Below are 71,334 nucleotides of genomic sequence, written 5' to 3' on the forward strand. Positions count from 1 at the left end.
GTTATTCTTTGCATGGTTCCCGGCTGCAGTAGAAACTGGTGCGGGGTGTATCAGGTCTGCATAGTTGGCTTGACGACCAATTGAAGAAGGTGGAGCCAATGGTTTCACCATTTTTTTACGCTGATTGACATTGCTATTGTCAGTGGTAGGATTGAGAAAAGCCGTCAGAAACTTTGAATTTAAATCCATGTATAGACTCTTCAGGTCATGAAGTTCTTCCATTTCTTCATCGATTTTGGAGTATGAATCATTACTCACAACACAGCGATAACACTGCCAGAGTAGATTCGGCATATTTGTTAATAATCTAATAGCATCATCCGGTAGATCAACACATGCAGTGTGAAAAGTACGACGACAAAGCGATGAGCAACGAACCGCCTCAAAACCGCGAAGCTGCGCTGCTGTAACTTCAGATTTGCACTCGGAGCACGAATAAGAATTCATAGCGATAAGAAAACACGTCTGACTACAACGAATGCTAACCAGAGAAGCTTAAAAGGTTATATGTCAAAAAGCACCAAAAGATATAATTTTTTCATATTTTCCAACTAATTTTCCGATCGTTTCTATGGCAGCTATATGATATAGTCGTCCGATTTTGATAAAATTTAATTCAAAATTCAAAACCAATTAAAAAATGTTCTTTTCTTAAACGCACCGAAATTATAATTTTTTAAATTTTTTTTCCCGATAGTTCCTATGTGAGCTATAAGATACAGTTGTCTGATCCGGTTCAGACTTATATACTACTTGCAATAGAAAGAAGACTTTTGGGAAAGTTACAGCCCGATAGCTTTAAAACTGAGACTAGTTTGCGTAGAAACGGACGGAGAGACGGACGGACAAACGGCCAAACGGACAGACGGACATGGCTAGATCGACACGTCTGATCAAGAATATATAGACTTTATGGGGTCGAAAACGTCTCCTTCACTGCGTTGCAAACTTCTGACTGAAATCATTATACCCTCTGAAAGGGTATAAAAATAGGAGATGTAATTGAACAGCTAAGGGAGTTATTAAATATAATGGAAAGGAAGAACAAATAATTTATGATAACGGAAGCAACTTAAACCAACATTCTTTAACAGAAAAAATACCGTTATTCCATTAAACGAATTTATATTAAAAAAATACTTTGATGAACAGACTCAAATCAGATACGAATCTGAAATGGGTAATCAAAGCGAATTTAGTTTGGGATATACAAATCCTGAAAAATCCAACAAAAATAAAGGTTCGGGAATTAAAAATCCTAAACACGCCGTCGTTAAAAAATCCGACAAAAATAAAAGTGTAGATGGCACTTTCTAGATGTTCTCTATTAGGCGGTCGCAACAAAAGTGATCTTTATTGCACAGATTTGTACAGGCTTCGTATTTCACAAGAGTTCAGGGTATACAGATGAGGGAGTGAGACAAACATAGTGTTTCTTAAGAGTAACAGGGACGTTTATATCTTGTGTGTAATAAAAGTGTGACCTAACTTAATGTAGAATGTAAGTATGACAGATGCTTAGGGATATGTATACGTATGTATGTGCTTGCTACAATTCGGCCATCCTGACCAGAGAGCTCCTGATCTCTTAGCTATCTGCATTATTAATCCAAGGTCGTATGTTTGCTACAGCCCAAACTCCCTTATAAGGAAGCCTAGACTGTTGAAAACCTTCAACATCCTCCAAGACATACCTATCATTGCGAAGTACCCTTGTCACTCTGTAAGGGCCTTTGTATTAGCTTTTTAGATACGCCTACATGAGAATCGAAGTTTTTGATCATTACTAAGTCGTCCGTCTGGTATTCTTTAGGATTCTTTCTCTTAAGATCTGTGCGTAACTTCTTATATTCTTGTAACTTCTTTATGCTCTTACTGGCTTTTTCTCTAATTACTTCTAAATTTCTACATTCCCTATCTTTATTCAACTCTTCTAATTTTTCTTTTAAGCTATCTATAACCTTTCCCTTTTGAGACACTCCGAATAAAACTTGGCTTGGGTGCTAACTGATCTTTGGATCGTATTATTAAGTGCGTGTTCAACTGTTTCTAAAACTGTATTCCTGAACAATCCTTTGCCTGAATCAGTCAATTTAGCGATCATGGGTCCTATGCTTCTATTTATTTTTTCGACTTGCCCATTGGCCTGCGGCGATCCAGTGGCTATCTTAATGTGTTTTACTTCGTTTTCCTCTAAGAAGTCATGAAATTCTTTAGATGTAAAGCATGTCCCACGGTCTGAGATCACGCATCGCGGCCTACTATACAACCTGAAATAGTCCTTTAAAGCTACTTTTGCTTCCCTAGAGTTTGTAGTTTTTGCCGGATAAAGTCTTACAAACTTTGCGTCTATAATCACCAGTACGTGTTTGTTGGCTCTACTCTTATCTACCGGGCCATAATGATCTATGTGTATGACATCAAATGGAATGCTTACTTTGGGAATGCTGTGAAGGAAACCTTCGTCTTTACCAGACTTATCAGAATAGGCGATACATTTCAAACAATTATTAATGTGCTGCTTGCATTTTTCACGGACTTTGGGAAACCAGTAACTTTTTGAGATAACTTCTACCATCTTATCTATTCGAACATGTCCTAATTGATCGTGGTAACTACAAAGAACGTGTCTTTCCATTTCGCTTGGCACATAAAATAAAAGACCATCCTTATCCTTTTTTCTGTAAATTATTCCATTTCGCATTTCATAATCCTTTAATTCTGTTTCCTGCAGTTTCTCAGCTATACTTTTGATTTTCTCATCTCTACTTTGACATATAACTAAGTTTTCTTCAAACGAATTAGAATCTATTGTCAGTATGTGTGTGTTCCTGCTAAGTGCATCGACATGCTGCATACGCTTGCCTGCTCTGTGTTCTAGAGAGTAGTCATAATCTTGAAGAAAAAGTGCCCACCTGGCCATTCTTGGGCATAATTCCTTGTTATTTAACGCCAGTGTAAGAGCACTACAGTCTGTAACTGTTTTGAATTGTATTCCTTGAAGATAGATTCTAAAGCGTTGTAACGAGTAAGCTACAGCGAGCGTTTCTAATTCGAAACTATGGTACTTCGCCTCCACATCCGTCGTGCGTTTCGAAAAATAGAATACGGGGTGAAATTTACTGTCTTTTTTCTTCTGCATTAAAATTGAACCAAAACCTAGGGCACTAGCATCACAGTGTAACTCTGTTAGATCTTCTGGATTGTACAAGGCCAGAATAGGGGCTTCCAAAAGATTTACTTTTAATATTTCAAAACTCTCTAACTCTTTCGCACCAAATTCGAATTTTCTGTCCTTTCTTACAAGATCATACAACGGCTTTGCTTTTGTTGAAAAATCTTTTACACATCGTCTGAAATAAGAGCACAGTCCAAGAAAATTTTTAACCTCATGCGTTTTTGTCGGTACAGGAAAATCTTTTACTGCTTGCATACCTTTCGAATCCGGTTTGATACCCTCTTCCGATATAACGTATCCTAAATACTTTATTTCTCTTTGAAGGAACTCACACTTATCTAACCTAAACTCAAGCTTGTTTTCTACCAGTCGTTTAAAGACCTCCGTTAATATCTCCATATGACTCTTACTATCTTTCGTTGCTATTAAAATATCATCCATATAAATTAGAACCTTATCTTCTTTAACCAAATTGGCAAAGATTTTGATCACAAATCTTTAAAAAACTGCTGGTGCGTTTCGCAATCCAAACGGCATTCTGAGCCATTCATACTGACCCATAGGTGTTCTAAAAGCGGTATACATAATTGAATCCTCGTGCATGTGCACGTGAAAGAACCCATTTTTAAGGTCTAACTTGGTAAAAATAGTTTTATCAGACAGTTTATCAATAAGGTTATCTATTAAGGGGGTGTTGTAGTTATCTTTTAGCATGTTTTTGTTAAGGGCTCGGTAATCTACGCACATTTTTAATTCTCCAGACTTTTTCTTAACTAGAACTATCGGTGATGCATACTCAGACTCGCTTACTCGAATAATACCGTTTTTATATAATCATCTATCAAATTTTGAACTTGACTTTTCTCTGCGTATGATAAACGTCTTGGAGGGCAATTGAAAGGTTTAGTTTTATCAAAATTAAGTTTCATTTCCCATTTTACTAAGGGGATCTCCGGCCGTTTCGGTTTTGTATAAAACTTATCAAAAATTTCGATCAGTTTTTTTCTTAACGTAAACTCACACTTATCGCTAATATTTAACAGGTTGCATTCGGCGGGATCTGGGTATTCAATTGACATAATTGCTGACTCGAAATGATCGCTGGATTGGGCACATAAATTTTGACTTAACTCTATCATTTTACACGAATCACTTTGCGTTTCTTTGTGACCATAATTAATCTTTATACTATCATTTGAACAATCTTCTTTCTCACAGCTATCAGTCGAGCAATCATTTTTAATCTGTCTGTCTGAGCAATGAAATTTAAAACTACTATCCTTCTTTCCATTACTATTATCTGAGCGATCATTTGCAATACAGCAATCTTTTGAGCAAATATCCTTTAAACGATCATCAACACAACTTTCATTTGAATAATCATTTGTACAACTATCATTTGAACAATCATTTTCCCTAACAATCTTAAAGTTACAAATGTTCATAAAATCTCTTCCTAAAACAGTGCTATATGCCATCGATTTATTTGCCACAATTAGTAATTCAAAATTAAATTTCACTTTATTCATAATAACAAAACATGATATCTTTCCATATATATCTAAAGGACTGTGATTCAAGCCAAAGTTATGTGAAAAGTTGTTTTCATTAACGTTAATGATATTATTACTTAGAATGTTTTCAACGCAGGATAACTAACTGGACTCCCAGAATCGATTAGGCATTCTGCAAATAGGCACTGATTAGGGTGTGAATTAAAGTAAATTTTAAACGGTCTCACATATTCGTTTTTGGTTGCGTTCTTCTTCTCGTTGCAATGCGATACGAGGTGCTCCAAACTTCCACAGCCGTAGCAAGCGCCGTATGCGCGCTTGGACTTGCGGCAGTCGGCCGCGAAGTGACCCACGGAGTTACAGTTGTAGCATCTTACAGCGGGTCCGGGCGGGTTTCCGGAAACAACTTTGTGGCGTCCAAATGCGAGAGTTGGCTTTCGCAAAGTTACTTTGGAGAATGCCGACAGCAACTGGGCAGACGAATTAAAACAGTGCATGTGTGCCTGTTGTATCCGGTATTCCTTCAATGATACTGTCGATTAATTCCTCGTCGTCTATACGGATGTGTTCAGCCAACATGGTCTTGTCATTAAAGTACGCAGCAAAGTCTTCATCTGGATGCCACTTTCGCTCCTGTAACTTGCGTCTGGACGTTATCTTGCTCTCTTTTGACTGAAAAGCCTCTGCGAGTTGAGATAAGAGTTCCTGGGCTGGAAAGGACAGAAAGTTCTCAGAAGAGTGCAACCAAATTTGGGGTCGGTCTTTCAACTTTGACATAACCAGCATGCGAGTTATGTCTTCACTTAGCTTGTACATTTTTATGATCGCGTTGAGCTGTGCGATCCAAGTGTTAACTGGAAATTTGCTGTTAGCAGCACCGTCAAAAGGTGGAAGCATTTCCTTAACCGTGGTCAGCAAAGAGTTGTTGTTAAAAATGGCTGTATTAGGACTGGCAGCCTCTGCAACAACATCTCCCAAATCCGAGAGGATTTGTGGTCACATTGTTCTCGACTTCTGGCAAGTTGCTCGTCGGAGGTGCGGTCACATTATTCAATGGCTGACAGCGGGAAACTTCCAACTTGAGGAACTCATTTTCCAATTGGACCGCTTCTAATTGACGCTTCAGAGATTCCAATAGCATGGAAATTTCTGGAACGCACATGCTGTTGTTGGCAGCTTGGTGCCGCTTTTCGGCAACCCAAGTTTTTCCAGCCAACATCGAAGTTCTGATGCTGTGTAGCCATGCGCAGCTATGGTGTCCATCATTACGAACTATTTTAAATAACTCACTTAATAACTTTTGCTCGTAAACAGCGTTAAGGAAGCGAAAAAAAAAAAAATTTTTTTTTCACGGTAATCGCACTTCTGAAATTGGCACTTTCTAGCAACGGCTATAATCAAGGATATAATAAATATCAAAATAATAATTATAGCCAGAACAAGTGGGATCAAACAAAAAAATTTGAGACCCAGAACACTCAGCAAGGCCAAGCCCAAAATAAAAGGGTACCAACTGGAACTGTTAACCAACCGGCTAACAAGACGATGAGATTAAATAACATTGAGGAGAACCATTTTTTAGAAAAAAAATCCGGAGTAGGCTTACCCTACTTAATTAGAAATTATCCAAAAATAAATAAAAAATTAAAAATATGAATTGACACTGGGGCAACCTCGTGTTATATAAGAACAGGAATTTATAAAAATAAGAACGAGCTTCCAATTTACAAAAGAGTATCCATAGTGAATGGATATTCAATAATTAAATTTTATCATATGATAACTATTTTTGATATGCGATATACTTTTTATGAAATAGATGGGCTAGATACAGATTTACTGGTCGGCTATAACCTATTAAAAAAAATAGGAGCGGTAATTGATACAGCTATGGGAGTAATTAAATATAATGGAATAGAAGAAAAATTAAATTATGATAACGGAAACATATTAAACCAACATTCTTTAACAGAAGAAAATACCATTCTTCCATTAAAAGAATTTATATTAAAAAAATACTTTGATGAAAAAGCTCAAATCAGATCCGAATCTGAAATGGGTAATCAAAGCGAATCTAGTTTGGGATATACAAATCCTGAACACGCCGTCGTTGAAAAATCCGACAAAAATAAAAGTTTGGAATTCAAAATTTATGGATTGTACAAGGCCAGAATAGGGGCTTCCAAAAGATTTACTTTTAAAATTTCAAAACTCTCTAACTCTTTCGCACCAAATTCGAATTTTCTGTCCTTTCTTACAAGATCATACAACGGCTTTGCTTTTGTTGAAAAATCTTTTACAAATCGTCTGAAATAAGAGCACAGTCCAAGAAAATTTTTAACCTCATGCGTTTTTGTCGGTACAGGAAAATCTTTTACTGCTTGCATACCTTTCGAATCCGGTTTGATACCCTCTTCCGATATAACGTATCCTAAATACTTTATTTCTCTTTGAAGGAACTCACACTTATCTAACCTAAACTCAAGCTTGTTTTCTACCAGTCGTTTAAAGACCTCCGTTAATATCTCCATATGACTCTTACTATCTTTCGTTGCTATTAAAATATCATCCATATAAATTAGAACCTTATCTTCTTTAACCAAATTGGCAAAGATTTTGATCACAAATCTTTGAAAAACTGCTGGTGCGTTTCGCAATCCAAACGGCATTCTGAGCCATTCATACTGACCCATAGGTGTTCTAAAAGCGGTATACATAATTGAATCCTCGTGCATGTGCACGTGAAAGAACCCATTTTTAAGGTCTAACTTGGTAAAAATAGTTTTTTCAGACAGTTTATCAATAAGGTTATCTATTAAGGGGGTGTTGTAGTTATCTTTTAGCATGTTTTTGTTAAGGGCTCGGTAATCTACGCACATTTTTAATTCTCCAGACTTTTTCTTAACTAGAACTATCGGTGATGCATACTCAGACTCGCTTACTCGAATAATACCGTTTTTATATAATCATCTATCAAATTTTGAACTTGACTTTTCTCTGCGTATGATAAACGTCTTGGAGGGCAATTGAAAGGTTTAGTTTTATCAAAATTAAGTTTCATTTCCCATTTTACTAAGGGGATCTCCGGCCGTTTCGGTTTTGTATAAAACTTATCAAAAATTTCGATCAGTTTTTTTCTTAACGTAAACTCACACTTATCGCTAATATTTAACAGGTTGCATTCGGCGGGATCTGGGTATTCAATTGACATAATTGCTGACTCGAAATGATCGCTGGATTGGGCACATAAATTTTGACTTAACTCTATCATTTTACACGAATCACTTTGCGTTTCTTTGTGACCATAATTAATCTTTATACTATCATTTGAACAATCTTCTTTCTCACAGCTATCAGTCGAGCAATCATTTTTAATCTGTCTGTCTGAGCAATGAAATTTAAAACTACTATCCTTCTTTCCATTACTATTATCTGAGCGATCATTTGCAATACAGCAATCTTTTGAGCAAATATCCTTTAAACGATTATCAACACAACTTTCATTTGAATAATCATTTGTACAACTATCATTTGAACAATCATTTTCCCTAACAATCTTAAAGTTACAAATGTTCATAAAATCTCTTCCTAAAACAGTGCTATATGCCATCGATTTGTTTGCCACAATTAGTAATTCAAAATTAAATTTCACTTTATTCATAATAACAAAACATGATATCTTTCCATATATATCTAAAGGACTGTGATTCAAGCCAAAGTTATGTGAAAAGTTGTTTTCATTAACGTTAATGATATTATTACTTAGAATGTTTTCAACGCAGGATAACTTCGTTAAACTAACTGGACTCCCAGAATCGATTAGGCATTCTGCAAATAGGCACTGATTAGGGTGTGAATTAAAGTAAATTTTAAACGGTCTCACATATTCGTTTTTGGTTGCGTTCTTCTTCTCGTTGCAATGCGATACGAGGTGCTCCAAACTTCCACAGCCGTAGCAAGCGCCGTATGCGCGCTTGGACTTGCGGCAGTCGGCCGCGAAGTGACCCACGGAGTTACAGTTGTAGCATCTTACAGCGGGTTTCCGGAAACAACTTTGTGGCGTCCAAATGCTTGGCTTTCGCAAAGTTGCTTGGCTTTCGCAAAGTTACTTTGGAGAATGCCGACAGCAACTGGGCAGACGAATTAAAACAGTGCATGTGTGCCTGTTGTATCCGGTATTCCTTCAATGATACTGTCGATTAATTCCTCGTCGTCTATACGGATGTGTTCAGCCAACATGGTCTTGTCATTAAAGTACGCAGCAAAGTCTTCATCTGGATGCCACTTTCGCTCCTGGAACTTGCGTCTGGACGTTATCTTGCTCTCTTTTGACTGAAAAGCCTCTGCGAGTTGAGATAAGAGTTCCTGGGCTGGAAAGGACAGAAAGTTCTCAGAAGAGTGCAACCAAATTTGGGGTCGGTCTTTCAACTTTGACATAACCAGCATGCGAGTTATGTCTTCACTTAGCTTGTACATTTTTATGATCGCGTTGAGCTGTGCGATCCAAGTGTTAACTGGAAATTTGCTGTTAGCAGCACCGTCAAAAGGTGGAAGCATTTCCTTAACCGTGGTCAGCAAAGAGTTGTTGTTAAAAATGGCTGTATTAGGACTGGCAGCCTCTGCAACAACATCTCCCAAATCCGAGAGGATTTGTGGTCACATTGTTCTCGACTTCTGGCAAGTTGCTCGTCGGAGGTGCGGTCACATTATTCAATGGCTGACAGCGGGAAACTTCCAACTTGAGGAACTCATTTTCCAATTGGACCGCTTCTAATTGACGCTTCAGAGATTCCAATAGCATGGAAATTTCTGGAACGCACATGCTGTTGTTGGCAGCTTGGTGCCGCTTTTCGGCAACCCAAGTTTTTCCAGCCAACATCGAAGTTCTGATGCTGTGTAGCCATGCGCAGCTATGGTGTCCATCATTACGAACTATTTTAAATAACTCACTTAATAACTTTTGCTCGTAAACAGCGTTAAGGAAGCGAAAAAAAAAAAAATTTTTTTTCACGGTAATCGCACTTCTGAAATTGGCACTTTCTAGCAACGGCTATAATCAAGGATATAAATATCAAAATAATAATTATAGCCAGAACAAGTGGGATCAAACAAAAAAATTTGAGACCCAGAACACTCAGCAAGGCCAAGCCCAAAATAAAAGGGTACCAACTGGAACTGTTAACCAACCGGCTAACAAGACGATGAGATTAAATAACATTGAGGAGAACCATTTTTTAGAAAAAAAAATCCGGAGTAGGCTTACCCTACTTAATTAGAAATTATCCAAAAATAAATAAAAAATTAAAAATATGAATTGACACTGGGGCAACCTCGTGTTATATAAGAACAGGAATTTATAAAAATAAGAACGAGCTTCCAATTTACAAAAGAGTATCCATAGTGAATGGATATTCAATAATTAAATTTTATCATATGATAACTATTTTTGATATGCGATATACTTTTTATGAAATAGATGGGCTAGATACAGATTTACTGGTCGGCTATAACCTATTAAAAAAAATAGGAGCGGTAATTGATACAGCTATGGGAGTAATTAAATATAATGGAATAGAAGAAAAATTAAATTATGATAACGGAAACATATTAAACCAACATTCTTTAACAGAAGAAAATACCATTCTTCCATTAAAAGAATTTATATTAAAAAAATACTTTGATGAAAAAGCTCAAATCAGATCCGAATCTGAAATGGGTAATCAAAGCGAATCTAGTTTGGGATATACAAATCCTGAACACGCCGTCGTTGAAAAATCCGACAAAAATAAAAGTTTGGAATTCAAAATTTATGGATTGTACAAGGCCAGAATAGGGGCTTCCAAAAGATTTACTTTTAAAATTTCAAAACTCTCTAACTCTTTCGCACCAAATTCGAATTTTCTGTCCTTTCTTACAAGATCATACAACGGCTTTGCTTTTGTTGAAAAATCTTTTACAAATCGTCTGAAATAAGAGCACAGTCCAAGAAAATTTTTAACCTCATGCGTTTTTGTCGGTACAGGAAAATCTTTTACTGCTTGCATACCTTTCGAATCCGGTTTGATACCCTCTTCCGATATAACGTATCCTAAATACTTTATTTCTCTTTGAAGGAACTCACACTTATCTAACCTAAACTCAAGCTTGTTTTCTACCAGTCGTTTAAAGACCTCCGTTAATATCTCCATATGACTCTTACTATCTTTCGTTGCTATTAAAATATCATCCATATAAATTAGAACCTTATCTTCTTTAACCAAATTGGCAAAGATTTTGATCACAAATCTTTGAAAAACTGCTGGTGCGTTTCGCAATCCAAACGGCATTCTGAGCCATTCATACTGACCCATAGGTGTTCTAAAAGCGGTATACATAATTGAATCCTCGTGCATGTGCACGTGAAAGAACCCATTTTTAAGGTCTAACTTGGTAAAAATAGTTTTATCAGACAGTTTATCAATAAGGTTATCTATTAAGGGGGTGTTGTAGTTATCTTTTAGCATGTTTTTGTTAAGGGCTCGGTAATCTACGCACATTTTTAATTCTCCAGACTTTTTCTTAACTAGAACTATCGGTGATGCATACTCAGACTCGCTTACTCGAATAATACCGTTTTTATATAATCATCTATCAAATTTTGAACTTGACTTTTCTCTGCGTATGATAAACGTCTTGGAGGGCAATTGAAAGGTTTAGTTTTATCAAAATTAAGTTTCATTTCCCATTTTACTAAGGGGATCTCCGGCCGTTTCGATTTTGTATAAAACTTATCAAAAATTTCGATCAGTTTTTTTCTTAACGTAAACTCACACTTATCGCTAATATTTAACAGGTTGCATTCGGCGGGATCTGGGTATTCAATTGACATAATTGCTGACTCGAAATGATCGCTGGATTGGGCACATAAATTTTGATTTATCTATCATTTTACACGAATCACTTTGCGTTTCTTTGTGACCATAATTAATCTTTATACTATCATTTGAACAATCTTCTTTCTCACAGCTATCAGTCGAGCAATCATTTTTAATCTGTCTGTCTGAGCAATGAAATTTAAAACTACTATCCTTCTTTCCATTACTATTATCTGAGCGATCATTTGCAATACAGCAATCTTTTGAGCAAATATCCTTTAAACGATCATCAACACAACTTTCATTTGAATAATCATTTGTACAACTATCATTTGAACAATCATTTTCCCTAACAATCTTAAAGTTACAAATGTTCATAAAATCTCTTCCTAAAACAGTGCTATATGCCATCGATTTGTTTGCCACAATTAGTAATTCAAAATTAAATTTCACTTTATTCATAATAACAAAACATGATATCTTTCCATATATATCTAAAGGACTGTGATTCAAGCCAAAGTTATGTGAAAAGTTGTTTTCATTAACGTTAATGATATTATTACTTAGAATGTTTTCAACGCAGGATAACTTCGTTAAACTAACTGGACTCCCAGAATCGATTAGGCATTCTGCAAATAGGCACTGATTAGGGTGTGAATTAAAGTAAATTTTAAACGGTCTCACATATTCGTTTTTGGTTGCGTTCTTCTTCTCGTTGCAATGCGATACGAGGTGCTCCAAACTTCCACAGCCGTAGCAAGCGCCGTATGCGCGCTTGGACTTGCGGCAGTCGGCCGCGAAGTGACCCACGGAGTTACAGTTGTAGCATCTTACAGCGGGTCCGGGCGGGTTTCCGGAAACAACTTTGTGGCGTCCAAATGCGAGAGTTGGCTTTCGCAAAGTTACTTTGGAGAATGCCGACAGCAACTGGGCAGACGAATTAAAACAGTGCATGTGTGCCTGTTGTATCCGGTATTCCTTCAATGATACTGTCGATTAATTCCTCGTCGTCTATACGGATGTGTTCAGCCAACATGGTCTTGTCATTAAAGCACGCAGCAAAGTCTTCATCTGGATGCCACTTTCGCTCCTGGAACTTGCGTCTGGACGTTATCTTGCTCTCTTTTGACTGAAAAGCCTCTGCGAGTTGAGATAAGAGTTCCTGGGCTGGAAAGGACAGAAAGTTCTCAGAAGAGTGCAACCAAATTTGGGGTCGGTCTTTCAACTTTGACATAACCAGCATGCGAGTTATGTCTTCACTTAGCTTGTACATTTTTATGATCGCGTTGAGCTGTGCGATCCAAGTGTTAACTGGAAATTTGCTGTTAGCAGCACCGTCAAAAGGTGGAAGCATTTCCTTAACCGTGGTCAGCAAAGAGTTGTTGTTAAAAATGGCTGTATTAGGACTAGCAGCCTCTGCAACAACATCTCCCAAATCCGAGAGGATTTGTGGTCACATTGTTCTCGACTTCTGGCAAGTTGCTCGTCGGAGGTGCGGTCACATTATTCAATGGCTGACAGCGGGAAACTTCCAACTTGAGGAACTCATTTTCCAATTGGACCGCTTCTAATTGACGCTTCAGAGATTCCAATAGCATGGAAATTTCTGGAACGCACATGCTGTTGTTGGCAGCTTGGTGCCGCTTTTCGGCAACCCAAGTTTTTCCAGCCAACATCGAAGTTCTGATGCTGTGTAGCCATGCGCAGCTATGGTGTCCATCATTACGAACTATTTTAAATAACTCACTTAATAACTTTTGCTCGTAAACAGCGTTAAGGAAGCGAAAAAAAAAAAATTTTTTTCACGGTAATCGCACTTCTGAAATTGGCACTTTCTAGCAACGGCTATAATCAAGGATATAATAAATATCAAAATAATAATTATAGCCAGAACAAGTGGGATCAAACAAAAAAATTTGAGACCCAGAACACTCAGCAAGGCCAAGCCCAAAATAAAAGGGTACCAACTGGAACTGTTAACCAACCGGCTAACAAGACGATGAGATTAAATAACATTGAGGAGAACCATTTTTTAGAAAAAAAAATCCGGAGTAGGCTTACCCTACTTAATTAGAAATTATCCAAAAATAAATAAAAAATTAAAAATATGAATTGACACTGGGGCAACCTCGTGTTATATAAGAACAGGAATTTATAAAAATAAGAACGAGCTTCCAATTTACAAAAGAGTATCCATAGTGAATGGATATTCAATAATTAAATTTTATCATATGATAACTATTTTTGATATGCGATATACTTTTTATGAAATAGATGGGCTAGATACAGATTTACTGGTCGGCTATAACCTATTAAAAAAAATAGGAGCGGTAATTGATACAGCTATGGGAGTAATTAAATATAATGGAATAGAAGAAAAATTAAATTATGATAACGGAAACATATTAAACCAACATTCTTTAACAGAAGAAAATACCATTCTTCCATTAAAAGAATTTATATAAATTCAAAAATTCCGAACACGCCGTCGTAGAAATATCCGACAAAAATAAAAGTTTGGAAATTAAAAATCCTGAACGCGCTGTTGTTGAGAAATCCTACAAAAATAAAAGTTTGGAATTTAAAAATTCTGAGCACGCCCTCGTCGTACCTGACAATCAAAGAATAAGCAACATAATAATATCGCCTGCAGATCAAAGAAAAGATCTGGAGAACGAAATATTAAATATTATCAATGAAGAGCATTCAAAAATAAATAAGCAGATACCATTTAGGACAGATATCCGCGGTGAAATAAACACCGTAAATGATAGGGCCATTTACAGTAAACAATACCCTTATGCTCAATAAGCTTCAGATTTTGTAAATTCTGAAAAAAATCGAATGTTAAATGAAGAAATTATAAGACCAAGTAAAAGGCCTTATAATTCACCAGTACTAGTAGTACCAAAAAAGGGTTTCAATGAAGACGGAACTCCAAAACTCAGACTCGTAATTAATTATAAAAAACTTAATGAAAATACAATACCAGATAGATATCCAATGCAGGACCCTTCAGTGATTTTGTCAAATCTTGGGAAAGCCACATACTTCTCAACAATTGACTTAGAATCTGGATTTCATCAGATTTTCATGAACGAATCAGACATTCAGAAAACCTCATTCTCAATAAACAATGGGTTCTTTAAATTAGAAACAAACGTTGTTTTTCACAATGTGATCAAAACCGATCCCGAAAAAAATTATACAATTGTAAAATATCCGATCCCAAGAAATATTCGAGAGCTTAGAAGCTTTTTTAGGTCTTACAGGATATTAGAAGGCCAAAACGACAAAGTTCCTAAAAAAGCATCACGTAGAACTTTAATACAAGTTGATGAGTCAGCTGTAAGAACTTTTAACGAGCTCAAAGAAAATGTAAGTGCACAAGTAGAACTAGTACAACCGGACTCTAATATAAAATGTACCCCAACAAGTGACGCGTCTTAGCAATTAGTGCCGCTCTTTCTCAGGAAGGAAAACCAATAACATTTATTTCAAAAACTCTAACCAAAACTGACCAATTATATGCCACAAATAAAAAGAAACTTTTAGCCATAGTATGGGCTTTTAACAAAAAACATTCTAAATTACTTATATGGGGTTAACAACATCGAGATCTATACCGATCACCAACCTCTTTCATTCTCCATTTCTGAAAAAAAAAGATGGAAAAGATGGTATTCATTTACTGAAAGCCTATCACCCAAAATTATTTATAAGCCAGGAGCAAAAAATGTTGTTGCGGGCGCTTTGTCATATCCAATTTAATAACTTAACGGAAAGTATTGAATCGGTATCAGATTAAAACACTCAGCATTCAGCAGAGAGTAGTTTTAAGAATGTCATACAAGAAACCCGATAACCCTTAAACCAGTTTAAGCAACAATTGCTATTAGCAACGGGGAGGTACACAATACATGAGTCGATAAACGTATTCGGAAATACCAGACCTTTAATAGAGTTTGACACTCCAGAAAATTTAATATCAATCTTAAGAGAATGTATCCAATCAGTCCACTGTACTTTAGAAGATTTTTACAAAATTCAAAAACCACTTAAAGACAATTTTACAAATATATTTGTATACACTAAGACATTTGTCCAGGATGTCGAGAACACTGAAGACAGATCTCTAATTATCACAGAAACTCATTGTAGAGCTCATAGAGGGCTTGATGAAAATTATAAACAAATAACTAGACTCTATTATTGGCCAAATTTATACAAAAAGCTTAAGGAGTTTATAAAGAATTGCACTATCTGCAATCAAAACAAATACAACAGGCACCCAGTACAGATTCCTATTCCAGATTCCAGAAAGAGAAGGTGAGAATTTGCATTTTGACATATTTTACGCCCAAAAACTTATATTCATTACTTGCATAGATTCGTATTCGAAATACTTAGTGGTAAAAGAAAACCCCAATAAACTGAATATAGAAAATAAAGTTTCAAAAATTTTACAACAATTTCCATTAGCCAAATCTTTGATGATAGATAACGAACCAAGTTTTTCTTCATCCTAATTTAAATCTTTTGCACAAAGAAATGGGATATCTTTATTCTTTGCAGATCCTCGACATAGTACGTCTAACAGACAAATAGAAAGGGCACACTCTACCTTAACAGAAATTGCTCGCTGCATTAAAGATGAGCTTAATTTAATTGATTATTCCAAAATTTTATTTAGAGCAGCACAAAATATAATTTAACAAGTAATTCAATAACCAATCATTGACCTTTTGATATATTATTTAATAAAATCAAACACGATGATATTCCTAAATTATTGCAGCAAGCCCAAGAGAAAATGTTACATTTTCAAAATAAAGATAGACAAAATAAGAATTATCACGTAGGAGAGGTAATTTACGAAAAGAAACATGGGGAAAGGAACAAGCTTAATTCTAGATATAAAAAACAAGTAGTTAAGGAAAACCTCCTAAATAAAGTTATTATAAATAACAGAAACCGTACGATTCATAAAGATAATATTAAATAACTTGTTTCAAATTTCAGATAATGATTTCAATAATGTACTTATTATTGATGGTAGCAACAACCAAATCCGAAATTATGGATTACACGAACCATGATTTCCTTCTTTACAAGGATACCAAAGATGTTCTTATTTAAAAATCACACGCAGTTTTATTTCATATAACTAATATAAGTTGTTATAGACAAATAATTAATCTTGAAACAGAATTTCTAAAGGGTCACGACAACAAGAATTTTCTTTGGGAAATATCCCACGATTTAGAAATTATCAAAATACTTATTTCTCAAGTTATATGGATAGCGGGAACACCAGATCATGATGATTTCATAACAGTCCAAAATAAAATCGATGATTTAATACAAAATAATAACGATCAATTCGTTATTAATTCTAAAATATTTAAAGAGATAAAATCTTTGTCTGAACAATTCAAAACAGCCTTTAAAAATCAAGAAATTCCACCTAGAAAATATCGTCTGCGTTTGCTTACTTACGATCTTATGAATTTAATGGACACAATTACACTTGCCAAAATAGATGTATTTAATACTAAAATTCTAAACAATAATGATTTACTAGAAATTTATAAGCACGAAGATAGACCTGTAGTTATAACAGACCTTTTAGGTATATCTGAATTTAAAATCGCTTTGCATTAAGATCTTATTATAATTTACATAAAATACCCTATTATTACCGATCGTTGTGACGTTTACAATTCAAGATCCATTTCACGCAATGATGGAAAATTATTAATTGTAAAATGTAGAAATAAGTACTATGTAATGTCTAATTTTAAGACAGAAATATTTAATATTTAAATATTTAATATTTAATTTTAATATTTAAAAAATATGTAGAGAGAGCTTAGAAGCTTCCTAGGCCTTACAGGATATTACAGAAAATTTGTGCAAAATTACGCAAAGATAGCTAAACCTTTAACAAAATATTTAGAAGTCCAAAAAGGCAAAGTATCAAAAAAGGCATCACGTAAAACTTTAATACAGTTTGATGATTCAGCTGTAAGAGCTTTTAACGAGCTCAAAGAAAATTTAATTGCACAAGTAAAACTAGTACAACCAGACTATAATAAAAAATTTACTCTAACAACGGACGCATCTGGCTTAGCAATTGGTGCTGTTCTTTCTCAGGAAGGAAAACCAATTACATTTATTTCAAAAACTCTGACAAAAACCGAACAATTATACGCAACCAGTAAAAAAGAACTTTTAGCCATTGTATGGGCTTTTAAAAATCTTCGAAATTACTTATATGGGGTTAACAACATCGAGATCTATACCGATCATCAACCTCTTTCATTTTCCATTTCTCAAAAAAATTCAAATATTGAAATGAAAAGGTGGTATTCCTTTATTGAAAGCTATTCACCCAAAATTATTTACAAGCCAGGAGCAACAAATGTTGTTGCGGACGTTTTATCTAGGATTCAAATAAATAAGTTAACGGAAAGTAATGAATCGGTCTAAGATCAAAATACTCAGCATTCTGCAGAGAGTAGTTTTGAAAATGTAATACAAGAAACCCGAAAACCCTTAAACCAGTTTAAGCAACAATTGATAATAGCAACGGGGAGGTATACAATACATAAGTCGATTAATGTATTCGGAAATAATAGACATCTAATAGAGTATGACACTCCAGAAAATTTAGTGTCAATCTTAAGGGAATATATTCCACCCAATATAACAATAGGAGTTCACTGTACTCTAGAAGATTTTTACAGAATTCAAAAACCACTTAAGGACAATTTTATAAATAATTTTTTATACACTAAGACATTTGTCCTGGATGTCGATAACGCTGGGGACAGATTTCTTATAATCACAGAAACTCATTGTACAGCTCATAGAGGGCTTGATGAAAATTATAAGCAAATAACTAGACTTTATTATTAGCCTAATTTATACAAAAAGCTTAAAGAAAGAATTTACAATCTGCAATCAAAACAAATACAACTGAAACCCAGTACAGATTCCTATCGGTCAAGCACCTATTCCAGAAAGAGAAGGTGAACATTTGCATCTTGACATATATTACGCCCAAAATCTTGTACTCATTACTTGTATAGAAACCTATTCAAAATACTTTGTCGTAAAAGAAATCCCAAATAAAGAAAATGAAGTTTCAGAAATTTTACAACAATTTCCATTAGCGAAATCTTTGATGATAGATAACGAACCAAGTTTTTGTTCATCCCAATTCAAATCTTTTGCTCAAAGAAATGGGATAAATCTATTTTTTACAGACCCTCGACACAGTACGTCCATCGGACAAATAGAAAGGGCACACTAAACATTAACAGAAATTGCTCGCTATATTAAAGATGTGCTTAATTTAATTGATTGTTCTGAAATAATAATTAGAGAAGCACAAAAATATAATTTAACAATTCACTCAGTAACCAACCAACGACCTTTTGATATACTATTTAATAAAATCAAACACGAAGATACTTCTAAATTATTGCAGCAAGCTCAAAAGAAAATGTTGCATTTACACGATAAGGATAGACAAAATAAAAATTATCACGTAGGAGAGGTAATTTACGAAAAGTCGGATAAAGAAACACGCTTAATTCTAGATATAGGAAGTTAGCTTTGGCAAGCCGAAGTTTATATACCCGTGCAGTTATAATAAATAATCAACTTTAGTAAATAATTTGTTTCCCGATCGTTCCTATGACAGTCTTCCAATTTTGATAAAATGTAATTCGAAATTCAGAATTAATTAAAAAATGTTATTTCCAAGCTTAGAAGGTTATATGTTAAAACAAGAATGGAAGTTAACTTCGGCAAGCCAAATTGTGTATACCCTTGCAGTTATAAGAAATAATCAACTTTAGTAAATAATTTTTTCATATTATTTCACCACTAATTTCCCGATTGTTCCTATGACAGCTATATGATATAATCGTCCGATTTTGATAACATTTTATTCGAAATTCAGAACTAATTAAAAAAGGTTATTTCCTAGCTTAGTTATATATTAAAAAACACCTAAGCTATAATTTTTTCATATTATTTTACCACTAATTTTCCGATCGTAACAATGGCAGCTATATGATATAGCCGTCCGATTTTGATAAAATTTAATTCGAAATTCAGAACTAATTAAGAAAGTTTATTTCCTAGCTTATATGTTAAAAAACACCGAAGACATTATAATTCTTTAATTTTTTCCCCGGTAGTTCCTATGGGAGCTATAAGATATAGTTGTCCGATCCGGCTGGTTCCGACATATAGACTACCTGCAATAGAAAGAAGACTTTTGGAAAGTTTGAGCTCGATAGCTTTACGACTAAGAGACTAGTTCGCGTAGAAACGGACAGACTGACGGACGGACAGACGGACATGGCTAGATCGACTCGTTTAGTGACGCTGATCAAGAATATATATACTTTACGGAAACGTTTCCTTCACTGCGTTGCAAACTTCTGACTAAAATCATTATACCCTCTGCAAGGGTATAAAAACACCAAAATATATCATTTTTTCATATTTTCCGACTAATTTTCCGATCAAATGATATAGTCTTCCGATTTTGATAAATTTAAGTCGAAATTCAAAACTAATTAAAACATGTTATTTCCAAGCTTAGAAGGTTATATGTTAAAAAACACTGAAGATATTATTATTTTTTAACTTTTTAACGTGTAGTTCCTATGGGAGCTTTAAGATATAATTGTCCGATCCGGCTGGTTCCGACTTATATACACCCTGCAATAGAAAGAAGACTTTCGGAAAGTTTCAGCTAGTTTGCGTAGAAACGGGCAGACAGACGGACATGGCTAGATCGACTCGTGACGCTGATCAAGAAAAAGCTAAAAACAAGAGGAAGTTAACTTCGGTTTGCCGAATATCATGAAGTTATAAGAAATAATCAACGATAGTAACACCATGTGCAATTTTTATGGATTGTAGCTAGCTTTACTGATATCAAAAAACAAAATCATTTCATTATTTCTCTGACCGTTTCTTTGACAGCAACGTTTATGTAAGAGTCGTCCGAATATGTCACAAACACCGAAGCTATAATTTGTTTCTTATTATTTTCCCACCCATTTTCCGATATTTGCTATGACAGCTTTATGATATAGTCATCCGATTTTGATATAATTAAATTAGAAATTCAGAACTAATTAAAAAACCACAGCTTGGGAGGACTTTATGAAACAAGGGCGAACTTGGCGATTTTGAGTTGTGCTCCTCAATAGAGCTGTAAAAGCATCGATAGTACTATCGATATTATCGATAGTGGCTGGGCTGCGCGATACCTCCATTTATTTTTCACCATCGATGTATCGCGTTTGCAGTTGCAGAAGCGTCGTTCCAGAAAAAACGATATCTACCTAAAAAACATGCATTTAAGTATGATCGCAAATCTTCAAGACATCTTATGCAAGATAGAATATTGTGCAATCGCGACTGACGGATAGACATCAAAAGCGAGCACTAATTATTTGACAATAACCTGTCACTTCATTAGTGATTTTGAGCTGAAGTCTGTGGTTTTGTCAACCATGCCTCTTGTAAATGAACATAATCACAGCGGGCAAAATATTGCACACACTTTGGAGCTCGCGTTGAATAAATGGCATATTTTTAACAAAGTGGTTGCTATAAGATTTACTGGTTGCTGAAAAAATTTTTAAAACTCAAAAATGAAATCACCTCAGTTCTGTTAAATACTCCGAATTCGGAGCAGATGAAATAAAACTGCTGACTGACATTTGTGAGCTTTTAAAATTTTTGACGATGTTACGCATTATGTCTCTGGCGATACAAAGGTGACAATTTCTTTAATAATACCGGTGGCGTGCGGATTGTACCTAAACCTAGGAAAAATTACAACCAAATTGCAAACCACAGAAGGACTTGAAGTCTGTAAATTATTAAAGAAAGGAGTTGAAGCTCGATTTTTTCAGTTCGAGACCAGGACGGTAACTAGGATTGCCACTATGTTCGATCCGACATTTAAGAAGGAGGCCTTTAGAAGTCCTTTCATCGCCGCGGAGGCCATGAAGGCGTTAGAGGATGAGCTAACAATTTCTCCTACAATCAAAGTAGAGCCAGAAGAATAATCACAAAGAGAGTTCGACGGGTTGTCCCTAATTGGGTACGTTCAAGAAAAATGTCAAACTAAAATCAAAAACAAGAGGGTGAACTCAATCTTGGCACTTAGGCAGTACACAGAGAAGCCTAACTCTAAGCAGTGTCTGGATCCTCTTACGTATTGGAGATAATTAATAGAAACAATATTTTTCAAATTATATAAAATGTTAAAAAATTATATATGTATCCGTTTTTTTATCTACAGACTCATTTCTTGGAATACCCAAGCTTGGAATACCCGGCTTCATCTACCGAATTGGACAGGATGTTTAACAGAGCCGGTCAAATATATATATATAATATGTATATATATATATATATGTAATCACATAATCACATATATATATATATATATAATCACATAATTTATATATATATATATATATATATATATATTGAGTATTTACTCAAATAAAGATGAATGCATTGCATTAAACACTTTTCCGCCGATATGTACATACATTCATATACATATATGTACGTATGTGCCTGCATGCATACATACAAATGTTCATTCTCCAACAGTTTCTTTAATAAATGTGCCCATAATTCTCCCAATATGCCCGCCAAGACCACTACTTAGTCTATTAAAATAAAAGGTAGCAATGGATTAGTTTTTGTTAATAATATTCTCATTTAGTTTTACTTACCTTACCACGCGTTGATGCTTCCTCTTTTATCCAGTTGCAAGTGACGATAATCGATGTTGAAAAATAAAACATCGATATATCGATGTTACATCGAGGTTTTTTCCACCGCTAATTCCATGTTGGCATCGGTTTTTTTTACACCTCTTTTCTTAAATGGTGTGAATCACAATTTAGGTTACGAAGTAGACAAAGAAAAATAATGGCAGCCACACTGAAGCCCTATCTTAACGCAGTTCGCCACTCATTGACGGCGGCTATGTGTCTGCAGGACTTCCCATCGCAGGTGGTGGAGCGGCACAACAAGCCGGAAGTTGAGATCTGTTCCAGCAAGGAGCTGGTCCTCACACCAGTGGTAGTGTCGCGCAACGAACGAGAGAAGGTCTTGATCGAGCCCTCAATTAACTCGGTGCGCGTCAGCATTGCTGTGAAGCAGGCGGACGAGATCGAGCGCATCCTATGCCACAAATTCACCAGATTCATGATGCGCCGGGCCGAGTCTTTCGTCATTTTGCGCCGCAAACCCATTGAAGGCTACGACATTAGTTTTCTTATCACAAACTTCCACACGGAGCAAATGTACAAGCACAAGCTAGTGGATTTCGTAATCAGCTTTATGGAGGAGATTGACAAGGAAATCAGTGAGATGAAGCTGGCAGTCAACGCCAGAGCTCGCACCTGCGCCGAAGAATTCCTCAAACGCTTCTAGGTTAGTGCTTCCATTTGCTAGATACAAAAACTCATAAATTCATTTGCAGGTGAACGCAACCCACGATCGAGATGTATTTGTATTTTCAAAACGATTTAAGAATAAAAACGTATTTTATGTTATTTACTTCATGATCAAAGCGATTCACTTCCGCTCCACCACATGACCACTGCATTTTCATACACCACATTTAACAGCTGGTTTGCATAGAAATTAGTCTCCTCAACCGATTCCGAGTTGTTTAATATAACGTTGTTTATAACACTTTGATCTATGAAGTGATACTGGCCAGAGCTGGTGGCCAGAAGAGGCAGAACCGGATTGAAGCTCACTCCATTGCAACAGTCAGAGTGCAACTGCAATATGGAGGCCTCTCTGTACTCGCGAAGATCCCAAACATTTAGCGCTCCACTAGTGTCCCCGCTAGTCAGCCAACGGCGGTCAGATGTCAAATCGAAGTGAATGCGCTGGTTTGTGTCCACATTGCGCTGGAACTCTACCAGCGGTTTCTTGTAGTTGCGCATGTCCCATTGCAAAAGCTTGTCACATTTGCGAGCTCCGCTGAACAGATGCCACTCCTCGGAACCTCTTCCGCTATAAAGAAGTTGTGTAATGCCGCCTTTGTGGCCACCCAGCGTAAAGAGAGGTCCCTGCTTATGGCTGCATCGCAGGTCAAAGTGTTGGATATAGCCGTGCCAGTTGCCGCAGGTCAGAGTTTTGGAGTGCCTGCTGGTCTGGGCAATGCAGGATATGGCAAACTTGACAGGGTAATTGTCGCACAGTCGTCCGGGCCTGTTGATGGGATGAAGATAAATAGGGGAACGTAGCTCACCACACTTCTTACTTGCTAGTGTCGAAGATTTTTATGCATCGCTTGTATCCCGCGTATATTTTCAGTCCGTCGTTAGAGAAGGCCAAAGAAATGGCCGCCATGACTTCGTCCACATCATCATATCCGCTGTAGCTGCAACGTAGCGAGCCGTCAAAAGCGTCCCACATGTGAATGGGCTCATGCTGCCGCGAGGCCAGCCAACTGAAGAAGATAAATCTTGTTGAAGACCGGAAAAGACCCAACCGAGCTATTTACTCACAAGCAGGTCTCCGGCTGTTGGCTGCTCATGTGCGGAAACCAGACACAATCATAAACAATTCCGCCCTCGGGAACGTGTACTGCTGACTGAAGCTTAGTCAAGAAGCGCGCATTCTGCGCCGTCGGAGTTGAGTAGAGTTCCGTTGGCACCTCCATAACGTGCATACCGTCTAGGTGGACGGGAACCAAAAGGCAGGTGCCGTCTGGGGACCAGTAGCAGCCCTTGGTGTAGTGCTGGGCTCCCGTCGACGAGGTCCAGCAGCGCCGCCCCAGCTCAACGAGTCTGCTGTGGAAGTACTCGGGGGATGCCCGTTCCGCAGGCTGTTGAGACAAAGTCACAACTTGGGTTTCGTAAGGTGTCAGCTCCATAGTATCTTTTATGTTAATTATCCCCTCGCTCTTTTTGTCTTCGTCTAGATCCTCTGGCGAGACCTCAGCCTCCATGAGATCACATGCATCCAAAGAAGTAACGCTGTTTTGTGGATGTCTGAACCGCAGGTTTCGTATCTCAGACTCTGAGAGAGACACGCAGTGTTTGGGCAAAGAAAGTTCCCGGGCAGAAGTACATAAGTATGATGCATCAAGGATGTTTTCAAGTCTCAAATGCTTGCACTTATGTTGACAACTAAATAGATTAATATATTTATTTCTTTATGTACGTTTTAAAATGCAACTTACAATCATCTACCTCGGCCATTTTTGCCGCCTTAAGTAGGGATGAGAAAGATATATAAATATATCGATATTTTTAATACAATTGAATATTTAAGTCATGATACTTTATTCCCCTGATTATCAAATATCGGCAAAGTTTCCTTTCCGAGAAAGCGGTCATCTTGTAATTTTCCTAGCCTTCCTTCAGATCATTGATTAAATAAGAAATATCAAAAATATATTTAAGAAAAATATTTTTGATTTATGCTTTCTCGGAAAGGAAACTTTGCCTGGGCTGTCTAAGTTAGCAATGTGCTACCTTATCAGAGAAGTTGGCCTCAGCAATTATTTTTTTCTGAAACGCGAAGCCGCAGGACAGACGCGACCCAAAGGATACTTTTCAAATCACTAAATAGAGAATTTTGGTGCTGAAATGTATAGTTAATTTACTATTTTTTTATTTATTTATCATTATTAACTATTCATTGTATAAAAGGTATTAAATATGCATTGTATATAATGTATAAATTATACATTGTATAGACTATCCCCTGCAGTACCAATTCACTTTTGTGATTTCAAAAAGACAATTTGTGTCATATGCGGGTCTGATACGTCTATTTGCTTTTTATACCCTCATACCCGTATACCAAGCCTTTTCTACGACACATCATTTGTTGAAATCAAATGCCCCGTTTAAAAGTTATTCCCTTGCCTGTGGTTTTGTATAAAATCTAGTCTGTCCGTCCGTATCAACGCTGAGATCTCGGAAACTATGAGAGCTAGAGTATTCAGACGCCCAAGTATGTTTTAGCGAGGGGCCACGCCCACGCCCGCGAAAATCTATGGCGCCTACAGTTTTAATGATAAAAACTGAAATCTAGCTGTCTTAAATGTATTTGTCTCATCAACACCTATCGATTGACATTCTATCGCCCATAAGCCGACCAAAACTGTGGTAGTTACAGTTTTCATGCTATAAAATTTTGATTTCCGATTGATCTAAAAAAATGTTTTAATATTTTTTATATTTTTGTGTTAAGCTTTACAACTTGTAATGAGTTTAGATGTTCTGCACTAATCGAACTTATTCGTAAAATGTAGGGCTGAGAATGCCCGTTCGACGGAGACTTGCGTTGCAGGTGTAGCCAGCACAACCTGCGCTAGTGCACTTATATGCGTCATCCTAAGTTTCAAATCATTAAAAAAATTAAATATATTGGAATTTAATGGCAAGCGAACAAATGTTACGTCGAAGTTTTCGATGTCAGCATAAATTTTGGCAAACTGAATCTTCTTTGTTTTCTGAAACTGTCTGAAAATCGTCCAAAAATGCCGAGAAGAGCGACTTCTCTTCAGATGAGGATGCGGTTGAAAGAATTGACGAGGCAGTGGAAGCAACATCTCTTCATGCACAGGAGCGCTGGGTTTGTGCCTTAAATAATAAAGCGATAATAAATATGAAATGTATTTTGGATTTTAGTTTACTACAAGTATTAGTTTTTGACGAAGACAATTTTAATTAGAGTCTCAAAGCTACAACATAAAGAAAACAGGACCCACATTTCAAACATTTTACGACATACAGCTTACTTCTTTTAACTCATATAAACGAAAAGCAGTTTTTTATTAATTAGCCTTTGCTAAGGATTTTTGATTGTTCGGTAACATACAATTTACGCGAGGATCCATGTACAATTACAATTTTGATCAAAGAAGAAACAATTGCTTGTTCACTCGTTTGATACGATATTTTTCGTTTTTCTTTGCATTTTGCTAACTTTGTAGATCCAGAAATGAAATTAAAAATGTCCATATGCTTCGTTGTTAAGTGGCGTCTTAAATTTGTGGAATGATTCCCGGACAATTTAATTCCGCAAACATTACAAGTTGATTTCTTTTCGTCCGAATTAAAATAAAAAAAATTGTGCACATTTTTATTACTGTCTCTTCCCATTTTACAACAATAATTACTTAACACACTTAAACAACGCAACTTAACACACTCAATTCACGATCGCAATTAAACGTTTAACGATTTACTTGCCTAAGCGTGTAAATGTATACCAATACGCGAAACACTTTTTGCTTCCCTTAAAACGACAAAACGGTCTTGGAACAACCGAAACAAATCAAAATAGAAAAAAACGGAGCACATTGAAGAACCCATGAAACTGTTGCTCTCTGAGACTTTTCGTAAAGAGTCAGAAAGAGACGCTTATTTGCAGACAACGAGGAACGATCCACAGTTTTTTGGAAGCTCTGAAAATGTTTGCCACGACCACTCTAACGCTACCAAACGGCTAAAATGCTTAAAACTGTCTGCGGCCTACATAACATATATCGAAATAGCCGGTAGGTGGAAGAACGCTATAGTCAAGTGCCTCGACTATCAGATTGCCGTTACTCAGCTTAATGGAGCCAAAAGGGAATATATATATAAGCAGCAAAGCGATATTTTAGGACGCCACCCAATGGCTATTTCCGTAGATGGTATGTGGGCGGCAGACAGATTTTAGCGTTTAAATCATTTGTGGGCGTTAGAGTGGACGTGGCACCGAATTTTCAGCGTTGATACGGACAGACAGACTGGCGGGTGGACAGACAAACGGACATGGCTAGATCGTCTCGGCTAGTTATCCTGATCAAGAATAAATGTACTTTATGTGGTCGGAAACGCTTCCTTCTACTTGTTACATATTTCCGACAAATCTAGTATACACTTTTACTCTACGAAAACAGTAAGTATGTAAATATGCACAAATTCGTATGCATTTTATAGGGAAATCATGGAACTAAATTATCAAAGCACGGAAAGCGATCTCTTAACACATTGATAATTGAAACTGAGGAGCAAAGGAGCAGCAAGCAAGCAATTACAAAGCAAAATAGTGTCCCTACTAAAACAATTCAGGATTTTATAAAACCAGCTGTCCGTGTGTTCATTACATTTATATGTAAAACAAAGGCACCTTTCCAAGTCAACAGACAATATTATATGGTGGTCTGAATCTTCCGAAAAGTTCTCAGAGTTGGTTACAATTCACAAGTGAGCGTAGAAAGGTTATTTGCCAACCAATCAAATGATTTCCAAATATTTAACTTGTTTTCGTAAATTTAAATTTAAATTTTTATAAAGGCATTTCTATGATTTGAGATCCATTGAATTATTATTAATGTGCCTTTAAATAATGTTTTTATTTTCTTTTGAGAGTGCGGCGATTAAAAGACACAGAAAGAGAGGGTAGTTTCCGAAGTTCTGCGTCTCTTTTTTTGCCGGACCGCTTTCGTCGGCACACTTTACGCTGCCTCGAGTTCTCTGCTGACGTCGACAGTAGCATACAGTTTTAGGCAGAAACAAAAAGCTTTTTGCGCTTTGGCATATCCCGGGGATCCTACTGCGGAACTGAACGGTATTTTGCTTTTGGATGAATCCACAGATATATAGTACGCATTACCTTCTTTTAAGTAAATATGTTATTTTACATGTAATATGTACATAGGGTGGTCCAAATTTTTATGGAAATTTTGACAATAAGGTATTGAAATCGTCAAGTTGCATAATATTTATTGTTTAAAGCAAACTTAAGGACGATTCGCAAGGTCTAAAAATCAAAATTCTTTTATTTTTGATTAAATTTGTTACAGGCCTTATTTTACCATTTAAAACGGTAAGAAATAGTTTTCATTTTTTGGACCACTCTTATGTAAATATTGTAGGTGTCGTCGTTATGAAAACATTCCGCAGCCTAGTGCCTTTAGACAGTGGTAATTACATTTGCATTGTTGAAGGTTTAAGAAACAAGTTAAAGGAACTTAGTTAAAATAAAATAAAAACCTAATAGGAATCGGAACTGACAATGTCAATGTTAGCTGATGATGGTTTTTATAAAACGAAGCTTGTAAGGAGTTTCATACGGACGGATTCCAGTTCCTAATTGAGGTGACCTGTAATTGGTTCTGAAAGAGTTCAAGTCGACAATCTGAGAATAAAACTTTTTACAATCGATAAACAATGGCAAGGTCCGTGTGACTTTTTTATTCTCGTCTTCATTATACCCGTTACTTTTAGAGAGTTACTATATTCGTAAGAAAGTATGTAACAGGTAAAATGAAGCGTTTCCGACCCCATAAAGGGATAAACTTCCGTTTACCTCCTACGTCCGATTTTTTTCTTTCCAGAACAACGTTTTTTTTTGGGTCCTGATTAAGGGAAAAATGGTCGCAGTTGGCGAATATTACGGTATCTTGGAAAACAACGGTTTTTCTGTTTTTTCCCGAAAATATAAGGAAAATCAAAAAAATTTATCATTTTAATAATCATTTATTCCAAAAACTTAATGGTTTTCGAAAAAAACGGAAAAATTAATTAATTAAATTTAATGATTAATAGGCATCTTGGAAAATAACGGGTTTTCTGTTTTTTCCCGAAAATATAAGGAAAATCAAAAAAATGTATCATTTTAATAATCATTTATTCCAAAAACTTAATAGTTTTCGAAAAAAACGGAAAAATTAATTAATTAAATTTAATGATTAATAGGCATTTTTTTTACAATATATCGTGTTCAAATTGTTCAAATTGGTCCCCATTCTAGCACCCGGGAGAGTACTTTGCAATTGCTGCTGGATGTCGGGTTAATACCCCAAGGCCGCTAATGCCGTAAACATAATCATAAATCAATATGCGGGGAATTTAGATGCGTTTAAAGGGGAAATCAGACCATTCCAAGAGTGTTGCGAAGAACACGTGGCTGGAAAGGTGTTATTTATCGCCAGCATCATGCATCATTATAACCTATTGCTTTGCAAATTCTTTTACGTTTGCCCAAACTATACGGGAATGTAGCGTGAAAGAAGACCAAACTATTTCCTCAGAAACTGGCAGACAGATTTTTTTTTTGTCGCGAAGTTTGTATTGCAGCTTTGGATACAGATTTTGAGGAGCAGGTCCGTATTGGAGGGCTAGGCAAAGTTGTTGAAATAGACGAATGTAAAATTGGCAGACGGAAGTTCGAAAGTGGTCGTATTTTTGAAGGTTCATGGATCTTGGGACTTATAGAGCGAGGATGTCCCGAAAATTATAGATTATAAATCTGTCCCGACAATAAAAGGTACAAGGACACCCTGTCATCCTTAATAAAAACACATGTTAAACCAGGGACCGAAATTTATACAGATTGCTGAAAGGGGTATATTGGTTTGGAAACCGAGGGATATACGACGTGTGTTCAAAAAGTAAGGTGACTTTTCAAATTTCGCGGGCAACAAATTTTACGATTATCGATTTTTTGTTTTGTTATGTTGGTACACTCTTCCCTAACATCTGTACCAAGTTTCAATTGAATCCCCTTTTTTGTTTAGTTGTGAGAGGCGTAAAGGTAACCAGTTCTTTTGCGTGCTCAGCGAATTTTTGCTATCGAAAAATATGGATCAAGGGTTTTGCCAATGACGAGTCTCGCTCTGGACGCCCAAGTACGTCAACAACTGATGAAAACGTTCAAGCAGTGAAGAAAATTGTTTTGGAAAATCATCCAATCACTATCAGAGAAGTTGCTGAAGATGTCGGTATATCGCTTGGCTCGTGCCATGAAATTTTTTCAAACGTTTTGGGCATGAGTCGTGTGTCAGCGAAGTTTGATCTAAAATTGCTGAATTTTAACCAAAAGAACCGTCGCATGAGCATCGCTCAAGAGCTTTTGGATGACGTCAACGACGACCCAGATTTACTCAAAAGGGTCATAACTGGTGACGAATCATGGGTATATGGTTATGATATCGAAACCAAAGCCCAATCGTCACAATGGAAGAGCCCAGGTGAGCCAAGACCGAAAAAATCACGCCAAGTTCGATCAAATGTCAAAGGTTTGATCACTGTATTCTTCGATTACCATGGCTTGGTGCATCAGGAGTTCCTACCATATGGTCGTACGGTCAATAAACAGTATTATCTGGAAGTTATGCGCCGTTTGCGAGAAGCAATACGAAAGAAACGTCCAGAATTCTGGAAAAACAATTCATGGCTTTTGCATCAAGATAATGCCCCTGCTCACTCATCTTTGCTTGTGAGAGATTTTTTGACCAAAAACAACACCACAATAATGCCTCAGCCACCATATTCACCGGATCTGGCCCCATGTGACTTTTTCTTGTTTCCAAAACTAAAGATTCCTATGAAAGGACGGAGATTTGCAACGATTGAAGAGATAAAGACTGCATCGCTGGAAGAGCTCAAGGCTATACCTAAAAGTGCTTATGGAAAGTGCTTTGAGGATTGGAAAAACCGTTGGCATAAGTGTATTGTGTCTGAGGGGGATTACTTTGACAACATTAATATTGATAAATAAATTAATAGTTTTTCTTGAAAATTCAAAGTCACCTTACTTTTTGAACACACCTCGTATACACAAGACCGTCAACCACTCGGAACAATTTGTGGATTCGGTAACCGGTGCTCATACTCAAAATATTGAGGTCGATGCAGCGTAATTTGTCTCGTGGAGGCGTTCACACAGCCAAGTTGGACGAGCATCTTTGCGAATTTTCGTAGCGACGACGGACTACAAAGCGTAAGCTTGACGCGTTTGTATTACTATTGAAAGACATTAGGAAAGGATATCCCGAAATCTAATTTAATTGTTAAGCTATTTAAAAATGATTTCTGTTAAAAAAATTTTTTGGTTGCTACATTAGAAACGCTTTCTATATTTTTTTTGGTTAATACATTTTATTTCCGTTTTATAATTTGAATTTGATTTTGCTTTCTTATCTTATTTTTAACTACGACAACTGAAATGGTCCTTTTGACATTTCAATCATTTCAACGTAATTTCCCGAAATCTTGATTCCGAAGTTAACAACCGAGTAGGATTGCTGGGATCTGCATTGAAAATTTGGAGGCAAAAGCGACGCCTAAAATATGGGATCGCGGATTCTCTAGCGGATGTTTAGTCTTGAGGTTGCTGGCTAGCTAGGTGAATTTTTTACGTCTGTCTCAAGCTTGGCCGTTTATTTATTAGGCGAGAGTGTGGGAATGCTTATATGAAAATAACTTGTAAGAAGTCAGCCAGCAGAAAATAAAGGGGGTTTAGTTGAAGATGCAAAAGTATAATTTTTCTTAGAACAACAGTCATTATAGTTTAAAGAAGAAGAAAAAATATATATATATGAAAAATATCTCAAGTTAATTTTGGCACTGGGATCAAATTCCAAAAACGACAAATGCAGAAAACACAAGAAAAAACAATAAATTAGAGCATGAGTTCGAATGTAAATGTAAGAGAGCACGAGAGAATAAATCTTCGACTGAGCGTGACAATACACATTGTTTTTATCAAATTCCGATTATAGCTAGTTTAGTAGTAGTAATAATAGTATAGCAGTGAAAAACAATGATAGGGGAGCGGGCTTCTCGCTCCTTACATTTCCCTCTCTCCGAATTGACCTAAATTCCATTAACACGGGGAAAAAAGAGGAGGAAGATCGTTTACCCAGTGTCGAAAAGCACTAGTACGCAGGGAAAGGACAGAAAGCCGAATGCTATTTCTTGCGAACTTTTTTAAGTATATTTAAAAGCGGTCAACTTAACATATTAATTCAACTTTTATAAATTTTTTATTTAATAGCTGAGTGACGGGTATCTAATTCTCGAGACAGTCTTTCAGCAGGTTGGCTTAAATCTGCAGAGATATTAGCCCGATTTGGTGGTAAGCGTAGGTCACTTTAGGCGTTATACTTATTTTAGTACAACGTTTAAGCCTATTACCCAAATCAACGAAAACCGCGAGCTAACCATAGTAGTGAGCGAGAGAACTCGGCCACCACCAACTGTTTGGCAGCTTATATAGAGCTGGAGGACGTGCTGACTTTTAAAAAAAAAACACGAAATAAGGATGCCCGCTAAGGAATTACCAGTCTTCCCAGCTGTGCGTTTTTCTGCAGTATCAGCGGTACAACTCATTTTTCCCCAAGATCCATGTTGGCATATTGGGAATTGGAAGTGCTCGGCTGATGGCACGGAGACGTTGGGGAAGCATTCGCGACACTAGACAGATTCAAGCGTTTTGGTCGTTTGTGGGCGTGGCAAACTTTTTTTTTAAATCAATCATAGGTATTGATGAGACAAGACCATTTCAGCTTAAATGTTAGTTTTTATCATGACACATTTAGTTCAGTTCACTGGCCCCCTGCTAAAACAAACTGCGCTGTGCAAGAAGCGCAGAAATCTATATTGAAAATTCCAACTTTGGCTAAATCGACTCGGCTAGTGATCCTGATTAAAAATAAATATATGTACATACTTTATAGGGTCGGAAACGCTTCCTTCTACCTGTTACATACTTTCCGACGAACAAAGTCAATCACATCGGCACAGCAGCCACCGACTCGGGCAGACCAAAATGAGAGCCGCGCTCTTTCGCGGAGGAGAACGCACGTTAAATAAAGGGGAATACAAAAACTCAGTGGCGGAAAAAAAATTGCAGTGAAAATTGTGCATTTTAATAAAAAATATGAACACCATTCATCATCATAAATATTCTAAAGAATCTTAAATCATATTGAGTGAAACTTTATAGCAACCAAACTAATGGTTTTGGTTTACATTCCTTCATTCCGTAAACAAATTTCTAACGTGGCTATTAAAATAAGACTTCCAAATTTCTCTATTACTTCCAGGAAAAGTGTATACTTTTTCCGTAAATGTATATTTTCCATTATTATTTTTCAAAATTTGGTAAATCAAGATTAGCGCTCAACCTTCGCTGAACCTGTGTTTTTTCTTCAGCTTAAATAAGCACTCAACCTGTGTTGAACCCGTGTTTTTCTTCTGCTAAAAAACGATCATTAGGGTGCTTTTAAAAGCAATACATCTGTGATAGTATTAACGCTTAGTGATAAGCACTTTGTAGTGTTTCGGTTCTCATTCAGTGCTAAATGGTACTGCAGAGATAGTTAAATGCTTCCTTCTGGTGTTGGGATGCTTTATTTTTTGGTATTTCTGAGCACATCTGAGTACCACACTGAAATATATACCCGACAAAAATAGAGCCAACTGTGTGCCTCCGATATCAAAATTTATGAGAAAAAACCAGCGGCCAACAGCTCAAATTTTCTAAGTTTTCACTTTTACACTTTCACTGTCCTTTCTCCCAAGCAAATCCAATTCGTACTTCTTGGCATGCAATTTTCATAGTTTTTGGCATTAATTTTAGTGTATCAATCGGTAGAATCGGACTATCAAAACAGATATTAGCAGTTCTTTAAGAAACTTAAAAAAAGGTTCAGAAACCGTAAGTCCACTAGAAAGTATATTTTCCGAATGGAAATATATATACCTTTTAGAAAACATAAGGCGCATTTTGATCGAATCAAAAAAAAAAAGGACATAGATGCACTCTATGAAAGTACTACACTCATACAATTGAGTGGGGGTGGTTAGGTTAGATAAATTCAGGTTATTTCTTCTTGAGTTATGTTAGAAAGTTGAGATGAGGATCGTTTTGTGTTAATGTTTTTTCTTGCGTAAGATGATTTTTTAGAATTTTATGTCTTTTATATTTTTGCTTTGCGTTCGAGCGTTTATCTGCGAGCTCGTTTCCTGTAATGTTGGAGAGAACTGAGGTCCATACAATTTTTATTTTAGGTTGTTTTAGTGGTATTTGTCATAAGATGTGTGCTTGGTATTTGTTAAGGTTTTGTGGATTCCGAATTGCTCTCCTAAAGAGTCAGAGCAGATTACAAATTTTCGTGTTTACTAGTTGCAATTTTGACGGCTTTGAGGAATCCAATTGTCACTGCTGTTGGGATTGTTTCTGTTTCGGTGGTTGTAGCAAAAGCTGTAGTTGAGATTTGTTAAAATCAGTACGTGTATATAAATGGAAGGTTTTTGTAGTTATACCCGTTACTCGTAGCGTAAAAGGGTATACTATATTCGTCGGAAAGTATGTATGTGGCAGAAGAAAGCGTGAACGACCCCATAAAGTATGTATATTCTTGATCAGAATCACTAGCCACGTCGATCTTGCCATGTTCGTCTGTCCGCGTGAATGCTGGAATCTCGGTAACTATAAGAAATAGATAAGTCGGAGTTGTTAAGCAGATTCCTAAGCTTCCTGCGCATCGCAAGTTTGTTTCAGCAGGGTGCCACGCCCACTCTAACGACCACAAAAGACTGAAGCGTCTATTAAAATATATTGGTGTAGTCGAAACCTATTATTTGAGCCAACAAAAATTTTACCACTTTATTCTGAGCTAATGTGGTCAAGGAAATGGTAGTTGAAATGAGCGGGTTTGTGAAGCAGACTCGAGACAGCCTATTCAATATCTCAGGAGCTTTAAACAACTCAATGTTCTGTCTGTGTCCAGTTTTATAATAAAAAGTTACTAACCGAGTCACCTAAACCTTAACGGCAATTAATACGATTATGGAATCCATCTCAAATCTGTACTTGGTAGCAGAAGTTTCTGTTTACACAGAGTAATAGATCCAAACTTGCCTATGGATACAGCTATTTCTGTTGGAGTCCCTGTTTTCAGAATACAATCTTCGGTACTGGATAAGTCAAAGGACTCGGTGCCGACAGTTCCTGGTTCTCAGCTTAGAGAGGTTCAGACTGCTGTTGGAAGCTTTCACTTATTTCACATGGGAATCAATTATTTGTTTACAGATTCACCCCAGATACCACATCTGAGAATGTTTCGGAATTTATACGTGTAAAATTCCAATTCGAGGATATTGCTGTTGAACCATTTCGATTTTCATACTATCTACTTTTAAAATATTTGATCCGTCTGATATTTTTTCAAACTACTTATAGTTCGGCAGGTTGGTCAAATGCTAACTACCCTTAAATAGGGCAAATTATATTTTTTCTCCTGTAATTACCGAAAGCTCTCTCTTAGGAGATTTAGCAACAACAACGCCAAATTGTTCTCCCGGTCCAGATGGACTTCCTGGATGTGTGCTTAAGTTTTGTGCGTCTACCATTTGTAAACCGATTCTTAAACTTTTTAATTTGTCTATTTCATCATCAGTTTTTCCTTCTATCTGGAAGGACTCTTTTATTATTCCACTCCATAAAAAAGGTGCGAAGGTAGATGCCCAATATTATAGAGATATTTCTAAATAGTCGGCCATTCCTAAAGCATTTGAACGTATTATCACTTCTCATTTGCATTATTTATTTTCCTCGCATATCACCGTGCCAGCGTGGTTTTGTTAAGCCAAGATCGACCACCACCAACCTTTTTAAATTGACATCAATTGTAATAAAAGGGTCTAAGAAAAAAATGCAGACTGGCATTGTATATACAGATTTTAGTAAAGCCTTTGACTCCGTTAACCACTCACTTCTTTTATTTAAATTAGATCAGCTTGGGTTTCCTGGTAATCTATTATCTTGGATTTCATGTTACTTGAATGGTAGGACTCAGAGGGTTATATTCAAGAATGTTGTTTCAAAATTGATCTACGTGACATCTGGAGTGCCTCAGGGTAGTCATTTGGGCCCTTTGCTGTTTACTTTGTTTATTAACGATCTTCCTTCAATCATAACACATTCTCGTGTACTAATGTATGCTGATGATGTTAAGCTTTGTTTATCATATAATGATATAGCATCGGGATTTAACTTACAGTCGGATATTGATTGTTTTCATGGATGGTGTGAGTACAACCTTTTAAATTTGAACTGCCTTAAATGCAACGTTATGACTTTTTATAAGGGTACTCCTACGTTTATCAGTTACTTTCTTAAAAATACGCCACTTGGGTTTATAAAGCGTTGGTCAAAAGAATTTGATGACCCTTATACGACCAAATTATTATTTACCTCCCTTGTCCGTCCTATTTTGGAATATTGTTGTCGGTTTGGAGTCCACAATATCAAGTGCACAACGAACGTATTTTCTCTTATTTGCCCTTCGTAGTTTGAACTGCTATCAAAACGGAAAGCTACCTTTCTACCAGAGTAGATTACAATTGCTTAATTTACCTACACTTATAAATCGTAGAACAATGCTTGTTACTATTTTTATACAAAATCTTACAAGAGGTGACATTGATTCTGCAGATCTTTTAAACCACCTAACATTCAACATTCCTGTTAGACTATGTAATAACTATAATAAACTTTATCATTTATGTTAAAAAGCACCAAAGATATAATTTTTTCAAATTTTCCAACTAATTTTTCGATCGTTTCTATGGCAGTTATATGATAAAGTCGTCCGATTTTCATAAAATTTTATTCGAAATTCAAAACCAATTAAAAAATGTTATTTCCAAGCGTAGGAGGTTATATGCTAAAAAACACCGAAGATATAATTTTTCATATTATTTTACCATTTATTTTCCGGAACGATAGGATACTTCCTATGGGAGCTATAAGATATAGTTGTCTGATCCGGCTGGTTCTGACTAATATACTACCTGCAATACAAAGAAAAATTTTGGGAAAGTTTGCGTAGAAACGGACGGACAGACAGACGGACACTTGACGCCACGAGAGTTTAACGATCATTGAATGGCCATTACCTTCGTTCCGTCCTTGCAGATTGACCTGAGTCGCCTGAACAAGTTCAATTGCAACAACGGCACCGCCTGCAACAACATCAGGGGCGTCTTCAACTGCTCCAATGGTAAGCGGTATACTTGTGACCCCCTTTGTAGGATAGCATTAACCGATTGCCTTTATCGCAGGACACTGCAAGAACATGTCGGAGTTCTTCCTGTGCCACCACAAAGCAGATGGGCACACGATCAATTCCCAGAAGGACAACACCAAGCTGAATGGATTCTTCGAGTGTCATGGGGTGCACTGCACCAAGATCAAGAAGCCTTTCAGTTGCGATCGATACTGCTCCAAGATAACGGCTAGATCGACTCGTTTTCACTACGTTGCAAACTTCAGACTGAAATCATATACCCTCTGCAAGGGTATAAAAACTGAATAAAACTCGTTTTGAATTTGATTTGATCTACTAGCTTATTAGAGCTTTCACTGCTCTCTATGGCATTGACATAATTTATCATAAAGTTGAATGCTCGTAAAAAAGATCTTCGTAATAAAGGCATATTTTTAGACTGGGTCACGACATAAATAGAATTGGCATAGGTGTCTTTGAATATAATTTGTGCAACAAACTAACCCAGAATCCTTATCGGGTCACCAACATAATTTACATGTTTCGCAAGATTTTAATTTGGGCGTTTTCATTTTTCAAAATAGATCTACAGGATCTACGCTGCATCAAATTTGATACCATCCACTTCAGGACGCGTATTTAACTGACGCTTATAACAACAACCTGCTGCATCATTAGGGTGCTTTTAAAAGCAATACATCTGTGATAGTATTAACGCTTAGTGATAAGCACTTTGTAGTGTTTCGGTTCTCATTCAGTGCTAAATGGTACTGCAGAGATAGTTAAATGCTTCCTTCTGGTGTTGGGATGCTTTATTTTTTGGTATTTCTGAGCACATCTGAGTACCACACTGAAATATATACCCGACAAAAATAGAGCCAACTATGTGCCTCCGATATCAAAATTTATGAGAAAAAACCAGCGGCCAACAGCTCAAATTTTCTAAGTTTTCACTTTTACACTTTCACTGTCCTTTCTCCCAAGCAAATCCAATTCGTACTTCTTGGCATGCAATTTTCATAGTTTTTGGCATTAATTTTAGTGTATCAATCGGTAGAATCGGACTATCAAAACAGATATTAGCAGTTCTTTAAGAAACTTAAAAAAAGGTTCAGAAACCGTAAGTCCACTAGAAAGTATATTTTCCGAATGGAAATATATATACCTTTTAGAAAACATAAGGCGTATTTTGATCGAATCAAAAAAAAAAAGGACATAGATGCACTCTATGAAAGTACTACACTCATACAATTGAGTGGGGGTGGTTAGGTTAGATAAATTCAGGTTATTTCTTCTTGAATTATGTTAGAAAGTTGAGATGAGGATCGTTTTGTGTTAATGTTTTTTCTTGCGTAAGATGATTTTTTAGAATTTTATGTCTTTTATATTTTTGCTTTGCGTTCGAGCGTTTATCTGCGAGCTCGTTTCCTGTAATGTTGGAGAGAACTGAGGTCCATACAATTTTTATTTTAGGTTGTTTTAGTGGTATTTGTCATAAGATGTGTGCTTGGTATTTGTTAAGGTTTTGTGGATTCCGAATTGCTCTCCTAAAGAGTCAGAGCAGATTACAAATTTTCGTGTTTACTAGTTGCAATTTTGACGGCTTTGAGGAATCCAATTGTCACTGCTGTTGGGATTGTTTCTGTTTCGGTGGTTGTAGCAAAAGCTGTAGTTGAGATTTGTTAAAATCAGTACGTGTATATAAATGGAAGGTTTTTGTAGTTATACCCGTTACTCGTAGCGTAAAAGGGTATACTATATTCGTCGGAAAGTATGTATGTGGCAGAAGAAAGCGTGAACGACCCCATAAAGTATGTATATTCTTGATCAGAATCACTAGCCACGTCGATCTTGCCATGTTCGTCTGTCCGCGTGAATGCTGGAATCTCGGTAACTATAAGAAATAGATAAGTCGGAGTTGTTAAGCAGATTCCTAAGCTTCCTGCGCATCGCAAGTTTGTTTCAGCAGGGTGCCACGCCCACTCTAACGACCACAAAAGACTGAAGCGTCTATTAAAATATATTGGTGTAGTCGAAACCTATTATTTGAGCCAACAAAAATTTTACCACTTTATTCTGAGCTAATGTGGTCAAGGAAATGGTAGTTGAAATGAGCGGGTTTGTGAAGCAGACTCGAGACAGCCTATTCAATATCTCAGGAGCTTTAAACAACTCAATGTTCTGTCTGTGTCCAGTTTTATAATAAAAAGTTACTAACCGAGTCACCTAAACCTTAACGGCAATTAATACGATTATGGAATCCATCTCAAATCTGTACTTGGTAGCAGAAGTTTCTGTTTACACAGAGTAATAGATCCAAACTTGCCTATGGATACAGCTATTTCTGTTGGAGTCCCTGTTTTCAGAATACAATCTTCGGTACTGGATAAGTCAAAGGACTCGGTGCCGACAGTTCCTGGTTCTCAGCTTAGAGAGGTTCAGACTGCTGTTGGAAGCTTTCACTTATTTCACATGGGAATCAATTATTTGTTTACAGATTCACCCCAGATACCACATCTGAGAATGTTTCGGAATTTATACGTGTAAAATTCCAATTCGAGGATATTGCTGTTGAACCATTTCGATTTTCATACTATCTACTTTTAAAATATTTGATCCGTCTGATATTTTTTCAAACTACTTATAGTTCGGCAGGTTGGTCAAATGCTAACTACCCTTAAATAGGGCAAATTATATTTTTTCTCCTGTAATTACCGAAAGCTCTCTCTTAGGAGATTTAGCAACAACAACGCCAAATTGTTCTCCCGGTCCAGATGGACTTCCTGGATGTGTGCTTAAGTTTTGTGCGTCTACCATTTGTAAACCGATTCTTAAACTTTTTAATTTGTCTATTTCATCATCAGTTTTTCCTTCTATCTGGAAGGACTCTTTTATTATTCCACTCCATAAAAAAGGTGCGAAGGTAGATGCCCAATATTATAGAGATATTTCTAAATAGTCGGCCATTCCTGAAGCATTTGAACGTATTATCACTTCTCATTTGCATTATTTATTTTCCTCGCATATCACCGTGCCAGCGTGGTTTTGTTAAGCCAAGATCGACCACCACCAACCTTTTTAAATTGACATCAATTGTAATAAAAGGGTCTAAGAAAAAAATGCAGACTGGGATTGTATATACAGATTTTAGTAAAGCCTTTGACTCCGTTAACCACTCACTTCTTTTATTTAAATTAGATCAGCTTGGGTTTCCTGGTAATCTATTATCTTGGATTTCATGTTACTTGAATGGTAGGACTCAGAGGGTTATATTCAAGAATGTTGTTTCAAAATTGATCTACGTGACATCTGGAGTGCCTCAGGGTAGTCATTTGGGCCCTTTGCTGTTTACTTTGTTTATTAACGATCTTCCTTCAATCATAACACATTCTCGTGTACTAATGTATGCTGATGATGTTAAGCTTTGTTTATCATATAATGATATAGCATCGGGATTTAACTTACAGTCGGATATTGATTGTTTTCATGGATGGTGTGAGTACAACCTTTTAAATTTGAACTGCCTTAAATGCAACGTTATGACTTTTTATAAGGGTACTCCTACGTTTATCAGTTACTTTCTTAAAAATACGCCACTTGGGTTTATAAAGCGTTGGTCAAAAGAATTTGATGACCCTTATACGACCAAATTATTATTTACCTCCCTTGTCCGTCCTATTTTGGAATATTGTTGTCGGTTTGGAGTCCACAATATCAAGTGCACAACGAACGTATTTTCTCTTATTTGCCCTTCGTAGTTTGAACTGCTATCAAAACGGAAAGCTACCTTTCTACCAGAGTAGATTACAATTGCTTAATTTACCTACACTTATAAATCGTAGAACAATGCTTGTTACTATTTTTATACAAAATCTTACAAGAGGTGACATTGATTCTGCAGATCTTTTAAACCACCTAACATTCAACATTCCTGTTAGACTATGTAATAACTATAATAAACTTTATCATTTATGTTAAAAAGCACCAAAGATATAATTTTTTCAAATTTTCCAACTAATTTTTCGATCGTTTCTATGGCAGTTATATGATAAAGTCGTCCGATTTTCATAAAATTTTATTCGAAATTCAAAACCAATTAAAAAATGTTATTTCCAAGCGTAGGAGGTTATATGCTAAAAAACACCGAAGATATAATTTTTCATATTATTTTACCATTTATTTTCCGGAACGATAGGATACTTCCTATGGGAGCTATAAGATATAGTTGTCTGATCCGGCTGGTTCTGACTAATATACTACCTGCAATACAAAGAAAAATTTTGGGAAAGTTTGCGTAGAAACGGACGGACAGACAGACGGACACTTGACGCCACGAGAGTTTAACGATCATTGAATGGCCATTACCTTCGTTCCGTCCTTGCAGATTGACCTGAGTCGCCTGAACAAGTTCAATTGCAACAACGGCACCGCCTGCAACAACATCAGGGGCGTCTTCAACTGCTCCAATGGTAAGCGGTATACTTGTGACCCCCTTTGTAGGATAGCATTAACCGATTGCCTTTATCGCAGGACACTGCAAGAACATGTCGGAGTTCTTCCTGTGCCACCACAAAGCAGATGGGCACACGATCAATTCCCAGAAGGACAACACCAAGCTGAATGGATTCTTCGAGTGTCATGGGGTGCACTGCACCAAGATCAAGAAGCCTTTCAGTTGCGATCGATACTGCTCCAAGATAACGGCTAGATCGACTCGTTTTCACTACGTTGCAAACTTCAGACTGAAATCATATACCCTCTGCAAGGGTATAAAAACTGAATAAAACTCGTTTTGAATTTGATTTGATCTACTAGCTTATTAGAGCTTTCACTGCTCTCTATGGCATTGACATAATTTATCATAAAGTTGAATGCTCGTAAAAAAGATCTTCGTAATAAAGGCATATTTTTAGACTGGGTCACGACATAAATAGAATTGGCATAGGTGTCTTTGAATATAATTTGTGCAACAAACTAACCCAGAATCCTTATCGGGTCACCAACATAATTTACATGTTTCGCAAGATTTTAATTTGGGCGTTTTCATTTTTCAAAATAGATCTACAGGATCTACGCTGCATCAAATTTGATACCATCCACTTCAGGACGCGTATTTAACTGACGCTTATAACAACAACCTGCTGCATCATTAGGGTGCTTTTAAAAGCAATACATCTGTGATAGTATTAACGCTTAGTGATAAGCACTTTGTAGTGTTTCGGTTCTCATTCAGTGCTAAATGGTACTGCAGAGATAGTTAAATGCTTCCTTCTGGTGTTGGGATGCTTTATTTTTTGGTATTTCTGAGCACATCTGAGTACCACACTGAAATATATACCCGACAAAAATAGAGCCAACTATGTGCCTCCGATATCAAAATTTATGAGAAAAAACCAGCGGCCAACAGCTCAAATTTTCTAAGTTTTCACTTTTACACTTTCACTGTCCTTTCTCCCAAGCAAATCCAATTCGTACTTCTTGGCATGCAATTTTCATAGTTTTTGGCATTAATTTTAGTGTATCAATCGGTAGAATCGGACTATCAAAACAGATATTAGCAGTTCTTTAAGAAACTTAAAAAAAGGTTCAGAAACCGTAAGTCCACTAGAAAGTATATTTTCCGAATGGAAATATATATACCTTTTAGAAAACATAAGGCGTATTTTGATCGAATCAAAAAAAAAAAGGACATAGATGCACTCTATGAAAGTACTACACTCATACAATTGAGTGGGGGTGGTTAGGTTAGATAAATTCAGGTTATTTCTTCTTGAATTATGTTAGAAAGTTGAGATGAGGATCGTTTTGTGTTAATGTTTTTTCTTGCGTAAGATGATTTTTTAGAATTTTATGTCTTTTATATTTTTGCTTTGCGTGCGAGCGTTTATCTGCGAGCTCGTTTCCTGTAATGTTGGAGAGAACTGAGGTCCATACAATTTTTATTTTAGGTTGTTTTAGTGGTATTTGTCATAAGATGTGTGCTTGGTATTTGTTAAGGTTTTGTGGATTCCGAATTGCTCTCCTAAAGAGTCAGAGCAGATTACAAATTTTCGTGTTTACTAGTTGCAATTTTGACGGCTTTGAGGAATCCAATTGTCACTGCTGTTGGGATTGTTTCTGTTTCGGTGGTTGTAGCAAAAGCTGTAGTTGAGATTTGTTAAAATCAGTACGTGTATATAAATGGAAGGTTTTTGTAGTTATACCCGTTACTCGTAGCGTAAAAGGGTATACTATATTCGTCGGAAAGTATGTATGTGGCAGAAGAAAGCGTGAACGACCCCATAAAGTATGTATATTCTTGATCAGAATCACTAGCCACGTCGATCTTGCCATGTTCGTCTGTCCGCGTGAATGCTGGAATCTCGGTAACTATAAGAAATAGATAAGTCGGAGTTGTTAAGCAGATTCCTAAGCTTCCTGCGCATCGCAAGTTTGTTTCAGCAGGGTGCCACGCCCACTCTAACGACCACAAAAGACTGAAGCGTCTATTAAAATATATTGGTGTAGTCGAAACCTATTATTTGAGCCAACAAAAATTTTACCACTTTATTCTGAGCTAATGTGGTCAAGGAAATGGTAGTTGAAATGAGCGGGTTTGTGAAGCAGACTCGAGACAGCCTATTCAATATCTCAGGAGCTTTAAACAACTCAATGTTCTGTCTGTGTCCAGTTTTATAATAAAAAGTTACTAACCGAGTCACCTAAACCTTAACGGCAATTAATACGATTATGGAATCCATCTCAAATCTGTACTTGGTAGCAGAAGTTTCTGTTTACACAGAGTAATAGATCCAAACTTGCCTATGGATACAGCTATTTCTGTTGGAGTCCCTGTTTTCAGAATACAATCTTCGGTACTGGATAAGTCAAAGGACTCGGTGCCGACAGTTCCTGGTTCTCAGCTTAGAGAGGTTCAGACTGCTGTTGGAAGCTTTCACTTATTTCACATGGGAATCAATTATTTGTTTACAGATTCACCCCAGATACCACATCTGAGAATGTTTCGGAATTTATACGTGTAAAATTCCAATTCGAGGATATTGCTGTTGAACCATTTCGATTTTCATACTATCTACTTTTAAAATATTTGATCCGTCTGATATTTTTTCAAACTACTTATAGTTCGGCAGGTTGGTCAAATGCTAACTACCCTTAAATAGGGCAAATTATATTTTTTCTCCTGTAATTACCGAAAGCTCTCTCTTAGGAGATTTAGCAACAACAACGCCAAATTGTTCTCCCGGTCCAGATGGACTTCCTGGATGTGTGCTTAAGTTTTGTGCGTCTACCATTTGTAAACCGATTCTTAAACTTTTTAATTTGTCTATTTCATCATCAGTTTTTCCTTCTATCTGGAAGGACTCTTTTATTATTCCACTCCATAAAAAAGGTGCGAAGGTAGATGCCCAATATTATAGAGATATTTCTAAATAGTCGGCCATTCCTGAAGCATTTGAACGTATTATCACTTCTCATTTGCATTATTTATTTTCCTCGCATATCACCGTGCCAGCGTGGTTTTGTTAAGCCAAGATCGACCACCACCAACCTTTTTAAATTGACATCAATTGTAATAAAAGGGTCTAAGAAAAAAATGCAGACTGGCATTGTATATACAGATTTTAGTAAAGCCTTTGACTCCGTTAACCACTCACTTCTTTTATTTAAATTAGATCAGCTTGGGTTTCCTGGTAATCTATTATCTTGGATTTCATGTTACTTGAATGGTAGGACTCAGAGGGTTATATTCAAGAATGTTGTTTCAAAATTGATCTACGTGACATCTGGAGTGCCTCAGGGTAGTCATTTGGGCCCTTTGCTGTTTACTTTGTTTATTAACGATCTTCCTTCAATCATAACACATTCTCGTGTACTAATGTATGCTGATGATGTTAAGCTTTGTTTATCATATAATGATATAGCATCGGGATTTAACTTACAGTCGGATATTGATTGTTTTCATGGATGGTGTGAGTACAACCTTTTAAATTTGAACTGCCTTAAATGCAACGTTATGACTTTTTATAAGGGTACTCCTACGTTTATCAGTTACTTTCTTAAAAATACGCCACTTGGGTTTATAAAGCGTTGGTCAAAAGAATTTGATGACCCTTATACGACCAAATTATTATTTACCTCCCTTGTCCGTCCTATTTTGGAATATTGTTGTCGGTTTGGAGTCCACAATATCAAGTGCACAACGAACGTATTTTCTCTTATTTGCCCTTCGTAGTTTGAACTGCTATCAAAACGGAAAGCTACCTTTCTACCAGAGTAGATTACAATTGCTTAATTTACCTACACTTATAAATCGTAGAACAATGCTTGTTACTATTTTTATACAAAATCTTACAAGAGGTGACATTGATTCTGCAGATCTTTTAAACCACCTAACATTCAACGTTCCTGTTAGACTATGTAATAACTATAATAAACTTTATCATTTATGTTAAAAAGCACCAAAGATATAATTTTTTCAAATTTTCCAACTAATTTTTCGATCGTTTCTATGGCAGTTATATGATAAAGTCGTCCGATTTTCATAAAATTTTATTCGAAATTCAAAACCAATTAAAAAATGTTATTTCCAAGCGTAGGAGGTTATATGCTAAAAAACACCGAAGATATAATTTTTCATATTATTTTACCATTTATTTTCCGGAACGATAGGATACTTCCTATGGGAGCTATAAGATATAGTTGTCTGATCCGGCTGGTTCTGACTAATATACTACCTGCAATACAAAGAAAAATTTTGGGAAAGTTTGCGTAGAAACGGACGGACAGACAGACGGACACTTGACGCCACGAGAGTTTAACGATCATTGAATGGCCATTACCTTCGTTCCGTCCTTGCAGATTGACCTGAGTCGCCTGAACAAGTTCAATTGCAACAACGGCACCGCCTGCAACAACATCAGGGGCGTCTTCAACTGCTCCAATGGTAAGCGGTATACTTGTGACCCCCTTTGTAGGATAGCATTAACCGATTGCCTTTATCGCAGGACACTGCAAGAACATGTCGGAGCTCTTCCTGTGCCACCACAAAGCAGATGGGCACACGATCAATTCCCAGAAGGACAACACCAAGCTGAATGGATTCTTCGAGTGTCATGGGGTGCACTGCACCAAGATCAAGAAGCCTTTCAGTTGCGATCGATACTGCTCCAAGATAACGGCTAGATCGACTCGTTTTCACTACGTTGCAAACTTCAGACTGAAATCATATACCCTCTGCAAGGGTATAAAAACTGAATAAAACTCGTTTTGAATTTGATTTGATCTACTAGCTTATTAGAGCTTTCACTGCTCTCTATGGCATTGACATAATTTATCATAAAGTTGAATGCTCGTAAAAAAGATCTTCGTAATAAAGGCATATTTTTAGACTGGGTCACGACATAAATAGAATTGGCATAGGTGTCTTTGAATATAATTTGTGCAACAAACTAACCCAGAATCCTTATCGGGTCACCAACATAATTTACATGTTTCGCAAGATTTTAATTTGGGCGTTTTCATTTTTCAAAATAGATCTACAGGATCTACGCTGCATCAAATTTGATACCATCCACTTCAGGACGCGTATTTAACTGACGCTTATAACAACAACCTGCTGCATCATTAGGGTGCTTTTAAAAGCAATACATCTGTGATAGTATTAACGCTTAGTGATAAGCACTTTGTAGTGTTTCGGTTCTCATTCAGTGCTAAATGGTACTGCAGAGATAGTTAAATGCTTCCTTCTGGTGTTGGGATGCTTTATTTTTTGGTATTTCTGAGCACATCTGAGTACCACACTGAAATATATACCCGACAAAAATAGAGCCAACTATGTGCCTCCGATATCAAAATTTATGAGAAAAAACCAGCGGCCAACAGCTCAAATTTTCTAAGTTTTCACTTTTACACTTTCACTGTCCTTTCTCCCAAGCAAATCCAATTCGTACTTCTTGGCATGCAATTTTCATAGTTTTTGGCATTAATTTTAGTGTATCAATCGGTAGAATCGGACTATCAAAACAGATATTAGCAGTTCTTTAAGAAACTTAAAAAAAGGTTCAGAAACCGTAAGTCCACTAGAAAGTATATTTTCCGAATGGAAATATATATACCTTTTAGAAAACATAAGGCGTATTTTGATCGAATCAAAAAAAAAAAGGACATAGATGCACTCTATGAAAGTACTACACTCATACAATTGAGTGGGGGTGGTTAGGTTAGATAAATTAAGGTTATTTCTTCTTGAATTATGTTAGAAAGTTGAGATGAGGATCGTTTTGTGTTAATGTTTTTTCTTGCGTAAGATGATTTTTTAGAATTTTATGTCTTTTATATTTTTGCTTTGCGTGCGAGCGTTTATCTGCGAGCTCGTTTCCTGTAATGTTGGAGAGAACTGAGGTCCATACAATTTTTATTTTAGGTTGTTTTAGTGGTATTTGTCATAAGATGTGTGCTTGGTATTTGTTAAGGTTTTGTGGATTCCGAATTGCTCTCCTAAAGAGTCAGAGCAGATTACAAATTTTCGTGTTTACTAGTTGCAATTTTGACGGCTTTGAGGAATCCAATTGTCACTGCTGTTGGGATTGTTTCTGTTTCGGTGGTTGTAGCAAAAGCTGTAGTTGAGATTTGTTAAAATCAGTACGTGTATATAAATGGAAGGTTTTTGTAGTTATACCCGTTACTCGTAGCGTAAAAGGGTATACTATATTCGTCGGAAAGTATGTATGTGGCAGAAGAAAGCGTGAACGACCCCATAAAGTATGTATATTCTTGATCAGAATCACTAGCCACGTCGATCTTGCCATGTTCGTCTGTCCGCGTGAATGCTGGAATCTCGGTAACTATAAGAAATAGATAAGTCGGAGTTGTTAAGCAGATTCCTAAGCTTCCTGCGCATCGCAAGTTTGTTTCAGCAGGGTGCCACGCCCACTCTAACGACCACAAAAGACTGAAGCGTCTATTAAAATATATTGGTGTAGTCGAAACCTATTATTTGAGCCAACAAAAATTTTACCACTTTATTCTGAGCTAATGTGGTCAAGGAAATGGTAGTTGAAATGAGCGGGTTTGTGAAGCAGACTCGAGACAGCCTATTCAATATCTCAGGAGCTTTAAACAACTCAATGTTCTGTCTGTGTCCAGTTTTATAATAAAAAGTTACTAACCGAGTCACCTAAACCTTAACGGCAATTAATACGATTATGGAATCCATCTCAAATCTGTACTTGGTAGCAGAAGTTTCTGTTTACACAGAGTAATAGATCCAAACTTGCCTATGGATACAGCTATTTCTGTTGGAGTCCCTGTTTTCAGAATACAATCTTCGGTACTGGATAAGTCAAAGGACTCGGTGCCGACAGTTCCTGGTTCTCAGCTTAGAGAGGTTCAGACTGCTGTTGGAAGCTTTCACTTATTTCACATGGGAATCAATTATTTGTTTACAGATTCACCCCAGATACCACATCTGAGAATGTTTCGGAATTTATACGTGTAAAATTCCAATTCGAGGATATTGCTGTTGAACCATTTCGATTTTCATACTATCTACTTTTAAAATATTTGATCCGTCTGATATTTTTTCAAACTACTTATAGTTCGGCAGGTTGGTCAAATGCTAACTACCCTTAAATAGGGCAAATTATATTTTTTCTCCTGTAATTACCGAAAGCTCTCTCTTAGGAGATTTAGCAACAACAACGCCAAATTGTTCTCCCGGTCCAGATGGACTTCCTGGATGTGTGCTTAAGTTTTGTGCGTCTACCATTTGTAAACCGATTCTTAAACTTTTTAATTTGTCTATTTCATCATCAGTTTTTCCTTCTATCTGGAAGGACTCTTTTATTATTCCACTCCATAAAAAAGGTGCGAAGGTAGATGCCCAATATTATAGAGATATTTCTAAATAGTCGGCCATTCCTGAAGCATTTGAACGTATTATCACTTCTCATTTGCATTATTTATTTTCCTCGCATATCACCGTGCCAGCGTGGTTTTGTTAAGCCAAGATCGACCACCACCAACCTTTTTAAATTGACATCAATTGTAATAAAAGGGTCTAAGAAAAAAATGCAGACTGGCATTGTATATACAGATTTTAGTAAAGCCTTTGACTCCGTTAACCACTCACTTCTTTTATTTAAATTAGATCAGCTTGGGTTTCCTGGTAATCTATTATCTTGGATTTCATGTTACTTGAATGGTAGGACTCAGAGGGTTATATTCAAGAATGTTGTTTCAAAATTGATCTACGTGACATCTGGAGTGCCTCAGGGTAGTCATTTGGGCCCTTTGCTGTTTACTTTGTTTATTAACGATCTTCCTTCAATCATAACACATTCTCGTGTACTAATGTATGCTGATGATGTTAAGCTTTGTTTATCATATAATGATATAGCATCGGGATTTAACTTACAGTCGGATATTGATTGTTTTCATGGATGGTGTGAGTACAACCTTTTAAATTTGAACTGCCTTAAATGCAACGTTATGACTTTTTATAAGGGTACTCCTACGTTTATCAGTTACTTTCTTAAAAATACGCCACTTGGGTTTATAAAGCGTTGGTCAAAAGAATTTGATGACCCTTATACGACCAAATTATTATTTACCTCCCTTGTCCGTCCTATTTTGGAATATTGTTGTCGGTTTGGAGTCCACAATATCAAGTGCACAACGAACGTATTTTCTCTTATTTGCCCTTCGTAGTTTGAACTGCTATCAAAACGGAAAGCTACCTTTCTACCAGAGTAGATTACAATTGCTTAATTTACCTACACTTATAAATCGTAGAACAATGCTTGTTACTATTTTTATACAAAATCTTACAAGAGGTGACATTGATTCTGCAGATCTTTTAAACCACCTAACATTCAACGTTCCTGTTAGACTATGTAATAACTATAATAAACTTTATCATTTATGTTAAAAAGCACCAAAGATATAATTTTTTCAAATTTTCCAACTAATTTTTCGATCGTTTCTATGGCAGTTATATGATAAAGTCGTCCGATTTTCATAAAATTTTATTCGAAATTCAAAACCAATTAAAAAATGTTATTTCCAAGCGTAGGAGGTTATATGCTAAAAAACACCGAAGATATAATTTTTCATATTATTTTACCATTTATTTTCCGGAACGATAGGATACTTCCTATGGGAGCTATAAGATATAGTTGTCTGATCCGGCTGGTTCTGACTAATATACTACCTGCAATACAAAGAAAAATTTTGGGAAAGTTTGCGTAGAAACGGACGGACAGACAGACGGACACTTGACGCCACGAGAGTTTAACGATCATTGAATGGCCATTACCTTCGTTCCGTCCTTGCAGATTGACCTGAGTCGCCTGAACAAGTTCAATTGCAACAACGGCACCGCCTGCAACAACATCAGGGGCGTCTTCAACTGCTCCAATGGTAAGCGGTATACTTGTGACCCCCTTTGTAGGATAGCATTAACCGATTGCCTTTATCGCAGGACACTGCAAGAACATGTCGGAGCTCTTCCTGTGCCACCACAAAGCAGATGGGCACACGATCAATTCCCAGAAGGACAACACCAAGCTGAATGGATTCTTCGAGTGTCATGGGGTGCACTGCACCAAGATCAAGAAGCCTTTCAGTTGCGATCGATACTGCTCCAAGATAACGGCTAGATCGACTCGTTTTCACTACGTTGCAAACTTCAGACTGAAATCATATACCCTCTGCAAGGGTATAAAAACTGAATAAAACTCGTTTTGAATTTGATTTGATCTACTAGCTTATTAGAGCTTTCACTGCTCTCTATAGCATTGACATAATTTATCATAAAGTTGAATGCTCGTAAAAAAGATCTTCGTAATAAAGGCATATTTTTAGACTGGGTCACGACATAAATAGAATTGGCATAGGTGTCTTTGAATATAATTTGTGCAACAAACTAACCCAGAATCCTTATCGGGTCACCAACATAATTTACATGTTTCGCAAGATTTTAATTTGGGCGTTTTCATTTTTCAAAATAGATCTACAGGATCTACGCTGCATCAAATTTGATACCATCCACTTCAGGACGCGTATTTAACTGACGCTTATAACAACAACCTGCTGCATCAAACCTTGTCTTTAAAATGGCAAAAAAAACCTCTCGACAGCCCACAATTTGTTGCTGGCTATGTGACAACCTTGCGCACCCCAAACGTGCAGACCTGCAACACAGCGCAGGCCTCATTGCAGACCAAATCAAAAGTAGACCTGGATTGCACGTGCCCCAGTTGCCATCATATCAAAGTCAATATTATGGCTTTCAAAACGCAAACCGTACTGGAATACCATTCCTTATCGGCTGGATTTAAGGATCTATCTGATCGGTTTCTAAAGGAAGAATTTAATTATAAAGGTAGAGGCAGCTGGCGACCTCAGTGCTAATGCTACATTGGAACCACTTCCTGTTGCTGCCAATTCTACGTCGTGCGCTGCTACACTTGGCTCTTCTTATGATCCAACACTTGGGTTACATCGTTTATCTACCAGTAAACCCCTTTTTGGTTGAAGTAGATGGCTGCACTGCAGTCGTTTCCTCCGGACCTTCACTTGCCGATGCCCATTTTGGATCCTGTCTTACCTCCTGATATGCCCGTCAATAATAAGCAGGATTCTACGTCGCGTTCTGTTGCGAATAGTTCCGGCGCTTTGCCTTCAAACGTCAACACGGGACCATCGCCGTGAACTTCATCTGGAGTTGCTCAAAGGGAACCTAAGCTCTAATCGAGCATTGCACAAGAAAAGCTTTTTTCGATTCCCGCCTTAATCCAGACGCTTCTGAAGACGATGTCAAAAACCATCTGTACTATTTCTCGAACTCTCATGGAACTAACCGTCCTGAAGTTCAAGTTTAAGCAAAGACGTGAAATATCTTCGTTTGAAATTTGACTTCCTGAGGTACATTTTGATTGATACATTTGGCTCTTGATGCCACTATATGGCTTGAACATGGCGTTCTTTACGAATACGTAAACAAGCTTGATCTCCGGGTTCACGGGCCGCAAATTCCTTCAATCAACGTTTGGAAAAAGTAATCATTAATTTTTACCTACACTACGCAGTTTATTGGAAATACTTATAAAACTGCACGTCAACAGTGTCTTCATGGATGCCAATGTAATAGCTTTTACTGAAAAGTGGCTTAATTCTTCTTTGTCTGATAGCGAAATTAAGTTGTTTATAGATGTGACCGCTCAGTTCGCCTTGGTGGCGGTGTTCTTATTGCCGTTAAGGCCGGTCTTGTCTCTCTACGCATTCCGATGATTGGTACGCACAGAACGTTAGAGTTTGTTGCTGTTCGACTTCAGGATCACGAATATTATATTTTTATATCATGCTATAAACGAGCATGATATCTGATATCTACATTGATCATTTAGCTATTGATCTCTCTTTAGGAAAACTCAAATTAGTCTTATACTGCTCTGGTAAAGCTTAAGACTTTTGTCTCAAACTAGTCCTCTTTCGTATCCTGAAGACTCGTACTTGAGGTAACCTTAGAAGCATATGCTTCATCCCTGCTATGTCCCGAAACCGCACCAGCATCTTTTCGATGTTTTTGTAGAGCTAAGTTCACTAAAATGAGAACGTATTGTAGGACTCCACTGGTCCTTCATAGATTCAATCGACGACCCCTCTCATATTGTGGAACGGTTTTATGCTACTCTATATTCTGCTTTTGACATGTTTGTCTCGTGAACTCTCTTTCCCAAAAATTCCATGTCTAGGCTTTTTAAGAAATTTAAGAGAATCGGACAGCTGGCTGACCATCCGAAGCATTTAATTACTCGCTCTAATTTCTTAATGTATAATACCGATCGCTACAATGGTTACTTAAACGTTGTAAAAGCGATTTCAAGGATAACCCCAAACATTATTATGCCTTTGCTAATTTGAAACGAAAATCACAATAATTTCCATCTTGTTTTCTTTTTGATACGTCAACCGCCTCTTGTGAAAATAATATTGCTAACTTATTTGTCAAATTTTATCAGTCCACTTAATCATCCGTTGGATACGACAATACTTCATTCTACCCGTACCCTCAAGTTTGGAAGGAGGTTTTTTATCATTCCACTTTATAAAAAGGGGAGTAATCGAATATACCGTGGTATTGCAAAACTGAGTGCGATTCTCTAATTACCGCTTAGCTGCAGCACCGCCTTATAAAACGAACGTCTTCGAATCTCCTGGAATTTACTTCAAACTGATGTAATTTTTAAAGACTTCAGCTTTCGTCTCCGCGAACCATCGGTTATTATTGAAAAAACTGAATCTTATAGGATTTTCAATCACGTTGATTAAGTGGATTTCAACATATTTATCGAACACGACTCAGAAAGTAGCTTTTAAAAGCTCGTTCTCTAACCTTGTCCATGTAGTTCTTTCCTCTCAAACTCTGATGTACGCTAAAGATGTAAAACTTAGCATGCCGTTAACGAACAGCGATTCCCAAGCCCTTCTGCAAGCTGATCTGAAGAATATGCATTTTTGGTGCATCCAGAATTTGCTGTTCTCAAACCACTCTAAAATTAGCTTTATGTCCTTTTATCGGAAGAATCTAAAAGCATAAATTCAGCTACAGACCTTGGATTTTATTCACCCACAACATAAATTTCACGGATCGCATTGGCATCAACGTTTGTCAAACGTTGGTCAAAGGAATTTGATGATACATTTGGTTGGTTCGTCCAACCCCGGAACATTGCTCGTGTATTTGGTCACCTCAATATGCAAAGTATCAGGACCTTATCGAATCGGTACCCGGGCAAACTGCGGCTACTGAACCTGCCCTCCCTCAAGGATTGTTAAACCTGCCACGGCGTAATGTTTCTTCACTAACTAATCACTGGACTTGTAAATTCAAGCTACCTTCTCGGTCAAATACAGTTCTCCATCCTTGTAAGGTCAAGTCGTCACTTTCGGGATTAGGTCCCTTAAATATTTGTAAAATGAATTTTGAATTACATGATCTATTTCGCTTTGTGTGTTCGCAATATACTTTTTAATATTCATCAATCTGAATGTAACAAACATCCTACCCACCTGTCTTTGCCACCGCCCACTTAATGTAAGACGAGTACGTTGTTTATAATGGCAGATATTTGCTGACTTTAATTAAATAAATAAATTAAATAAATAAATGATGTGAATACAACCTTTTAAATTTTAACTGCCTTAGACGCAACGTAATGATATTTTATCAGTTATTTTATTAAAATTGGGCCACTTAACCGTATATATTGAGTTAACGATTTAGATGTTCTTCTGGACCCAAAACTTAAATATGTCTGCCACCTAGTGTCCACTGTTAACAAAGCCATGAGTGTTTTTGAGTTTAAAAAGCGTTGGTCAAAAGAATTTGATGACCCTTACTCAACCAAATTATTATGTACCTCCCTTGTCCGTCCCATTGTGGAATATTGTTCGTTGGTTTGGAGTACACAATATCAAGTGCACATTGACCGTATTGAGCGGGTTCAAAAAAAAATTCCTCTAAGGCTCCTTCCTACCAAAGTAGATTACTATTGTTTAATTTACTTACACTTGTAAATCATAGAAAAATGCTTGGTTCTATTTTTATGCAGAATCTTATAAGAGGTATTAGTGATTCAGCATGACTTGTAAGCCGCCTAACTTTCAATGTTCCTATTAGACTAAGAAGAAATTTGTATACCCTAAATTTCTATGTAATAACTACAAAACCTTTATCATTTAATTTGGGTTTCAACTTCTATCCCGGTATTATATATACCTTAACTCATATGCTTTATTCTTAGTTGTGCCCATTATTTTCATTTGTGTCCTGTCTTTATTTGTTTTATGTATCTTCGTCACGAACTTGCATTTTTTCCGAAGTGATAACAGGGCCCCAACAACAAGCACGTGCTTGGTGTGGTTGGGCCACCTGTTTGTACTGCTCGAAGTGTATCAACGTCCATCATATCTTCGCAGCAACGCAACAAAGAAGAGGACTCGCACATTTTTGCGGTCTTTTTAACTGAATTAAAACACTTTTGCTTTCGGAAATAACTGCTTTAAAAAATCCGGCTGCTGATCTACAAATTTGGAAGAAAGCATTTTAGAAATATGATTCAAGAACAAAGTAAAACTGCTTTTCAAAATCTTTAAAAAATAAACATTTGATAAAGTTACCCGCTTTTACTAAAAAGTCTCAGACAATCCGTTTGCTTCTTTGGACGGTGCCGTTTCATTCGGGAATTGGGAAATGATGAAACTTATCGAGGTTTATTAAGTGTTTCTTTACGACTCGTTGTGCAACTTATAACAAATGATAACAACAGCAGGAATTTTTCCCTCTCCCACTCACGACTTGTCTCCGTCTTCCCTGAAAAATTTAGGTGAAGGCATATAGGTCGAGCAATTAACCTGCATTTTAAATATTGCAAAATTTTTGATAAAAGTAAATACAAATAAATTAAATAATTTGTGAGGGGACTAAATATATTTGTTTTTTTTAGTTAATTAATTTATTAATAAGCGAATTTTTAAAATTATAGTTTTTATAAGTCCATAAATAGCCTGCTTGCCAGTGCAACGGAACACGCGTTGACAAAATGACAATGCAAAAAAAAAAACATAACAAAAACTGGTTAGCGGAACAGCACGCTTTTTTTTGTCTTTTGACTTGCGTTTACTTATGTAAAGTAGTTGAGGTTAACCACGCTAACATTGTTTATTAAACAAAACCAGTTATTTAAAAAAATATATATACGATCCCCATGTAATCCTCTCGGAACCAAAATTAAGAGTTTTTTTAACTATTGGTTTTTGATTAAATTCCTTAATTTTTACTTTTCTGTACGTAAAAAATTTGCCAACATCTCCTATGAACATGCCTATGGTAATTTAAACAGTCATTTAAAAAAAAATAAATTGAGCACTGAAAGTGCTCTCCGTCATGAGAGTGCGCAGTTAACTTGTTCTATTAAATAATTAGCAATTTAAACAATTTATGCTCTTTGCCCTATTCTCTATTACTTTAATAACCTCAATACGAATTTCTATTATATTTCTAATTACGTTTAGGTCAATGTAAATTTTAACGTGCTGAACAACATTGGTAGTGGCACGGTAGCGGCTTAGTACTTTTTGCACTTTCTCTTTTCGTTTCGACCTGCAGTGCATTTACATTTGTCAACACAATATAGAAAATTGAAGCTAAATTTAAGTTTAGCATATATACATAAATATTAATGTTTTTAGACTATTTTATGTTTGGCTACGTCATTCTGGCTGGCTTTAACAAAAGCGATTCCAGAGAATAAAGTATGAAAAGCTCTGGTAACATTCAGACAGTGCTCTGCCTCTTCCACAGTGCTTTTACAGGCGCCAAAAAGAAGGGAAATCGAAGTAAAAAGCCCAGTACTAACGTCGACGAAAACCGCGAACTAACAATAGGATCGGACTTAACACTTTTCGTCTGGTCTGGTCTTTATCGCGGTGATGAGCTAAAGAAATACCAGGAAAAATACCATATTTAGCAAGATTTTCGATGAGCTCCGTTAGCCGCAGCCCAAAGAATAAGGAATTCGACTTCTGGCTGTGTTCGTGCAGAAGCCGCGTGAAATTCCAAATTTAGAAAGGAAAAGTAGTCGGGTGCCTCGACTATCAGATACCGGTTACTCAGCTTAAGAGAGCAAAAGGGAACTGGAGACATATAAGCAGCAAAGTCATATGTCGGAGGCACACAGATTTAAGCGTTTGCCATTTGTGGGCGAGGCAAATTTTTTTAAAGTCAATCGATAGGTATTTATGAGACTAATATATTTCAGTATAAACAATTTTTCAAGCATAAAAACTGCGGCCGTCACAGTGGCGGCTTGTGGGCATTAAAGTGGGCGTAGTTATTTCAGTTAAATAGTGTTTTCTAGCTTAAAAGCTGCAGGCGCTATAATAGTTATCGAATTAGGGGCGTTGGAGTGGGTCGTATCGCCCTGCTGAAATAAACTTGCGGCGCGCAGTTAGCTCAGGAATATACATTCCAAGTCCCACTTCTCTAGATAGACTCACTTCGACGAATCTTGAATAAAATTTTACCAAAGGCATTGGAGCAATAAGATGCGTAAGGGCATACGATTTTGTTGCTCTCTTGAAATGTTATTCAAAAACCAGCCGCTCTTTTGTGCACTTGAGAATAAAACAGAGCTTGGGTACGCGCAAGCAGTAGTATTTTTAATGACATACATATAGCCCAAGACTGTAGCTTTAGTAGTTACTGGTGTACAAAATTAAGCTATTTAAAGCTTTTTGGTCGACAATTGAAAAATGTTTAATGAAAAATTCTTCCTTTTTTTGCGTATTCCTCCGATTTCGACAGTGAGGAGTCATTCGACGCGTATTTTATATGAGAATACAATTACAATAAAACTTTTTCCACTCTTTCTTAAAATCTAATCGATTTTCTTAAAGACTTGGTATTTAATTCTTTTTTTTTTGCAATACCCTTTGATTGATGATTGGTCGTAACAATCGGACGATTTCAATAGATTTTAACTTTTTCGTGTATATATTGTAACGAACTGATTTCTTTGGTTTCTGCTCGCTACGGTATTTGTGCGGCTAGCTCAGTAGATTGTGTGTGTTCGTCCCACCAAATTTATATAAACGTGACCGCCCAGTAGTTCAGTGAAAAAGCACAGAATTCTCGGGGTATAACTGCAGTCGGCTTTATAACTTGCTCGTCTCGCTGTCTCCGACGGTGAGGGTTGTCTTGTCGCTCCTCGAAGATCCTTGACCGCTGATTGCTCCTGACGTGGCTGGCTGTCTTGTTGCTCCTCGACGATCCTTGACCGCTGATTGATCCTGACGTCGCTGGCTCGGTGACTGCTCGGCCACGGTTCAGACTCGCTATGGGGTCAGGCGTGCGGGCTTAGGGAAGCGTCACCGTTCTCAGACTAGGGTGAACAGACTGACGAGCTCTCCAGGATCACTCCTCTCGATACCCGACCGCCTGTCCCTTGCTCTGTCCCAGATGGTCCCACGGGCTTCCGCTCAGATCGTGCGGACAGTCAAGGCAGAACGCCAGGAAGCTGCCTCGCTTTTCACTTCGCTTCTGTGCCTCGTGTAAACGAACGTTCCACCCTAGCCTCACCCTTCCGCGTACTGTCCGTGCCGTTCCTGCGGGCTCGATCCTCCTTGCGTAGCCGTTGCGGTGTGGTGTCCTGCTTGCTGGTAGCGATGTCCTGCGAACTACTCCTGACAGGTGGCTGTAGGTCTTGACTTCTGTGCTGGGTTCGAGGGTATACGCCGATCCGGGACTTCTCTCGCTTCTGGCTCGTGATTCTCAGGGTTCTGTTGCGCCGCTCCGGGACTTCTCTCCCTTCTGGCTTGCTACTCTAGGGGTTCCGTTGCGCCGCTCCGGGACTTCTCTCCCTTCTGGCTCGCTACTCTAGGGGTTCTGTTACGCCGCTCCGGGACTTCTCTCCCTTCTGGCTTGCTACTCTCGATTTCAAATCTCAGTCTAGTAGACCCTCCAAGCGTACCGCCAGGACTTCGTCGGCAGGACAGAACAGAACTTGGCCGTGTGGCGCCTCCTTGGACCGCAGCCACCTGTGTCTCAGTTCGGAGATTCCTAGTAATCCCAATCCCGAACGTCTCGACGTGACGATCTTGCTCCTCGTAGGCTCCCACGGCGCTGCCTCCGACGACTCCTTGCTCTCGACGGACTGCCCGCTCTTGACTGTATGATCTCCACTGGATGACTGATGCTGAATGACTGATCTTGACTGACTCTTCTCAATGACTGATCTTGACTGACTGATCTCAACGACTGATCCCGACTGACTGATCCCGCTGCCAGCGCCCTGCGGGTTTATATAGGGCCTCTGGGAACCGTTATTTCCCTTTTGCACACGGCCCGCCAAAACTCTCCACATCGGGTCCAAAGTCCATGGTCCCTGTTTGACCCTCTTGTCCTTGACGCACTGCTTCCCGCCGCCGTCCAGCCTGATGCTGCCGTCCCGCTGATCCCGGGGACCCTCTTTCCAAAGTCCAAAGTCCGGCGGCGTCCCGTTACTCCTTTTTGCACACGGCACTCTCGCTCCACCCGCCAAGTCTCCGCTCTCTCCGTCTCCATTGTTGGTCTCCAAACTCTCTTGGTCTCCGAACCCTCTTGCTCTCCAAACTCTCTCGCTCTCTAAATTCCCTTGTCTCCAAACTCTCTTTCTCTCCAAACTCTCTTCCTCTCCAAACTCTCACGTTCTCCAAACTCTCACGTTCTCCGTCCTCGATCTCCAAACTCTCTCGTTCTCCGTCCTCGATCTCCAAACTCTCTCGTTTTCCGTCCTCGATCACCGCCGCGCCGCCACTACGCGAATTCGCCGCGTACCTGGTGAGCGGCCGGCCATCTGCTGCTGGGATTTGTGGGGAGTTATTCAACTCCTCACATTCCCCCCTTACTTCGGGAAAGATTAAGAAAACTCAGCGCTCCCACTCTCCGGCGTTCCCTTGTATATCCCAGCCATTGAGTCAGGGCGCATCTCGTTCCGGTTCCCTCGGTGCTCCCTCGTTGCTCCCTCGACGTTCCCTCGACGCTTTCCATCTTATTTCCTTTCCACAGCGCCGGTCGTCCTCCGTATAGCAATTTCGAATCTCCCGCGCCGATCCTCCATCTGTTCCCACTGGGCACCGATATTAATCAGCTATCGATACCCAGAGGGCCTGCTCACGATATCGATATCGCAAGTGCGGCGTTGCCACTTGCGAGCCGCGATGTTCATCATCACCGATATTTCCATTTTCTTGTGCCCATCGATCGCACTATCGTCCAGTGCCAATCGACCGCCTATCGAGGCGCCCCCTTCCCTGTTGAATGGTGATTCTGCAAATTGTTTATGCCCGTGCACCGGTCGGCAGAAGTTTAGTTTTTTTCTACCCCTCAGCCCGGCGTTTCCACTTGTCCTTGCCACTACGTAAGTACACACACACACCCTGATCTCACACCGGACTCCTTGTATGTGCTCATCAGCTTCCTTTCTTTTGGCAGGTTGCCTTTGTTGACCACGAGTGCCCTTTCAGACTCCAGCAGCTGTGCTTCCTGGTTTGGACCCCGATCCGGCCCGCGATCCCGTCTCCTCGTCTGGGCATGATGCCCTTCTCCGTGATGCTTGGCCACTTTCGGTAAAGCTCTCTCAGCTGTGCCGACTTCCCCCTTCCTTCGGCAGACTGCTGCTGCCAGTCCTAATCAGATCCTTGTAGACCTTCTCCTCGCGTCCTTGGAGCTATCCTTAGACCCCTTTCCTCGCGTCCTTTGGGTATCCTTGGAGCTATCCTTGGACCCCTTTCCTCCCGTCCTTTGGGTATCCTTGGAGCTATCCTTGGACCCCTTTCCTCGTGTCCTTTGGGTATCCTTGGATCTATCCTTGGACCCCTTTCCTTGTGTCCTTTGGGTATCCTTAGATATATCCTTGGACCCTTTTCCTCGTGTCCTTCGGGTATCCTTGGAGGTATCCTTGGACCCCTTTCCTCGTGTCCTTCGGGTATCCTTGGAGGTATCCCTGGACCCCTTTCCTCGTGTCCTTTGGGTATCCTTGGAGCTCTCCTTGGACCCTTTTTCTCGTGTCCTTCGGGTATCCTTGGAGCTATCCTTGCCTTTTGTCTACCGTATCTGTTTGTAGCTGCTCGATGGTGTTCTGTGTTTGTTGTTGTTTCAGCTCGCTCACGTGGATGGTCCTCTCTTTTTTTGTGTTCACGTGCCGTATTTTGCAGATTACTGGTGACGCAAAATCCGTGACCTGGTAAGGTCCGTCGTATCTTGGGGCCAACTTTGCTGCGAACCCCTCGGCCGCCTTCGACAAATGATGTTCCTTGGCCCACACGACGTCTCCCACCGCTGGTGTCCATTGTCTCCTCCTCAGGTTGTAATGCCTAGCCTGATCCTGGGAGGCTCTCTCCAGATTCCGCCTTACAACCTCGAAGATTTCCACGAGTTTGTTTGCCTTCTCCCCTGGGGTCTCAGTGGGTCGTCCTGTTCCCAAGGTCTCTCTGTCGTATAGGGCGCTCGGCAGTCTCGGTTCTCTGCCTTGAGTAACAAACGCTGGCGTGTATCCTGTGGATTCCGAAACACTCGTATTTACTGCCAGCATGATCTCAGTTCATTTCTCGTCCCAGTTTCTCTGATCCTGCCCTGTGAACTGCGCTATCATCGTTTTCACGGTCCTGTTTGCTCTTTCTGTCGGGTTCTCTTGCGGGGTATATGGGGCCGTGAACTGTTGCTTGGCTCCCATCTCGGCCAGGAAACTCTTGAAGATTTTGCTGTTAAACTGCACTCCGTTGTCCGTTATGACTACCTTAGGGACCCCAAACCTTGCGATGATGCGCTCCCTGAACGCTTTCTTTAGGGACTCGGCTGTCGCGCTCCGCAGCGGCACCAATTCAGTCCACTTGGAGAACCTGTCTATCAGCACCAGCAGCATTTGGTTGCCGTGTTTTGAACGCGGCAGGGGTCCGACGAAGTCTGCGCACACTGTAGCCCACGGTTCCTCTGGCACCTGCGTTAGAATTTTCCCAGCTGCCTGCATCTGATTTGGCTTATATCTGATACATGTCTCGCATCCTCTTACGTGGGCTCGAGCGTCTCGGTGCATGCCTGGCCAGTAGTACCGCCGGCCGAATGCCGACTTATGTTCCTGTGTCCACACCCACTTGTTGCCCTTGCGCAGCAGATCGTTGAGTGGTTTGACTATTTTTGCGAAGTCAGGTACAAATCGCCGATACCATGAAGCTACTCCCAGGTACTGTCGGAGCTCTCTTACTGTTGACGGCGGCTCTAATTCGACAATGGCTGCTACCTTTTCCGGATCCGTGCCTATCCCGTCGCTAGTCACTCTATGACCCAAATACAGCAGCTCCTTCTTAAAAAACTGGCATTTTTCCGGGTTTAACCTCAGATTAGCCTTTTTTCAGTCGCCGGAATACCTCTTTCAAGTTTGCCTTGTGCTCTTCTAGTGTGCGTCCGATCACTATGATATCGTCCTGGTACGCAAATGCGTGCGGCGACATCTCGGGACCAATTACCCGATCCAACACCCGCTGGAAGGTCGCAGATGCCGAATGGAGTCCGAACGGCATTACTCTCCACTGGAATAAGCCCTTTCCCGGCACTGTAAATGCGGTGTACTGCTTTCTTTCAGCGGGATTTGCCAGTAGCCATCCTTCAGGTCCAAGCTGCTTATGTACCGTGCCTCTCTCAGCTGGTCGAGGATATAATTTATTCGAGGCATCGGGTAGGCATCCTTTATCGATTTGGCGTTGATCTGCCTGAAGTCGACGCACAGTCTCCACTTGCCCGTCTTCTTCCTAACCATCACGATGGGAGAACTGTATGGGCTGGTTGAGTGCTCTATGCATCCCATTTGGAGTAGCTCGTCCACCTTCGCGTTGATCTCCCCTAGAACTTTCGGATACTTCGGGTAGTATCGCTGTTTTATTGGCTTGTCGTCCTTCATCGTTATTTGGTGCTCTGCCATTTTCGACGTTCCTGTCATGGTTTTAAAACTGGCTAGCTCTGCCTCCAGGAACTTCGCTGTGTCGTCATACTCTGCTTCCTGCTGTACGACTGCTACCGATAGCCTCTCCTCAAACCACCCATTGTGTCGGTTCCTGGCCGGTATTCTCACCTCGTGTCCAGCGCACCTTATCTGTGTTCCGACTTGGGTTAGAAAGTCCCATCCTAACACCAATGAATCCACTACCCCTGGTAGTATCAACAGGTTCATGGTTAGTCGCTTGTTCCCGAATGCGATCTCCACCTCCAGCTGTTCATCGATTCCGCCGCACCTTCCGTCTGCCAACCTAACTTGCCGCCGTGTCCTCGTAATCCTCCCGAGGGCAGCCAGGTTGTCCGCTAGTTCCTTGCTTATAAAGCTCGCTGTTGCCCCGGTGTCGATCGTGGCCATGTACGTGCCTCCCCCAATCGTCACCGCTGCGGAGCAGTTGTCTCCTTCTCGATTAGCTTGCCCGTTAGTTTGGAGAGGTAGCATCTTGCGACCCCCGCACGCCTCTCTGCGGCTGAGGTCGCTGGGCATTTCCCGCCTGCTGGCAGCACTCGACGCTCCTGACACCTACTCTCCCGCACACCCAGCAGAACAGCAGGCGTTGGAGTCGACATCCTCGTGCCCAGTGTCCGTGGCCGCCGCACCTTCGGCAGGCCTCATGGGGATCTGCAATGTGTGTCGTCCCCCGCGGCCTCTGTGTTGTGTTTGGCGGTCTCCACACCGTGTTCGCTGGTTGTATCTGTTGCTGCTGTGGTGGCGTCCATTGGCCTCCTCGTGGTGCTCCTGTTGCCTGCTGTCGTGGGACTCGTTGCGGCGGTGAAAACTGTTCATTTCTCCGTGTCTCCTGGCTATCTGTCTCCTCGCATCTTCTGCTCGTGACCTGTGTTGGTGGTGACGACTTTGCCTTTGAGAACTTGTTTTCCTGGGCGAACGCTTCCCGCTCCTTTTCCAGTTCTTCGTATTCATCGGCTAATAGCATCAACGTGTCCAGGTCCGGCACTTTGTACGCCCTTAAGAAGATCCTTAGGCTTGGGGTGCAGTTTTCCTTTATGATCTTTAAGGTGTCTTTCGCAGAATAGTTTAGTGGCCTCGACATCGTTTGCATGTCGATCATGTAGTCTTTAAATGACTCACTGAAACCCTGCTTCCGTTGCCTGACCTGATCCGGCAGCCTTGTAAAGAAATCTCTCGGCAGAAAATAGAGATGGAAGCTCTCAATGAAATCGGCTCAGGTTTTCCATTGTTTATAGTTGGCGATAAACCACTTCAACGCCCTTCCTTTCAGCAACTCCGGCATTGCTCGGGGGATGATGTCTAGGTCTAAACCGTAGGTGTTGGCGGACCATTCGACTTGTTCCAGGAACTCGAACGGTTTCTCCGCCCCGTCGAACCTGAATGACCACTCGCGGACTTGTTTTGCGACCCTTGCATAATCCTCCTGGCTGTGTCTAGAGGTCAGCACCGCTGTCTTCCTGTCCTGGCTTGACTCTCTCCTGTGGGCCTCCCTTTGCATGTTGTCGACGCTCAGGCTTGCTACTAGGTTATCCCCTTCAGCGTTAGTTAGCGTGATACTCGGGCCGGTTCTGTCGTAATACATGGCTTCCAGCTCAGCCCAGATGTCGGCAAGTTGTGGGTCGTTCTCTGTTTCGGAGTAATACTCCGACAATGTCCTCCTCATGTCCTCTAATCTGCCGTCCAGGACGACATTGGACATGGGCGAAGTCCTCCTTCTTAAGGCGGTAAATCCACTTCTTTCCCATTCTGTTTATTTTGCTTTCACCACTGGGACAATCACGATTTGGGCGCCAGATGTAACGAACTGATTTCTTTGGTTTCTGCTCGCTACGGTATTTGTGCGGCTAGCTCAGTAGATTGTGTGCGTTCGTCCCACCAAATTTATATAAACGTGACCGCCCAGTAGTTCAGTGAAAAAGCGCAGAATTCTCGGGTCCGGAGTGGGTTTATTGCGGGTATAACTGCAGTCGGCTTTATAACTTGCTCGTCTCGCTGTCTCCGACGGTGAGGGTTGTCTTGTCGCTCCTCGAAGATCCTTGACCGCTGATTGCTCCTGACGTGGCTGGCTGTCTTGTTGCTCCTCGACGATCCTTGACCGCTGATTGCTCCTGACGTCGCTGGCTCGGTGGCTGCTCGGCCACGGTTCAGACTCGCTATGGGGTCAGCCGTGCGGGCTTAGGGAAGCGGACAGTCAAGGCAGAACGCCAGGAAGCTGCCTCGCTTTTCACTTCGCTTCTGTGCCTCGCGTAAACGAACGTTCCACCCTAGCCTCACCCTTCCGCGTATTGTCCGTGCCGTTCCTGCGGGCTCGATCCTCCTTGCGTAGCCGTTGCGGTGTGGTGTCCTGCTTGCTGGTGGCGATGTCCTGCGAACTACTCCTGACAGGTGGCTGTAGGTCTTGACTTCTGTGCTGGGTTCGAGGGTATACGCCGATCCGGGACTTCTCTCCCTTCTGGCTCGTGATTCTCAGGGTTCTGTTGCGCCGCTCCGGGACTTCTCTCCCTTCTGGCTCGCTACTCTAGGGGTTCCGTTGCGCCGCTCCGGGACTTCTCTCCCTTCTGGCTCGCTACTCTAGGGGTTCTGTTACGCCGTTCCGGGACTTCTCTCCCTTCTGGCTTGCTACTCTCGATTTCAAATCTCAGTCTAGTAGACCCTCCAAGCGTACCGCCAGGACTTCGTCGGCAGGACAGAACAGAACTTGGCCGTGTGGCGCCTCCTTGGACCTCAGCCACCTGTGTCTCAGTTCGGAGATTCCTAGTAATCCCAATCCCGAACGTCTCGACGTGACGATCTTGCTCCTCGTAGGCTCCCACGGCGCTGCCTCCGACGACTCCTTGCTCTCGACGGACTGCCCGCTCTTGACTGTATGATCTCCACTGGATGACTGATGCTGAATGACTGATCTTGACTGACTCTTCTCAATGACTGATCTTGACTGACTGATCTCAACGACTGATCCCGACTGACTGATCCCGCTGCCAGCGCCCTGCGGGTTTATATAGGGCCTCTGGGAACCGTTATTTCCCTTTTGCACACGGCCCGCCAAAACTCTCCACATCGGGTCCAAAGTCCATGGTCCCTGTTTGACCCTCTTGTCCTTGACGCACTGCTTCCCGCCGCCGTCCAGCCTGATGCTGCCGTCCCGCTGATCCCGGGGACGCATGCGACATGTTTGTGTGCCGCACCGCTGCTGAGATGTGGCACCCTCTTTCCAAAGTCCAAAGTCCGGCGGCGTCCCGTTACTCCTTTTTGCACACGGCACTCTCGCTCCGCCCGCCAAGTCTCCGCTCTCTTCGTCTCCATTGTTGGTCTCCAAACTCTCTTGGTCTCCGAACCCAAACTCTCTTCCTCTCCAAACTCTCACGTTCTCCAAACTCTCACGTTCTCCGTCCTCGATCTCCAAACTCTCTCGTTCTCCGTCCTCGATCTCCAAACTCTCTCGTTCTCCGTCCTCGATCTCCAAACTCTCTCGTTCTCCGTCCTCGATCTCCAAACTCTCTCGTTCTCCGTCCTCGATCTCCGCCGCGCCGCCACTACGCGAATTCGCCGCGTACCTGGTGAGCGGCCGGCCATATGCTGCTGGGATTTGTGGGGAGTTATTCAACTCCTCACAATATAGTCTGTATATATGTCATAATCATTCAAAAAGTTTTTTATGTTCCCCTATTTAAAATTTTTTTTTCCCTATTTAGGCTAGGGCTAAGTTTTAAAATTTAGGGTGTATGTTCCACATAAGAAACTTGAATACTATTTATATTATGAAAGTAGATGAATTATATGATTGATTTGATACGATATTTTTTATTATTACATTCGAGGTGTGTTCAAAAAGTAAGGTGACTTTTCAAATTTCGCGGGCAACATATTTTCGATTATCGATTTGTTTGTTTTGTTATGTTGGTACACTCTTCCCTAACATCTGTACCAAGTTTCAATTGAATACCCTTTTTTGTTTAGTTGTGAGAGGCGTAAAGGTAACAAGTTGTTTTGCGTGCTCAGCGATTTTTTGCTATCGAAAAATATGGATCAAAGGATTTGCAAACTTATTTGTCAAATTTTATCGTTCCACGTAATCATTCGTTGGATACGACAATACTTCATTCTACCCGTACCCTCCTCTTCACTCTACCTCTATTTTTATACCACTAATTAGTGAGGATTACGTTTCCCAAACCTTCAAACAGTCAAGCTGCCTTCCTCTTCGAGCCCTGATCTTGTACCGAGCTGTGTTATAAATACATGTGCTGATGCGTTGTTCAAACCATTATCTAAACTTTTTAGATATCCCTTCTAGACTTTTCTTTCCCTCAAGTTTGGAAGGAGGTTTTTTATCATTCCACTTTATAAGAAGGGGAGTAATCGAATATACCGTGGTATTGCAAAACTGAGTGCGATTCTCTAATTACCGCTTAGCTGCAGCACCGCCTTATAAAACGAACGTCTTCGAATCTCCTGGAATTTACTTCAAACTGATGTAATTTTTAAAGACTTCAGCTTTCGTCTCCGCGAACCATCGGTTATTATTGAAAAAACTGAATCTTATAGGATTTTCAATCACGTTGATTAAGTGGATTTCAACATATTTATCGAACACGACTCAGAGAGTAGCTTTTAAAAGCTCATTCTCTAACCTTGTCCATGTAGTTCTTTCCTCTCAAACTCTGATGTACGCTAAAGATGTAAAACTTAGCATGCCGTTAACGAACAGCGATTCCCAAGCCCTTCTGCAAGCCGATCTGAAGAATATGCATTTTTGGTGCATCCAGAATTTGCTGTTCTCAAACCACTCTAAAATTAGCTTTATGTCCTTTTATCGGAAGAATCTAAAAGCATAAATTCAGCTACAGACCTTGGATTTTATTCACCCACAACATAAATTTCACGGATCGCATTGGCATCAACGTTTGTCAAACGTTGGTCAAAGGAATTTGATGATACATTTGGTTGGTTCGTCCAACCCCGGAACATTGCTCGTGTATTTGGTCACCTCAATATGCAAAGTATCAGGACCTTATCGAATCGGTACCCGGGCAAACTGCGGCTACTGAACCTGCCCTCCCTCAAGGATTGTTAAACCTGCCACGGCGTAATGTTTCTTTACAAACTAATCACTGGACTTGTAAATTCAAGCTACCTTCTCGGTCAAATACAGTTCTCCATCCTTCTAAGGTCAAGTCATCACTTTCGGGATTAGGTCCCTTAAATATTTGTAAAATGAATTTTGAATTACATGATCTATTTCGCTTTGTGTGTTCGCAATATACTTTTTAATATTCATCAATCTGAATGTAACAAACATCCTACCCACCTGTCTTTGCCACCGCCCACTTAATGTAAGACGAGTACGTTGTTTATAATGGCAGATATTTGCTGACTTTAATTAAATAAATAAATTAAATAAATAAATGATGTGAATACAACCTTTTAAATTTTAACTGCCTTAGACGCAACGTAATGACATTTTATAAATGTACTCCAACGTCTATCAGTTATTTTATTAAAAATGGGCCACTTAACCGAATATATTGAGTTAACGATTTAGATGTTCTTCTTGACCCAAAACTTAAATATGTCTGCCACCTAGTGTCCACTGTTAACAAAGCCATGAGTATTTTTGAGTTTAAAAAGCGTTGGTCAAAAGAATTTGATGACCCTTACTCAACCAAATTATTATGTACCTCCCTTGCCCGTCCTATTGTGGAATATTGCTCGTTGGTTTGGAGTACACAATATCAAGTGCACATTGACCGTATTGAGTAGGTTCAAAAAAAAATTCCTCTAAGGCTCCTTCCTACCAAAGTAGATTACTATTGTTTAATTTACTTACACTTGTAAATCATCAGCATGACTTGTAAGCCGCCTAACTTTCAATGTTCCTATTAGACTAAGACGAAATTTGTATACCCTAAATTTCTATGTAATAACTACAAAACCTTTATCATTTAATTTGGGTTTCAACTTCTATCCCGGTATTAAAAACTAATACTTTAACTCATATGCTTTATTCTTAGTTGTACCCATTACTTTCATTTGTGTCCTGTCTTTATTTGTTTTATGTATCTTCGTCACGAACTTGCATTTTTTCCGAAGTGATAACAGGGCCCCAACAACAAGCACGTGCTTGGTGTGGTTGGGCCACCTGTTTGTACTGCTCGAAGTGCATCAACGTCCATCATATCTTCGCAGCAACGCAACAAAGAAGAGGACTCGCACATTTTTGCGGTCTTTTTAACTGAATTAAAACACTTTTGCTTTCGGAAATAACTGCTATAAAAAATACGGCTGCTGAGACTGGTAAGGCTGTAATCTATAAATTTGGAAGAAAGCATTTTAGAAATATGATTCAAGAACAAAGTAAAACTGCTTTTCAAAATCTTTAAAAAATAAACATTTGATAAAGTTACCCGCTTTTACTGAAAAGTCTCAGACAATCCGTTTGCTTCTTTGGACGGTGCCGTTTCATTCGGGAATTGGGAAATGATGAAACTTATCGAGGTTTATTAAGTGTTTCTTTACGACTCGTTGTACAACTTATAACAAATGATAACAACAGCAGGAATTTTTCCCTCTCCCACTCAAAAATTCAGGTGAAGGCATATAGGTCGAGCAATTAACCTTTGCATTTTAAATATTGCAAAATTTTTGATAAAAGTAAATACAAATAAATTAAATAATTTGTGAGGGGATTAAATATATTTGTTTTTTTTTTAGTTAATTTATTTATTAATAAGCGAATTTTTAAAATTATAGTTTTTATAAGTCCATAAATAGCCTGCTTGCAAGTGCAACGGAACACGCGTTGACAAACTGACAATGCAAAAAAAAAAAACATAACAAAAACTGGTTAGCGGAACAGCACGCTTTTTTTTGTCTTTTGACTTGCGTTTACTTATGTGAAGTAGTTGAGGTTAACCACGCTAACATTGTTTATTAAACAAAACCAGTTATTTAAAAAAATATATATACGATCCCCATGTAATCCTCTCGGAACCAAAATTAAGAGTTTTTTTAACTATTGGTTTTTGATTAAATTCCTTAATTTTTACTTTTCTGTACGTAAAAAATTTGCCAAACATCTCCTATGAACATGCCTATGGTAATTTAAACAGACATTTAAAAAAAAATAAATTGAGCACTGAAAGTGCTCTCCGTCATGAGAGTGCGCAGTTAACTTGTTCTATTAAATAATTAGCAATTTAAACAATTTATGCTCTTTGCCCTATTCTCTATTACTTTAATAACCTCAATACGAATATTTCTAATTACGTTTAGGTCAATGTAAATTTTAACGTGCTGAACAACATTGGTAGTGGCACGGTAGCGGCTTAGTACTTTTTGCACTTTCTCTTTTCGTTTCGACCTGCAGTGCATTTACATTTGTCAACACAGACTATTATTTTATGTTTGGCTACGTCATTCTGGCTGGCTGAAACAAAAGCGATTCCAGAGAATAAAGTATGAAAAGCTCTGGCAACATTCAGACAGTGCTCTGCCTCTTCCACAGTGCTTTTACAGGCGCCAAAAAGAAGGGAAATCGAAGTAAAAAGCCCAGTACTAACGTCGACGAAAACCGCGAACTAACAATAGGATCGGACTTAACACTTTTCGTCTGGTCTGGTCTTTATCGCGGTGATGAGCTAAAGAAATACCAGGAAATACCATATTTAGCAAGATTTTCGATGAGCTCCGTTAGCCGCGGCCCAAAGAATAAGGAATTCGACTTCTGGCTGTGTTCGTGCAGAAGCCGCGTGAAATTCCAAATTTAGAAAGGAAAAGTAGTCGGGTGCCTCGACTATCAGATACCGGTTACTCAGCTTAAGAGAGCAAAAGGGAACTGGAGACATATAAGCAGCAAAGTCATATGTCGGAGGCACACAGATTTAAGCGTTTGCCATTTGTGGGCGAGGCAAATTTTTTTAAAGTCAATCGATAGGTATTTATGAGGCTAATATATTTCAGTATAAACAATTTTTCAAGCATAAAAACTGCGGCCGTCACAGTGGCGGCTTGTGGGCATTAAAGTGTGTAACGAACCGCTACACTTATAAAAACTCTAGGCCAGATGTTACCTCGAGATGCCAGCGCACGCGACAAGTTATTCTCCGGCTCTGGCTCTTCGGCTATGGGTGTGATGGTCTTGCCGACATCTCGGAATGCTTATTCCTAATAAAATTCCGATGTTCGCGTGCCTCACCAATTTAACCGGTATGGGGAACAACATACACATCATGTTGCTGCACCTTTCTTATATACTTCCTATCCGACTGATCTGCCCCTCTCGCCTCCCTCGATGTTCTGAAGGTCTTGGTCATGCCCACCCTACCAATGGTCGCTCTTGCCCTCATCG

The 71,334-nt window shown here is 38.8% G+C and overlaps 6 protein-coding genes across 7 annotated transcripts; 3 read left to right on the forward strand and 3 right to left on the reverse strand.

The window, feature by feature from the left end:
* Positions 1-8,511: 8,511 nt before the first annotated feature.
* Positions 8,512-9,168, reverse strand: LOC127010485 (zinc finger CCHC domain-containing protein 9-like). Its single transcript, XM_050890003.1, has 3 exons — positions 8,843-9,168; positions 8,576-8,744; positions 8,512-8,520 (listed from the first exon to the last, which is right to left on the reverse strand). The coding sequence occupies exons 1-3, from the start codon at positions 9,166-9,168 to the stop codon at positions 8,512-8,514; spliced, it is 504 nt and encodes a 167-aa protein (XP_050745960.1).
* A 13,264-nt stretch (positions 9,169-22,432) lies between these two features.
* LOC108027261 (actin-related protein 2/3 complex subunit 4) lies at positions 22,433-23,170 on the forward strand. The gene is made up of 2 exons (XM_017098632.3): positions 22,433-23,039; positions 23,089-23,170. Exon 1 carries the CDS (start codon positions 22,533-22,535, stop codon positions 23,037-23,039), a length of 507 nt encoding a protein of 168 aa, XP_016954121.1. The 5' UTR covers positions 22,433-22,532; the 3' UTR covers positions 23,089-23,170.
* On the reverse strand, positions 23,078-24,956 carry LOC108027251 (telomerase Cajal body protein 1 homolog). Of its 2 annotated transcripts, none has more exons than XM_017098618.3 (4): positions 24,808-24,956; positions 24,131-24,754; positions 23,884-24,072; positions 23,078-23,831 (listed from the first exon to the last, which is right to left on the reverse strand). In XM_017098618.3, exons 2-4 carry the CDS (start codon positions 24,571-24,573, stop codon positions 23,174-23,176), a joined length of 1,290 nt encoding a protein of 429 aa, XP_016954107.1. In that variant the 5' UTR covers positions 24,574-24,754; positions 24,808-24,956; the 3' UTR covers positions 23,078-23,173. The 2 variants fall into 2 exon arrangements, with proteins under 2 accessions (XP_016954107.1, XP_016954097.1); XM_017098608.3 differs by having other exon boundaries at positions 24,131-24,741; positions 24,808-24,855.
* Positions 23,174-24,573, reverse strand: LOC127011829 (telomerase Cajal body protein 1 homolog). The gene is made up of 3 exons (XM_050890004.1): positions 24,131-24,573; positions 23,884-24,072; positions 23,174-23,831 (listed from the first exon to the last, which is right to left on the reverse strand). Exons 1-3 carry the CDS (start codon positions 24,571-24,573, stop codon positions 23,174-23,176), a joined length of 1,290 nt encoding a protein of 429 aa, XP_050745961.1.
* Positions 24,957-32,652: 7,696 nt separating the features above from the next.
* Positions 32,653-38,055, forward strand: LOC127011834 (uncharacterized). Its single transcript, XM_050890016.1, has 3 exons — positions 32,653-32,732; positions 37,338-37,422; positions 37,484-38,055. Exons 1-3 carry the CDS (start codon positions 32,676-32,678, stop codon positions 37,735-37,737), a joined length of 396 nt encoding a protein of 131 aa, XP_050745973.1. The 5' UTR covers positions 32,653-32,675; the 3' UTR covers positions 37,738-38,055.
* A 22,101-nt stretch (positions 38,056-60,156) lies between these two features.
* On the forward strand, positions 60,157-60,587 carry LOC127011835 (uncharacterized). Its single transcript, XM_050890017.1, has 2 exons — positions 60,157-60,389; positions 60,464-60,587. The coding sequence occupies exons 1-2, from the start codon at positions 60,190-60,192 to the stop codon at positions 60,564-60,566; spliced, it is 303 nt and encodes a 100-aa protein (XP_050745974.1). The 5' UTR covers positions 60,157-60,189; the 3' UTR covers positions 60,567-60,587.
* Positions 60,588-71,334: the final 10,747 nt, after the last annotated feature.

Source organism: Drosophila biarmipes, unplaced genomic scaffold (assembly GCF_025231255.1).
Source record: "Drosophila biarmipes strain raj3 unplaced genomic scaffold, RU_DBia_V1.1 ptg000013l, whole genome shotgun sequence".
Lineage (NCBI taxonomy): Eukaryota > Metazoa > Arthropoda > Insecta > Diptera > Drosophilidae > Drosophila > Drosophila biarmipes.

Excerpts from the sequence above, each read along its gene's own strand:
- LOC127010485 (XM_050890003.1), bottom strand. The coding sequence starts at position 9,168 with ATGTACAAGCTAAGTGAAGACATAACTCGCATGCTGGTTATGTCAAAG. Across the intron at positions 8,745-8,842 it reads ACAACAGGCACACATGCACT|TTGTTTCCGGAAACCCGCTG; the intron begins GTTTTAATTCGT and ends GACGCCACAAAG.
- LOC108027261 (XM_017098632.3), top strand. The coding sequence starts at position 22,533 with ATGGCAGCCACACTGAAGCCCTATCTTAACGCAGTTCGCCACTCATTG.
- LOC127011829 (XM_050890004.1), bottom strand. The coding sequence starts at position 24,573 with ATGGAGGCTGAGGTCTCGCCAGAGGATCTAGACGAAGACAAAAAGAGC. Across the intron at positions 24,073-24,130 it reads CAACAGCCGGAGACCTGCTT|TTGGCTGGCCTCGCGGCAGC; the intron begins GTGAGTAAATAG and ends TATCTTCTTCAG. Across the intron at positions 23,832-23,883 it reads AAAATCTTCGACACTAGCAA|GCCCGGACGACTGTGCGACA; the intron begins GTAAGAAGTGTG and ends TCCCATCAACAG.
- LOC108027251 (XM_017098608.3), bottom strand. Across the intron at positions 24,073-24,130 it reads CAACAGCCGGAGACCTGCTT|TTGGCTGGCCTCGCGGCAGC; the intron begins GTGAGTAAATAG and ends TATCTTCTTCAG. Across the intron at positions 23,832-23,883 it reads AAAATCTTCGACACTAGCAA|GCCCGGACGACTGTGCGACA; the intron begins GTAAGAAGTGTG and ends TCCCATCAACAG.
- LOC127011834 (XM_050890016.1), top strand. The coding sequence starts at position 32,676 with ATGCCCGCTAAGGAATTACCAGTCTTCCCAGCTGTGCGTTTTTCTGCA. Across the intron at positions 32,733-37,337 it reads GTTTTTCTGCAGTATCAGCG|ATTGACCTGAGTCGCCTGAA; the intron begins GTACAACTCATT and ends CCGTCCTTGCAG. Across the intron at positions 37,423-37,483 it reads CGTCTTCAACTGCTCCAATG|GACACTGCAAGAACATGTCG; the intron begins GTAAGCGGTATA and ends CCTTTATCGCAG.
- LOC127011835 (XM_050890017.1), top strand. The coding sequence starts at position 60,190 with ATGTTCATCATCACCGATATTTCCATTTTCTTGTGCCCATCGATCGCA. Across the intron at positions 60,390-60,463 it reads CCACTTGTCCTTGCCACTAC|GTTGCCTTTGTTGACCACGA; the intron begins GTAAGTACACAC and ends TTCTTTTGGCAG.